The following is a 72,089-nucleotide window of genomic DNA, read 5'->3' as shown; positions in this document are numbered from 1 at the left end:
CCCAACATGATACAGAAACATCACTGTCGAATCCCCAACATGATATAGAAACATCACTGTAGAATCCCCAACATGATACAGAAACATCACTGTAGAATCCCCAACATGATATAGAAACATCACTGTAGAATCTCCAACATGATACAGAAACATCACTGTAGAATCCCCAACATGATACAGAAACATCACTGTAGAATCCCCAACATGATACAGAAACATCACTGTTGAATCCCCAACATGATACAGAAACATCACTGTAGAATCCCCAACATGATATAGAAACATCACTGTAGAATCCCCAACATGATACAGAAACATCACTGTAGAATCCCCCAACATGATACAGAAGCATCACTGTAGAATCCCCAACATGATACACAAACATCACTGTAGAATCCCCAACATGATACACAAACATCACTGTAGAATCCCCAACATGATACAGAAACATCACTGTAGAATCCCCAACATGATATAGAAACATCACTGTAGAATCCCCAACATGATACAGAAACATCACTGTAGAATCCCCAACATGATACAGAAACATCACTGTAGAATCCCCAACATGATACAGAAACATCACTGTAGAATCCCCAACATGATACAGAAACATCACTGTAGAATCCCCAACATGATACAGAAACATCACTGTAGAATCCCCAACATGATACACAAACATCACTGTAGAATCCCCAACATGATACACAAACATCACTGTAGAATCCCCAAAATGATACACAATCATCACTGTAGAATCCCCAACATGATACAGAAACATCACTGTAGAATCCGCAACATGATACAGAAACATCACTGTAGAATCCCCAACATGATACAGAAACATCACTGTAGAATCCCCAACATGATACAGAAACATCACTGTAGAATCCCCAACATGATACAGAAACATCACTGTTGAATCCCCAACATGATACAGAAACATCACTGTAGAATCCCCAACATGATACAGAAACATCACTGTAGAATCCCCAACATGATATAGAAACATCACTGTAGAATCCCCAACATGATGCAGAAACATCACTGTATAATCCCCAACATGATGCAGAAACATCACTGTAGAATCCCCAACATGATACAGAAACATCACTGTAGAATCCCCAACATGATACAGAAACATCACTGTAGAATCCCCAACATGATACATAAACATCACTGTAGAATCCCCAACATGATACAGAAGCATCACTGTAGAATCCCCAACATGATACAGAAGCATCACTGTAGAATCCCCAACATGATACACAAACATCACTGTAGAATCCCCAACATGATACACAAACATCACTGTAGAATCCCCAACATGATACACAAACATCACTGTAGAATCCCCAACATGATACACAAACATCACTGTAGAATCCCCAACATGATACAGAAACATCACTGTAGAATCCCCAACATGATACAGAAACATCACTGTAGAATCCCCAACATGATACAGAAACATCACTGTAGAATCCCCAACATGATACAGAAACATCACTGTAGAATCCCCAACATGATACAGAAACATCACTGTAGAATCCCCAACATGATACAGAAACATCACTGTAGAATCCCCAACATGATACAGAAACATCACTGTAGAATCCCCAACATGATATAGAAACATCACTGTAGAATCCCCAACATGATACAGAAACATCACTGTCGAATCCCCAACATGATACAGAAACATCACTGTAGAATCCCCAACATGATACAGAAACATCACTGTAGAATCCCCAACATGATACAGAAACATCACTGTAGAATCCCCAACATGATATAGAAACATCACTGTAGAATCCCCAACATGATACAGAAACATCACTGTAGAATCCCCAACATGATACAGAAACATCACTGTAGAATCCCCAACATGATATATAAACATCACTGTAGAATCCCCAACATGATACAGAAACATCACTGTAGAATCCCCAACATGATACAGAAACATCACTGTAGAATCCCCAACATGATATAGAAACATCACTGTTGAATCCCCAACATGATACAGAAACATCACTGTAGAATCCCCAACATGATACAGAAACATCACTGTAGAATCCCCAAAATGATACAGAAACATCACTGTAGAATCCCCAACATGATACAGAAACATCACTGTAGAATCCCCAACATGATACAGAAACATCACTGTAGAATCCCCAACATGATACAGAAACATCACTGTAGAATCCCCAACATGATAGAAACATCACTGTAGAATCCCCAACATGATACACAAACATCACTGTAGAATCCCCAACATGATACACAAACATCACTGTAGAATCCCCAACATGATATATAAACATCACTGTAGAATCTCCAACATGATATAGAAACATCACTGTAGAATCCCCAACATGATACAGAAACATCACTGTAGAATCCCCAACATGATACAGAAACATCACTGTTGAATCCCCAACATGATACAGAAACATCACTGTAGAATCCCCAACATGATACAGAAACATCACTGTAGAATCCCCAACATGATACAGAAACATCACTGTAGAATCCCCAACATGATACAGAAACATCACTGTAGAATCCCCAACATGATACAGAAACATCACTGTAGAATCCCCAACATGATACAGAAACATCACTGTAGAATCCCCAACATGATATAGAAACATCACTGTAGAATCCCCAACATGATACAGAAACATCACTGTAGAATCCCCAACATGATACAGAAACATCACTGTAGAATCCCCAACATGATATAGAAACATCACTGTAGAATCCCCAACATGATACAGAAACATCACTGTAGAATCCCCAACATGATACAGAAACATCACTGTAGAATCCCCAACATGATACAGAAACATCACTGTAGAATCCCCAACATGATACAGAAACATCACTGTAGAATCCCCCAACATGATACAGAAACATCACTGTAGAATCCCCAACATGATACAGAAACATCACTGTAGAATCCCCAACATGATACAGAAACATCACTGTAGAATCCCCAACATGATACAGAAACATCACTGTAGAATCCCCAACATGATACAGAAACATCACTGTAGAATCCCCAACATGATACAGAAACATCACTGTAGAATCCCCAACATGATACAGAAACATCACTGTAGAATCCCCAACATGATACAGAAACATCACTGTAGAATCCCCAACATGATACAGAAACATCACTGTAGAATCCCCAACATGATACAGAAACATCACTGTAGAATCCCCAACATGATACAGAAACATCGCTGTAGAATCCCCAACATGATACAGAAACATCGCTGTAGAATCCCCAACATGATACAGAAACATCGCTGTAGAATCCCCAACATGATACAGAAGCATCGCTGTAGAATCCCCAACATGATACAGAAGCATCGCTGTAGAATCCCCAACATGATGCACAAACATCGCTGTAGAATCCCCAACATGATGTATAAACATCGCTGTAGAATCCCCAACATGATGTAGAAACATCACTGTAGAATCCCCAACATGATGCAGAAACATCACTGTAGAATCCCCAACATGATACAGAAACATCACTGTAGAATCCCCAAAATGATACAGAAACATCACTGTAGAATCCCCAACATGATACAGAAGCATCACTGTAGAATCCCCAACATGATACAGAAACATCACTGTAGAATCCCCAACATGATACAGAAACATCACTGTAGAATCCCCAACATGATATAGAAACATCACTGTAGAATCCCCAACATGATACAGAAACATCACTGTAGAATCCCCAACATGATACAGAAACATCACTGTAGAATCCCCAACATGATACAGAAACATCACTGTTGAATCCCCAACATGATACAGAAACATCACTGTAGAATCCCCAACATGATACAGAAACATCACTGTAGAATCCCCAACATGATACAGAAACATCACTGTAGAATCCCCCAACATGATACAGAAGCATCACTGTAGAATCCCCAACATGATACAGAAGCATCACTGTAGAATCCCCAACATGATACAGAAACATCACTGTAGAATCCCCAACATGATATAGAAACATCACTGTAGAATCCCCAACATGGTACAGAAACATCACTGTAGAATCCCCAACATGGTACAGAAACATCACTGTAGAATCCCCAACATGGTACAGAAACATCACTGTAGAATCCCCAACATGGTACAGAAACATCACTGTAGAATCCCCAACATGATACACAAACATCACTGTTGAATCCCCAACAAGATATATAAAAATCACTGTAGAATCCCCAACATGATACAGAAACATCACTGTAGAATCCCCAACAAGATACATAAAAATCACTGTAGAATCCCCAACATGATACAGAAACATCACTGTAGAATCCCCAACATGATGCAGAAACATCACTGTAGAATCCCCAACATGATACAGAAACATCACTGTAGAATCCCCAACATGATATAGAAACATCACTGTAGAATCCCCAACATGATACAGAAACATCACTGTAGAATCCCCAACATGATACACAAACATCACTGTTGAATCCCCAACAAGATATATAAAAATCACAGTAGAATCCCCAACATGATACAGAAACATCACTGTAGAATCCCCAACATGATACACAATCATCACTGTAGAATCCCCAACATGATATAGAACATCACTGTAGAATCCCCAACATGATAAAGAAACATCACTGTAGAATCCCCAACATGATACAGAAACATCACTGTAGAATCCCCAACATGATACAGAAACATCACTGTAGAATCCCCAACATGATACGGAAGCATCACTGTAGAATCCCCAACATGATACGGAAGCATCACTGTAGAATCCCCAACATGATACAGAAACATCACTGTAGAATCCCCAACATGATACAGAAACATCACTGTAGAATCCCCAACATGATACAGAAGCATCACTGTAGAATCCCCAACATGATACAGAAACATCACTGTAGAATCCCCAACATGATACAGAAACATCACTGTAGAATCCCCAACATGATACAGAAACATCACTGTAGAATCCCCAACATGATACAGAAACATCACTGTAGAATCCCCAACATGATACAGAAACATCACTGTAGAATCCCCAACATGATACAGAAACATCACTGTAGAATCCCCAACATGATACAGAAACATCACTGTAGAATCCCCAACATGATACAGAAACATCACTGTAGAATCCCCAACATGATATAGAAACATCACTGTAGAATCCCCAACATGATACAGAAACATCACTGTAGAATCCCCAACATGATACAGAAACATCACTGTAGAATCCCCAACATGATACAGAAACATCACTGTAGAATCCCCAACATGATACAGAAACATCACTGTAGAATCCCCAACATGATATAGAAACATCACTGTAGAATCCCCAACATGATACAGAAACATCACTGTAGAATCCCCAACATGATACAGAAACATCACTGTAGAATCCCCAACATGATACAGAAACATCACTGTAGAATCCCCAAAATGATACAGAAACATCACTGTAGAATCCCCAACATGATACAGAAACATCACTGTAGAATCCCCAACATGATACAGAAACATCACTGTAGAATCCCCAACATGATACAGAAACATCACTGTTGAATCCCCAACATGATACAGAAACATCACTGTAGAATCCCCAACATGATACAGAAACATCACTGTAGAATCCCCAACATGATGTATAAACATCACTGTAGAATCCCCAACATGATACAGAAACATCACTGTAGAATCCCCAAAATGATATAGAAGCATCACTGTAGAATCCCCAACATGATACAGAAACATCACTGTAGAATCCCCAACATGATACAGAAACATCACTGTAGAATCCCCAACATGATACAGAAACATCACTGTAGAATCCCCAACATGATACAGAAACATCACTGTAGAATCCCCAACATGATACAGAAACATCACTGTAGAATCCCCAACATGATACAGAAACATCACTGTAGAATCCCCAACATGATACAGAAACATCACTGTAGAATCCCCAACATGATACAGAAACATCACTGTAGAATCCCCAACATGATACAGAAACATCACTGTAGAATCCCCAACATGATACAGAAACATCACTGTAGAATCCCCAACATGATACAGAAACATCACTGTAGAATCCCCAACATGATACAGAAACATCACTGTAGAATCCCCAACATGATACAGAAACATCACTGTAGAATCCCCAACATGATACAGAAACATCACTGTAGAATCCCCAACATGATACAGAAACATCACTGTTGAATCCCCAACATGATACAGAAACATCACTGTAGAATCCCCAACATGATACAGAAACATCACTGTAGAATCCCCAACATGATATATAAACATCACTGTAGAATCCCCAACATGATATATAAACATCACTGTAGAATCCCCAACATGATATATAAACATCACTGTAGAATCCCCAACATGATACAGAAACATCACTGTAGAATCCCCAACATGATACAGAAACATCACTGTAGAATCCCCAACATGATACAGAAACATCACTGTAGAATCCCCAACATGATACAGAAACATCACTGTAGAATCCCCAACATGATACAGAAACATCACTGTAGAATCCCCAACATGATACAGAAACATCACTGTAGAATCCCCAAAATGATACAGAAGCATCACTGTAGAATCCCCAACATGATACAGAAGCATCACTGTAGAATCCCCAACATGATACAGAAACATCACTGTAGAATCCCCAACATGATACAGAAACATCACTGTAGAATCCCCAACATGATACACAAACATCACTGTTGAATCCCCAACAAGATATATAAACATCACAGTAGAATCCCCAACATGATACAGAAACATCACTGTAGAATCCCCAACATGATACAGAATCATCACTGTAGAATCCCCAACATGATACAGAAACATCACTGTAGAATCCCCAACATGATACAGAAACATCACTGTAGAATCCCCAACATGATACAGAAACATCACTGTAGAATCCCCAACATGATACAGAAACATCACTGTAGAATCCCCAACATGATACAGAAACATCACTGTAGAATCCCCAACATGATACGGAAACATCACTGTAGAATCCCCAACATGATACGGAAGCATCACTGTAGAATCCCCAACATGATACGGAAGCATCACTGTAGAATCCCCAACATGATACAGAAACATCACTGTAGAATCCCCAACATGATATAGAAGCATCACTGTAGAATCCCCAACATGATATAGAAGCATCACTGTAGAATCCCCAACATGATACAGAAACATCACTGTAGAATCCCCAACATGATACAGAAACATCACTGTAGAATCCCCAACATGATACAGAAACATCACTGTAGAATCCCCAACATGATACAGAAACATCACTGTAGAATCCCCAACATGATATAGAAACATCACTGTAGAATCCCCAACATGATACAGAAACATCACTGTAGAATCCCCAACATGATATAGAAGCATCACTGTAGAATCCCCAACATGATACAGAAACATCACTGTAGAATCCCCAACATGATACAGAAACATCACTGTAGAATCCCCAACATGATACAGAAACATCACTGTAGAATCCCCAACATGATACAGAAACATCACTGTAGAATCCCCAACATGATACAGAAACATCACTGTAGAATCCCCAACATGATATAGAAACATCACTGTAGAATCCCCAACATGATACAGAAACATCACTGTAGAATCCCCAACATGATACAGAAACATCACTGTAGAATCCCCAACATGATACAGAAACATCACTGTAGAATCCCCAACATGATACAGAAACATCACTGTAGAATCCCCAACATGATACAGAAACATCACTGTAGAATCCCCAACATGATACAGAAACATCACTGTAGAATCCCCAACATGATACAGAAACATCACTGTAGAATCCCCAACATGATACAGAAACATCACTGTAGAATCCCCAACATGATACAGAAACATCACTGTAGAATCCCCAACATGATACAGAAACATCACTGTAGAATCCCCAACATGATACAGAAACATCACTGTAGAATCCCCAACATGATATAGAAACATCACTGTAGAATCCCCAACATGATACAGAAACATCACTGTAGAATCCCCAACATGATATAGAAACATCACTGTAGAATCCCCAACATGATATAGAAACATCACTGTAGAATCCCCAACATGATATAGAAACATCACTGTAGAATCCCCAACATGATACAGAAACATCACTGTAGAATCCCCAACATGATACAGAAACATCACTGTAGAATCCCCAACATGATACAGAAACATCACTGTAGAATCCCCAACATGATACAGAAACATCACTGTAGAATCCCCAACATGATACAGAAACATCACTGTAGAATCCCCAACATGATACAGAAACATCACTGTAGAATCCCCAACATGATACAGAAACATCACTGTAGAATCCCCAACATGATATAGAAACATCACTGTAGAATCCCCAACATGATACAGAAACATCACTGTAGAATCCCCAAAATGATACAGAAACATCACTGTAGAATCCCCAACATGATACAGAAACATCACTGTAGAATCCCCAACATGATACAGAAACATCACTGTAGAATCCCCAACATGATACAGAAACATCACTGTAGAATCCCCAACATGATACAGAAACATCACTGTAGAATCCCCAACATGATACACAAACATCACTGTAGAATCCCCAACATGATACAGAAACATCACTGTAGAATCCCCAACATGATACAGAAACATCACTGTAGAATCCCCAACATGATATATAAACATCACTGTAGAATCCCCAACATGATATAGAAACATCACTGTAGAATCCCCAACATGATACAGAAACATCACTGTAGAATCCCCAACATGATACAGAAACATCACTGTAGAATCCCCAACATGATACAGAAACATCACTGTAGAATCCCCAACATGATATAGAAACATCACTGTAGAATCCCCAACATGATACAGAAACATCACTGTAGAATCCCCAACATGATACAGAAACATCACTGTAGAATCCCCAACATGATACAGAAACATCACTGTAGAATCCCCAACATGATACAGAAACATCACTGTAGAATCCCCAACATGATACAGAAACATCACTGTAGAATCCCCAACATGATACAGAAACATCACTGTAGAATCCCCAACATGATACAGAAACATCACTGTAGAATCCCCAACATGATACAGAAACATCACTGTAGAATCCCCAACATGATACAGAAACATCACTGTAGAATCCCCAACATGATACAGAAACATCACTGTAGAATCCCCAACATGATACAGAAACATCACTGTAGAATCCCCAACATGATACAGAAACATCACTGTAGAATCCCCAACATGATACAGAAACATCACTGTAGAATCCCCAACATGATATAGAAACATCACTGTAGAATCCCCAACATGATACAGAAACATCACTGTAGAATCCCCAACATGATACAGAAACATCACTGTAGAATCCCCAACATGATACACAAACATCACTGTAGAATCCCCAACATGATACAGAAACATCACTGTAGAATCCCCAACATGATACAGAAACATCACTGTAGAATCCCCAACATGATACAGAAACATCACTGTAGAATCCCCAACATGATACAGAAACATCACTGTAGAATCCCCAACATGATACAGAAACATCACTGTAGAATCCCCAACATGATATAGAAACATCACTGTAGAATCCCCAACATGATATAGAAACATCACTGTAGAATCCCCAACATGATACAGAAACATCACTGTAGAATCCCCAACATGATATAGAAACATCACTGTAGAATCCCCAACATGATACAGAAACATCACTGTAGAATCCCCAACATGATACAGAAACATCACTGTAGAATCCCCAACATGATACAGAAACATCACTGTAGAATCCCCAACATGATACAGAAACATCACTGTAGAATCCCCAACATGATACAGAAACATCACTGTAGAATCCCCAACATGATACACAAACATCACTGTAGAATCCCCAACATGATACAGAAACATCACTGTAGAATCCCCAACATGATACAGAAACATCACTGTAGAATCCCCAACATGATACAGAAACATCACTGTAGAATCCCCAACATGATACACAAACATCACTGTAGAATCCCCAACATGATACACAAACATCACTGTAGAATCCCCAACATGATTACAGAAACATCACTGTAGAATCCCCAACATGATACACAATCATCACTGTAGAATCCCCAACATGATACAGAAACATCACTGTAGAATCCGCAACATGATACAGAAACATCACTGTAGAATCCCCAACATGATACAGAAACATCACTGTAGAATCCCCAACATGATACAGAAACATCACTGTAGAATCCGCAACATGATACAGAAACATCACTGTAGAATCCCCAACATGATACAGAAACATCACTGTAGAATCCCCAACATGATATATAAACATCACTGTAGAATCCCCAACATGATACAGAAACATCACTGTTGAATCCCCAACATGATACAGAAACATCACTGTAGAATCCCCAACATGATATATAAACATCACTGTAGAATCCCCAACATGATACAGAAACATCACTGTAGAATCCCCAACATGATATAGAAACATCACTGTACGAATCCCCAACATGATGCAGAAACATCACTGTATAATCCCCAACATGATACAGAAACATCACTGTAGAATCCCCAACATGATATATAAACATCACTGTAGAATCCCCAACATGATATAGAAGCATAACTGTAGAATCCCCAACATGATATAGAAGCATAACTGTAGAATCCCCAACATGATACACAAACATCACTGTAGAATCCCCAACATGATACACAAACATCACTGTAGAATCCCCAACATGATACACAAACATCACTGTAGAATCCCCAACATGATACACAAACATCACTGTAGAATCCCCAACATGATACACAAACATCACTGTAGAATCCCCAACATGATACACAAACATCACTGTAGAATCCCCAACATGATACACAAACATCACTGTAGAATCCCCAACATGATACACAAACATCACTGTAGAATCCCCAACATGATACACAAACATCACTGTAGAATCCCCAACATGATACACAAACATCACTGTAGAATCCCCAACATGATACACAAACATCACTGTAGAATCCCCAACATGATACACAAACATCACTGTAGAATCCCCAACATGATACACAAACATCACTGTAGAATCCCCAACATGATACACAAACATCACTGTAGAATCCCCAACATGATACAGAAACATCACTGTAGAATCCCCAACATGATATAGAAACATCACTGTAGAATCCCCAACATGATACAGAAACATCACTGTAGAATCCCCAACATGATATAGAAACATCACTGTAGAATCCCCAACATGATATAGAAACATCACTGTAGAATCCCCAACATGATACAGAAACATCACTGTAGAATCCCCAACATGATACAGAAACATCACTGTAGAATCCCCAACATGATACAGAAACATCACTGTAGAATCCCCAACATGATACAGAAACATCACTGTAGAATCCCCAACATGATATAGAAACATCACTGTAGAATCCCCAACATGATACAGAAACATCACTGTAGAATCCCCAACATGATACAGAAACATCACTGTAGAATCCCCAACATGATATATAAACATCACTGTTGAATCCCCAACATGATACAGAAACATCACTGTAGAATCCCCAACATGATATAGAAACATCACTGTAGAATCCCCAACATGATATAGAAACATCACTGTAGAATCCCCAACATGATACAGAAACATCACTGTAGAATCCCCAAAATGATACAGAAACATCACTCTAGAATCCCCAAAATGATATAGAAACATCACTGTAGAATCCCCAACATGATACAGAAACATCACTGTAGAATCCCCAACATGATACAGAAACATCACTGTAGAATCCCCAACATGATAGAAACATCACTGTAGAATCCCCAACATGATAGAAACATCACTGTAGAATCCCCAACATGATACACAAACATCACTGTAGAATCCCCAACATGATACACAAACATCACTGTAGAATCCCCAACATGATATATAAACATCACTGTAGAATCTCCAACATGATATAGAAACATCACTGTAGAATCCCCAACATGATACAGAAACATCACTGTAGAATCCCCAACATGATACAGAAACATCACTGTTGAATCCCCAACATGATACAGAAACATCACTGTAGAATCCCCAACATGATACAGAAACATCACTGTAGAATCCCCAACATGATACAGAAACATCACTTTAGAATCCCCCAACATGATACAGAAGCATCACTGTAGAATCCCCAACATGATACACAAACATCACTGTAGAATCCCCAACATGATACACAAACATCACTGTAGAATCCCCAACATGATATAGAAACATCACTGTAGAATCCCCAACATGATACAGAAACATCACTGTAGAATCCCCAACATGATAAAGAAACATCACTGTAGAATCCACAACATGATATAGAAACATCACTGTAGAATCCACAACATGATATAGAAACATCACTGTAGAATCCCCAACATGGTACAGAAACATCACTGTAGAATCCCCAACATGGTACAGAAACATCACTGTAGAATCCCCAACATGGTACAGAAACATCACTGTAGAATCCCCAACATGATACACAAACATCACTGTTGAATCCCCAACAAGATATATAAAAATCACTGTAGAATCCCCAACATGATACAGAAACATCACTGTAGAATCCCCAACATGATATAGAAACATCACTGTAGAATCCCCAACATGATACAGAAGCATCACTGTAGAATCCCCAACATGATACAGAAGCATAACTGTAGAATCCCCAACATGATACAGAAACATCACTGTAGAATCCCCAACATGATACAGAAACATCACTGTAGAATCCCCAACATATTACAGAAACATCACTGTAGAATCCCCAAAATGATACAGAAGCATCACTGTTGAATCCCCAACATGATACAGAAACATCACTGTAGAATCCCCAACATGATATAGAAACATCACTGTAGAATCCCCAACATGATACAGAAACATCACTGTAGAATCCCCCAAATGATACAGAAGCATCACTGTAGAATCCCCAACATGATACACAAACATCACTGTAGAATCCCCAACATGATACACAAACATCACTGTAGAATCCCCAACATGATACAGAAACATCACTGTAGAATCCCCAACATGATACAGAAACATCACTGTAGAATCCCCAACATGATACAGAAACATCACTGTAGAATCCCCAACATGATACAGAAACATCACTGTAGAATCCCCAACATGATACAGAAACATCACTGTAGAATCCCCAACATGATACAGAAACATCACTGTAGAATCCCCAACATGATACAGAAACATCACTGTAGAATCCCCAACATGATACAGAAACATCACTGTAGAATCCCCAACATGATACAGAAACATCACTGTAGAATCCCCAACATGATACAGAAACATCACTGTAGAATCCCCAACATGATACAGAAACATCACTGTAGAATCCCCAACATGATACAGAAACATCACTGTAGAATCCCCAACATGATACAGAAACATCACTGTAGAATCCCCAACATGATACAGAAACATCACTGTAGAATCCCCAACATGATACAGAAACATCACTGTAGAATCCCCAACATGATACAGAAACATCACTGTAGAATCCCCAACATGATACAGAAACATCACTGTAGAATCCCCAACATGATACAGAAACATCACTGTAGAATCCCCAACATGATACAGAAACATCACTGTAGAATCCCCAACATGATACAGAAACATCACTGTAGAATCCCCAACATGATACAGAAACATCACTGTAGAATCCCCAACATGATACAGAAACATCACTGTAGAATCCCCAACATGATACAGAAACATCACTGTAGAATCCCCAACATGATACAGAAACATCACTGTAGAATCCCCAACATGATACAGAAACATCACTGTAGAATCCCCAACATGATACAGAAACATCACTGTAGAATCCCCAACATGATACAGAAACATCACTGTAGAATCCCCAACATGATACAGAAACATCACTGTAGAATCCCCAACATGATACAGAAACATCACTGTAGAATCCCCAACATGATACAGAAACATCACTGTAGAATCCCCAACATGATACAGAAACATCACTGTAGAATCCCCAACATGATACAGAAACATCACTGTAGAATCCCCAACATGATACAGAAACATCACTGTAGAATCCCCAACATGATACAGAAACATCACTGTAGAATCCCCAACATGATACAGAAACATCACTGTAGAATCCCCAACATGATACAGAAACATCACTGTAGAATCCCCAACATGATACAGAAACATCACTGTAGAATCCCCAACATGATACAGAAACATCACTGTAGAATCCCCAACATGATACAGAAACATCACTGTAGAATCCCCAACATGATACAGAAACATCACTGTAGAATCCCCAACATGATACAGAAACATCACTGTAGAATCCCCAACATGATACAGAAACATCACTGTAGAATCCCCAACATGATACAGAAACATCACTGTAGAATCCCCAACATGATACAGAAACATCACTGTAGAATCCCCAACATGATACAGAAACATCACTGTAGAATCCCCAACATGATACAGAAACATCACTGTAGAATCCCCAACATGATACAGAAACATCACTGTAGAATCCCCAACATGATACAGAAACATCACTGTAGAATCCCCAACATGATACAGAAACATCACTGTAGAATCCCCAACATGATACAGAAACATCACTGTAGAATCCCCAACATGATACAGAAACATCACTGTAGAATCCCCAACATGATACAGAAACATCACTGTAGAATCCCCAACATGATACAGAAACATCACTGTAGAATCCCCAACATGATACAGAAACATCACTGTAGAATCCCCAACATGATACAGAAACATCACTGTAGAATCCCCAACATGATACAGAAACATCACTGTAGAATCCCCAACATGATACAGAAACATCACTGTAGAATCCCCAACATGATACAGAAACATCACTGTAGAATCCCCAACATGATACAGAAACATCACTGTAGAATCCCCAACATGATACAGAAACATCACTGTAGAATCCCCAACATGATACAGAAACATCGCTGTAGAATCCCCAACATGATACAGAAACATCGCTGTAGAATCCCCAACATGATACAGAAACATCGCTGTAGAATCCCCAACATGATATAGAAGCATCGCTGTAGAATCCCCAACATGATATAGAAGCATCGCTGTAGAATCCCCAACATGATGTATAAACATCGCTGTAGAATCCCCAACATGATGTATAAACATCGCTGTAGAATCCCCAACATGATGTATAAACATCACTGTAGAATCCCCAACATGATGTATAAACATCACTGTAGAATCCCCAACATGATACAGAAACATCACTGTAGAATCCCCAAAATGATACAGAAACATCACTGTAGAATCCCCAACATGATACAGAAGCATCACTGTAGAATCCCCAACATTATATAGAAACATCACTGTAGAATCCCCAACATGATACAGAAACATCACTGTAGAATCCCCAACATGATATAGAAACATCACTGTAGAATCCCCAACATGATACAGAAACATCACTGTAGAATCCCCAACATGATACAGAAACATCACTGTAGAATCCCCAACATGATACAGAAACATCACTGTTGAATCCCCAACATGATACAGAAACATCACTGTAGAATCCCCAACATGATATAGAAACATCACTGTAGAATCCCCAACATGATACAGAAACATCACTGTAGAATCCCCCAAATGATACAGAAGCATCACTGTAGAATCCCCAACATGATACAGAAGCATCACTGTAGAATCCCCAACATGATACAGAAACATCACTGTAGAATCCCCAACATGATATAGAAACATCACTGTAGAATCCCCAACATGGTACAGAAACATCACTGTAGAATCCCCAACATGGTACAGAAACATCACTGTAGAATCCCCAACATGGTACAGAAACATCACTGTAGAATCCCCAACATGGTACAGAAACATCACTGTAGAATCCCCAACATGGTACACAAACATCACTGTTGAATCCCCAACAAGATATATAAAAATCACTGTAGAATCCCCAACATGATATATAAACATCACTGTAGAATCCCCAACAAGATATATAAAAATCACTGTAGAATCCCCAACATGATACAGAAACATCACTGTAGAATCCCCAACATGATATATAAACATCACTGTAGAATCCCCAACATGATACAGAAACATCACTGTAGAATCCCCAACATGATACACAAACATCACTGTTGAATCCCCAACAAGATATATAAAAATCACAGTAGAATCCCCAACATGATACAGAAACATCACTGTAGAATCCCCAACATGATACACAATCATCACTGTAGAATCCCCAACATGATATAGAACATCACTGTAGAATCCCCAACATGATACAGAAACATTACTGTAGAATCCCCAACATGATACGGAAACATCACTGTAGAATCCCCAAAATGATACGGAAGCATCACTGTAGAATCCCCAAAATGATACGGAAGCATCACTGTAGAATCCCCAACATGATACGGAAGCATCACTGTAGAATCCCCAACATGATATGGAAGCATCACTGTAGAATCCCCAACATGATATAGAAGCATCACTGTAGAATCCCCAACATGATACAGAAACATCACTGTAGAATCCCCAACATGATATAGAACATCACTGTAGAATCCCCAACATGATATATAAACATCACTGTAGAATCCCCAACATGATACAGAAACATCACTGTAGAATCCCCAAAATGATACAGAAGCATCACTGTAGAATCCCCAACATGATACATAAACATCACTGTAGAATCCCCAACATTATATAGAAACATCACTGTAGAATCCCCAACATGATACAGAAACATCACTGTAGAATCCCCAACATGATATAGAAACATCACTGTAGAATCCCCAACATGATACAGAAACATCACTGTAGAATCCCCAACATGATACAGAAACATCACTGTAGAATCCCCAACATGATACAGAAACATCACTGTTGAATCCCCAACATGATACAGAAACATCACTGTAGAATCCCCAACATGATATAGAAACATCACTGTAGAATCCCCAACATGATACAGAAACATCACTGTAGAATCCCCCAAATGATACAGAAGCATCACTGTAGAATCCCCAACATGATACACAAACATCACTGTAGAATCCCCAACATGATACAGAAGCATCACTGTAGAATCCCCAACATGATACAGAAACATCACTGTAGAATCCCCAACATGATACAGAAACATCACTGTAGAATCCCCAACATGATATAGAAACATCACTGTAGAATCCCCAACATGGTACAGAAACATCACTGTAGAATCCCCAACATGGTACAGAAACATCACTGTAGAATCCCCAACATGGTACAGAAACATCACTGTAGAATCCCCAACATGGTACAGAAACATCACTGTAGAATCCCCAACATGATACACAAACATCACTGTTGAATCCCCAACAAGATATATAAAAATCACTGTAGAATCCCCAACATGATATATAAACATCACTGTAGAATCCCCAACAAGATATATAAAAATCACTGTAGAATCCCCAACATGATACAGAAACATCACTGTAGAATCCCCAACATGATATATAAACATCACTGTAGAATCCCCAACATGATACAGAAACATCACTGTAGAATCCCCAACATGATACAGAAACATCACTGTAGAATCCCGAACATGATATATAAACATCACTGTAGAATCCCCAACATGATACAGAAACATCACTGTAGAATCCCCAACATGATACAGAAACATCACTGTAGAATCCCCAACATGATACAGAAACATCACTGTAGAATCCCCAAAATGATACAGAAGCATCACTGTAGAATCCCCAACATGATACAGAAGCATCACTGTAGAATCCCCAACATGATACAGAAACATCACTGTAGAATCCCCAACATGATACAGAAACATCACTGTAGAATCCCCAACATGATACACAAACATCACTGTAGAATCCCCAACATGATATATAAACATCACTGTAGAATCCCCAACATGATACAGAAACATCACTGTAGAATCCCCAACATGATACACAAACATCACTGTAGAATCCCCAACATGATACAGAAACATCACTGTAGAATCCCCAACATGATACACAAACATCACTGTAGAATCCCCAACATGATATAGAAACATCACTGTAGAATCCCCAACATGATACAGAAACATCACTGTAGAATCCCCAAAATGATATAGAAGCATCACTGTAGAATCCCCAAAATGATACAGAAGCATCACTGTAGAATCCCCAACATGATACAGAAGCATCACTGTAGAATCCCCAACATGATACAGAAACATCACTGTAGAATCCCCAACATGATACAGAAACATCACTGTAGAATCCCCAACATGATACACAAACATCACTGTTGAATCCCCAACAAGATATATAAAAATCACAGTAGAATCCCCAACATGATACAGAAACATCACTGTAGAATCCCCAACATGATACACAATCATCACTGTAGAATCCCCAACATGATATAGAACATCACTGTAGAATCCCCAACATGATACAGAAACATCACTGTAGAATCCCCAACATGATACGGAAACATCACTGTAGAATCCCCAACATGATACAGAAACATTACTGTAGAATCCCCAACATGATACGGAAACATCACTGTAGAATCCCCAAAATGATACGGAAGCATCACTGTAGAATCCCCAAAATGATACGGAAGCATCACTGTAGAATCCCCAACATGATACGGAAGCATCACTGTAGAATCCCCAACATGATACACAAACATCACTGTAGAATCCCCAACATGATATAGAAGCATCACTGTAGAATCCCCAACATGATATAGAAGCATCACTGTAGAATCCCCAACATGATACAGAAACATCACTGTAGAATCCCCAACATGATATAGAACATCACTGTAGAATCCCCAACATGATATATAAACATCACTGTAGAATCCCCAACATGATACAGAAACATCACTGTAGAATCCCCAAAATGATATAGAAGCATCACTGTAGAATCCCCAACATGATACAGAAACATCACTGTAGAATCCCCAACATGATATAGAAACATCACTGTAGAATCCCCAACATGATACAGAAACATCACTGTAGAATCCCCAACATGATATAGAAACATCACTGTAGAATCCCCAACATGATACAGAAACATCACTGTAGAATCCCCAACATGATACAGAAACATCACTGTAGAATCCCCAACATGATACAGAAACATCACTGTTGAATCCCCAACATGATACAGAAACATCACTGTAGAATCCCCAACATGATACAGAAACATCACTGTAGAATCCCCAACATGATACAGAAACATCACTGTAGAATCCCCCAACATGATACAGAAGCATCACTGTAGAATCCCCAACATGATACAGAAACATCACTGTAGAATCCCCAACATGATACAGAAGCATCACTGTAGAATCCCCAACATGATACAGAAACATCACTGTAGAATCCCCAACATGATACAGAAACATCACTGTAGAATCCCCAACATGATATAGAAACATCACTGTAGAATCCCCAACATGGTACAGAAACATCACTGTAGAATCCCCAACATGGTACAGAAACATCACTGTAGAATCCCCAACATGGTACAGAAACATCACTGTAGAATCCCCAACATGGTACAGAAACATCACTGTAGAATCCCCAACATGATACACAAACATCACTGTTGAATCCCCAACAAGATATATAAACATCACTGTAGAATCCCCAACATGATATAGAAACATCACTGTAGAATCCCCAACATGATACAGAAACATCACTGTAGAATCCCCAACATGATACAGAAACATCACTGTAGAATCCCCAACATGATATAGAAACATCACTGTAGAATCCCCAACATGATACAGAAACATCACTGTAGAATCCCCAACATGATACAGAAACATCACTGTAGAATCCCCAACATGATATATAAACATCACTGTAGAATCCCCAACATGATACAGAAACATCACTGTAGAATCCCCAACATGATACAGAAACATCACTGTAGAATCCCCAACATGATACAGAAACATCACTGTAGAATCCCCAAAATGATACAGAAGCATCACTGTAGAATCCCCAACATGATACAGAAGCATCACTGTAGAATCCCCAACATGATACAGAAACATCACTGTAGAATCCCCAACATGATACAGAAACATCACTGTAGAATCCCCAACATGATACACAAACATCACTGTAGAATCCCCAACATGATACATAAACATCACTGTAGAATCCCCAACATGATACAGAAACATCACTGTAGAATCCCCAACATGATACACAATCATCACTGTAGAATCCCCAACATGATATAGAACATCACTGTAGAATCCCCAACATGATACAGAAACATCACTGTAGAATCCCCAACATGATACAGAAACATCACTGTAGAATCCCCAACATGATACAGAAGCATCACTGTAGAATCCCCAACATGATACAGAAGCATCACTGTAGAATCCCCAACATGATACAGAAACATCACTGTAGAATCCCCAACATGATATAGAAGCATCACTGTAGAATCCCCAACATGATATAGAAACATCACTGTAGAATCCCCAACATGATACAGAAACATCACTGTAGAATCCCCAACATGATACAGAAACATCACTGTAGAATCCCCAACATGATACAGAAACATCACTGTAGAATCCCCAACATGATATAGAAACATCACTGTAGAATCCCCAACATGATATATAAACATCACTGTAGAATCCCCAACATGATACAGAAACATCACTGTAGAATCCCCAACATGATATAGAAACATCACTGTAGAATCCCCAACATGATACAGAAACATCACTGTAGAATCCCCAACATGATACAGAAACATCACTGTAGAATCCCCAACATGATACAGAAACATCACTGTAGAATCCCCAACATGATACAGAAACATCACTGTAGAATCCCCAACATGATATATAAACATCACTGTAGAATCCCCAACATGATATATAAACATCACTGTAGAATCCCCAACATGATACATAAACATCACTGTAGAATCCCCAACATGATACACAAACATCACTGTAGAATCCCCAACATGATACAGAAACATCACTGTAGAATCCCCAACATGATACAGAAACATCACTGTAGAATCCCCAACATGATACAGAAACATCACTGTAGAATCCCCAACATGATACAGAAACATCACTGTAGAATCCCCAACATGATACAGAAACATCACTGTAGAATCCCCAACATGATATAGAAACATCACTGTAGAATCCCCAACATGATATAGAAACATCACTGTAGAATCCCCAACATGATACAGAAACATCACTGTAGAATCCCCAACATGATACAGAAACATCACTGTAGAATCCCCAACATGATACAGAAACATCACCGTAGAATCCCCAACATGATACAGAAACATCACTGTAGAATCCCCAACATGATACAGAAACATCACTGTAGAATCCCCAACATGATACAGAAACATCACTGTAGAATCCCCAACATGATACAGAAACATCACTGTAGAATCCCCAACATGATACAGAAACATCACTGTAGAATCCCCAACATGATACAGAAACATCACTGTAGAATCCCCAACATGATACAGAAACATCACTGTAGAATCCCCAACATGATACAGAAACATCACTGTAGAATCCCCAACATGATACAGAAACATCACTGTAGAATCCCCAACATGATACAGAAACATCACTGTAGAATCCCCAACATGATACAGAAACATCACTGTAGAATCCCCAACATGATACAGAAACATCACTGTAGAATCCCCAACATGATACAGAAACATCACTGTAGAATCCCCAACATGATACAGAAACATCACTGTAGAATCCCCAACATGATACAGAAACATCACTGTAGAATCCCCAACATGATACAGAAACATCACTGTAGAATCCCCAACATGATACAGAAACATCACTGTAGAATCCCCAACATGATACAGAAGCATCACTGTAGAATCCCCAACATGATACAGAAACATCACTGTAGAATCCCCAACATGATACGGAAACATCACTGTAGAATCCCCAACATGATACAGAAACATCACTGTAGAATCCCCAACATGATATATAAACATCACTGTAGAATCCCCAACATGATATAGAAACATCACTGTAGAATCCCCAACATGATACAGAAACATCACTGTAGAATCCCCAACATGATACAGAAACATCACTGTAGAATCCCCAACATGATACAGAAACATCACTGTAGAATCCCCAACATGATACAGAAACATCACTGTAGAATCCCCAACATGATACAGAAACATCACTGTAGAATCCCCAACATGATACAGAAACATCACTGTAGAATCCCCAACATGATACAGAAACATCACTGTAGAATCCCCAACATGATACAGAAACATCACTGTAGAATCCCCAACATGATACAGAAACATCACTGTAGAATCCCCAACATGATACAGAAACATCACTGTAGAATCCCCAACATGATACAGAAACATCACTGTAGAATCCCCAACATGATACAGAAACATCACTGTAGAATCCCCAACATGATACAGAAACATCACTGTAGAATCCCCAACATGATACAGAAACATCACTGTAGAATCCCCAACATGATACAGAAACATCACTGTAGAATCCCCAACATGATACAGAAACATCACTGTAGAATCCCCAACATGATACAGAAACATCACTGTAGAATCCCCAACATGATATAGAAACATCACTGTAGAATCCCCAACATGATATAGAAACATCACTGTAGAATCCCCAACATGATATAGAAACATCACTGTAGAATCCCCAACATGATATATAAACATCACTGTAGAATCCCCAACATGATACAGAAACATCACTGTAGAATCCCCAACATGATACAGAAACATCACTGTAGAATCCCCAACATGATACAGAAACATCACTGTAGAATCCCCAACATGATACAGAAACATCACTGTAGAATCCCCAACATGATACAGAAACATCACTGTAGAATCCCCAACATGATACAGAAACATCACTGTAGAATCCCCAACATGATACAGAAACATCACTGTAGAATCCCCAACATGATACAGAAACATCACTGTAGAATCCCCAACATGATACAGAAACATCACTGTAGAATCCCCAACATGATACAGAAACATCACTGTAGAATCCCCAACATGATACAGAAACATCACTGTAGAATCCCCAACATGATACAGAAACATCACTGTAGAATCCCCAACATGATACAGAAACATCACTGTAGAATCCCCAACATGATACAGAAACATCACTGTAGAATCCCCAACATGATACAGAAACATCACTGTAGAATCCCCAACATGATACAGAAACATCACTGTAGAATCCCCAACATGATACAGAAACATCACTGTAGAATCCCCAACATGATACAGAAACATCACTGTAGAATCCCCAACATGATACAGAAACATCACTGTAGAATCCCCAACATGATACAGAAACATCACTGTAGAATCCCCAACATGATACAGAAACATCACTGTAGAATCCCCAACATGATACAGAAACATCACTGTAGAATCCCCAACATGATACAGAAACATCACTGTAGAATCCCCAACATGATACAGAAACATCACTGTAGAATCCCCAACATGATACAGAAACATCACTGTAGAATCCCCAACATGATACAGAAACATCACTGTAGAATCCCCAACATGATATAGAAACATCACTGTAGAATCCCCAACATGATACAGAAACATCACTGTAGAATCCCCAACATGATACAGAAACATCACTGTAGAATCCCCAACATGATACAGAAACATCACTGTAGAATCCCCAACATGATACAGAAACATCACTGTAGAATCCCCAACATGATACAGAAACATCACTGTAGAATCCCCAACATGATACAGAAACATCACTGTAGAATCCCCAACATGATACAGAAACATCACTGTAGAATCCCCAACATGATACAGAAACATCACTGTAGAATCCCCAACATGATACAGAAGCATCACTGTAGAATCCCCAACATGATACAGAAACATCACTGTAGAATCCCCAACATGATACAGAAACATCACTGTAGAATCCCCAACATGATACAGAAACATCACTGTAGAATCCCCAACATGATACAGAAACATCACTGTAGAATCCCCAACATGATACAGAAACATCACTGTAGAATCCCCAACATGATACAGAAACATCACTGTAGAATCCCCAACATGATACAGAAACATCACTGTAGAATCCCCAACATGATATAGAAACATCACTGTAGAATCCCCAACATGATACAGAAACATCACTGTAGAATCCCCAACATGATACAGAAACATCACTGTAGAATCCCCAACATGATACAGAAACATCACTGTAGAATCCCCAACATGATACAGAAACATCACTGTAGAATCCCCAACATGATACAGAAACATCACTGTAGAATCCCCAACATGATACAGAAGCATCACTGTAGAATCCCCAACATGATACAGAAACATCACTGTAGAATCCCCAACATGATACAGAAACATCACTGTAGAATCCCCAACATGATACAGAAACATCACTGTAGAATCCCCAACATGATACAGAAACATCACTGTAGAATCCCCAACATGATACAGAAACATCACTGTAGAATCCCCAACATGATATAGAAACATCACTGTAGAATCCCCAACATGATACAGAAACATCACTGTAGAATCCCCAACATGATACAGAAACATCACTGTAGAATCCCCAACATGATACAGAAACATCACTGTAGAATCCCCAACATGATACAGAAACATCACTGTAGAATCCCCAACATGATACAGAAACATCACTGTAGAATCCCCAACATGATACAGAAACATCACTGTAGAATCCCCAACATGATACAGAAACATCACTGTAGAATCCCCAACATGATACAGAAACATCACTGTAGAATCCCCAACATGATACAGAAACATCACTGTAGAATCCCCAACATGATACAGAAACATCACTGTAGAATCCCCAACATGATACAGAAACATCACTGTAGAATCCCCAACATGATACAGAAACATCACTGTAGAATCCCCAACATGATACAGAAACATCACTGTAGAATCCCCAACATGATACAGAAACATCACTGTAGAATCCCCAACATGATACAGAAACATCACTGTAGAATCCCCAACATGATACAGAAACATCACTGTAGAATCCCCAACATGATACAGAAACATCACTGTAGAATCCCCAACATGATACAGAAACATCACTGTAGAATCCCCAACATGATACAGAAACATCACTGTAGAATCCCCAACATGATACAGAAACATCACTGTAGAATCCCCAACATGATACAGAAACATCACTGTAGAATCCCCAACATGATACAGAAACATCACTGTAGAATCCCCAACATGATACAGAAACATCACTGTAGAATCCCCAACATGATACAGAAACATCACTGTAGAATCCCCAACATGATACAGAAACATCACTGTAGAATCCCCAACATGATACAGAAACATCACTGTAGAATCCCCAACATGATACAGAAACATCACTGTAGAATCCCCAACATGATACAGAAACATCACTGTAGAATCCCCAACATGATACAGAAACATCACTGTAGAATCCCCAACATGATACAGAAACATCACTGTAGAATCCCCAACATGATACAGAAACATCACTGTAGAATCCCCAACATGATACAGAAACATCACTGTAGAATCCCCAACATGATACAGAAACATCACTGTAGAATCCCCAACATGATACAGAAACATCACTGTAGAATCCCCAACATGATACAGAAACATCACTGTAGAATCCCCAACATGATACAGAAACATCACTGTAGAATCCCCAACATGATACAGAAACATCACTGTAGAATCCCCAACATGATACAGAAACATCACTGTAGAATCCCCAACATGATACAGAAACATCACTGTAGAATCCCCAACATGATACAGAAACATCACTGTAGAATCCCCAACATGATACAGAAACATCACTGTAGAATCCCCAACATGATACAGAAACATCACTGTAGAATCCCCAACATGATACAGAAACATCACTGTAGAATCCCCAACATGATACAGAAACATCACTGTAGAATCCCCAACATGATACAGAAACATCACTGTAGAATCCCCAACATGATACAGAAACATCACTGTAGAATCCCCAACATGATACAGAAACATCACTGTAGAATCCCCAACATGATACAGAAACATCACTGTAGAATCCCCAACATGATACAGAAACATCACTGTAGAATCCCCAACATGATACAGAAACATCACTGTAGAATCCCCAACATGATACAGAAACATCACTGTAGAATCCCCAACATGATACAGAAACATCACTGTAGAATCCCCAACATGATACAGAAACATCACTGTAGAATCCCCAACATGATACAGAAACATCACTGTAGAATCCCCAACATGATACAGAAACATCACTGTAGAATCCCCAACATGATACAGAAACATCACTGTAGAATCCCCAACATGATACAGAAACATCACTGTAGAATCCCCAACATGATACAGAAACATCACTGTAGAATCCCCAACATGATACAGAAACATCACTGTAGAATCCCCAACATGATACAGAAACATCACTGTAGAATCCCCAACATGATACAGAAACATCACTGTAGAATCCCCAACATGATACAGAAACATCACTGTAGAATCCCCAACATGATACAGAAACATCACTGTAGAATCCCCAACATGATATAGAAACATCACTGTAGAATCCCCAACATGATACAGAAACATCACTGTAGAATCCCCAACATGATACAGAAACATCACTGTAGAATCCCCAACATGATACAGAAACATCACTGTAGAATCCCCAACATGATACAGAAACATCACTGTAGAATCCCCAACATGATACAGAAACATCACTGTAGAATCCCCAACATGATACAGAAACATCACTGTAGAATCCCCAACATGATACAGAAACATCACTGTAGAATCCCCAACATGATACAGAAACATCACTGTAGAATCCCCAACATGATACAGAAACATCACTGTAGAATCCCCAACATGATACAGAAACATCACTGTAGAATCCCCAACATGATACAGAAACATCACTGTAGAATCCCCAACATGATACAGAAACATCACTGTAGAATCCCCAACATGATACAGAAACATCACTGTAGAATCCCCAACATGATACAGAAACATCACTGTAGAATCCCCAACATGATACAGAAACATCACTGTAGAATCCCCAACATGATATAGAAACATCACTGTAGAATCCCCAACATGATACAGAAACATCACTGTAGAATCCCCAACATGATACAGAAACATCACTGTAGAATCCCCAACATGATACAGAAACATCACTGTAGAATCCCCAACATGATACAGAAACATCACTGTAGAATCCCCAACATGATACAGAAACATCACTGTAGAATCCCCAACATGATACAGAAACATCACTGTAGAATCCCCAACATGATACAGAAACATCACTGTAGAATCCCCAACATGATACATAAACATCACTGTAGAATCCCCAACATGATACAGAAACATCACTGTAGAATCCCCAACATGATACAGAAACATCACTGTAGAATCCCCAACATGATACAGAAACATCACTGTAGAATCCCCAACATGATACAGAAACATCACTGTAGAATCCCCAACATGATACAGAAACATCACTGTAGAATCCCCAACATGATACAGAAACATCACTGTAGAATCCCCAACATGATACAGAAACATCACTGTAGAATCCCCAACATGATACAGAAACATCACTGTAGAATCCCCAACATGATACAGAAACATCACTGTAGAATCCCCAACATGATACAGAAACATCACTGTAGAATCCCCAACATGATACAGAAACATCACTGTAGAATCCCCAACATGATACAGAAACATCACTGTAGAATCCCCAACATGATACAGAAACATCACTGTAGAATCCCCAACATGATACAGAAGCATCACTGTAGAATCCCCAACATGATACAGAAACATCACTGTAGAATCCCCAACATGATACAGAAACATCACTGTAGAATCCCCAACATGATACAGAAACATCACTGTAGAATCCCCAACATGATACAGAAACATCACTGTAGAATCCCCAACATGATACAGAAACATCACTGTAGAATCCCCAACATGATACAGAAACATCACTGTAGAATCCCCAACATGATACAGAAACATCACTGTAGAATCCCCAACATGATACAGAAACATCACTGTAGAATCCCCAACATGATATATAAACATCACTGTAGAATCCCCAACATGATATAGAAACATCACTGTAGAATCCCCAACATGATACAGAAACATCACTGTAGAATCCCCAACATGATACAGAAACATCACTGTAGAATCCCCAACATGATACAGAAACATCACTGTAGAATCCCCAACATGATACAGAAACATCACTGTAGAATCCCCAACATGATACAGAAACATCACTGTAGAATCCCCAACATGATACAGAAACATCACTGTAGAATCCCCAACATGATACAGAAACATCACTGTAGAATCCCCAACATGATACAGAAACATCACTGTAGAATCCCCAACATGATATAGAAACATCACTGTAGAATCCCCAACATGATACAGAAACATCACTGTAGAATCCCCAACATGATATAGAAACATCACTGTAGAATCCCCAACATGATACAGAAACATCACTGTAGAATCCCCAACATGATACAGAAACATCACTGTAGAATCCCCAACATGATACAGAAACATCACTGTAGAATCCCCAACATGATACAGAAACATCACTGTAGAATCCCCAACATGATACAGAAACATCACTGTAGAATCCCCAACATGATACAGAAACATCACTGTAGAATCCCCAACATGATACAGAAACATCACTGTAGAATCCCCAACATGATACAGAAACATCACTGTAGAATCCCCAACATGATATATAAACATCACTGTAGAATCCCCAACATGATATAGAAACATCACTGTAGAATCCCCAACATGATACAGAAACATCACTGTAGAATCCCCAACATGATACAGAAACATCACTGTAGAATCCCCAACATGATACAGAAACATCACTGTAGAATCCCCAACATGATACAGAAACATCACTGTAGAATCCCCAACATGATACAGAAACATCACTGTAGAATCCCCAACATGATACAGAAACATCACTGTAGAATCCCCAACATGATACAGAAACATCACTGTAGAATCCCCAACATGATACAGAAACATCACTGTAGAATCCCCAACATGATATATAAACATCACTGTAGAATCCCCAACATGATACAGAAACATCACTGTAGAATCCCCAACATGATACAGAAACATCACTGTAGAATCCCCAACATGATACAGAAACATCACTGTAGAATCCCCAACATGATACAGAAACATCACTGTAGAATCCCCAACATGATACAGAAACATCACTGTAGAATCCCCAACATGATACAGAAACATCACTGTAGAATCCCCAACATGATACAGAAACATCACAGTAGAATCCCCAACATGATACAGAAACATCACTGTAGAATCCCCAACATGATACAGAAACATCACTGTAGAATCCCCAACATGATACAGAAACATCACTGTAGAATCCCCAACATGATACAGAAACATCACTGTAGAATCCCCAACATGATACAGAAACATCACTGTAGAATCCCCAACATGATACAGAAACATCACTGTAGAATCCCCAACATGATATATAAACATCACTGTAGAATCCCCAACATGATACAGAAACATCACTGTAGAATCCCCAACATGATATAGAAACATCACTGTAGAATCCCCAACATGATATAGAAACATCACTGTAGAATCCCCAACATGATACAGAAACATCACTGTAGAATCCCCAACATGATACAGAAACATCACTGTAGAATCCCCAACATGATACAGAAACATCACTGTAGAATCCCCAACATGATACAGAAACATCACTGTAGAATCCCCAACATGATACAGAAACATCACAGTAGAATCCACAACATGATATATAAACATCACTGTAGAATCCCCAACATGATACAGAAACATCACTGTAGAATCCCCAACATGATACAGAAACATCACTGTAGAATCCCCAACATGATATATAAACATCACTGTAGAATCCCCAACATGATACAGAAACATCACTGTAGAATCCCCAACATGATACAGAAACATCACTGTAGAATCCCCAACATGATACAGAAACATCACTGTAGAATCCCCAACATGATACAGAAACATCACTGTAGAATCCCCAACATGATACAGAAACATCACTGTAGAATCCCCAACATGATACAGAAACATCACTGTAGAATCCCCAACATGATACAGAAACATCACTGTAGAATCCCCAACATGATACAGAAACATCACTGTAGAATCCCCAACATGATACAGAAACATCACTGTAGAATCCCCAACATGATACAGAAACATCACGGTAGAATCCCCAACATGATACAGAAACATCACTGTAGAATCCCCAACATGATACAGAAACATCACTGTAGAATCCCCAACATGATACAGAAACATCACTGTAGAATCCCCAACATGATACAGAAACATCACTGTAGAATCCCCAACATGATACAGAAACATCACTGTAGAATCCCCAACATGATATATAAACATCACTGTAGAATCCCCAACATGATATAGAAACATCACCGTAGAATCCCCAACATGATACATAAACATCACCGTAGAATCCCCAACATGATACAGAAACATCACTGTAGAATCCCCAACATGATATAGAAACATCACTGTAGAATCCCCAACATGATATAGAAACATCACTGTAGAATCCCCAACATGATATAGAAACATCACTGTAGAATCCCCAACATGATACAGAAACATCACTGTAGAATCCCCAACATGATACAGAAACATCACTGTAGAATCCCCAACATGATACAGAAACATCACTGTAGAATCCCCAACATGATACAGAAACATCACTGAAGAATCCCCAACATGATACAGAAACATCACAGTAGAATCCACAACATGATATAGAAACATCACTGTAGAATCCCCAACATGATACAGAAACATCACTGTAGAATCCCCAACATGATACAGAAACATCACTGTAGAATCCCCAACATGATACAGAAACATCACTGTAGAATCCCCAACATGATACAGAAACATCACTGTAGAATCCCCAACATGATATATAAACATCACTGTAGAATCCCCAACATGATATATAAACATCACTGTAGAATCCCCAACATGATATAGAAACATCACTGTAGAATCCCCAACATGATATAGAAACATCACTGTAGAATCCCCAACATGATACAGAAACATCACTGTAGAATCCCCAACATGATACAGAAACATCACTGTAGAATCCCCAACATGATACAGAAACATCACTGTAGAATCCCCAAAATGATACAGAAGCATCTCTGTGGAATCCCCAACATGATACAGAAGCATCACTGTGGAATCCCCAACATGATACAGAAACATCACTGTAGAATCCTCAACATGATACAGAAACATCACTGTAGAATCCCCAACATGATATAGAAACATCACTGTAGAATCCCCAACATGATACAGAAACATCACTGTAGAATCCCCAACATGATACAGAAACATCACTGTAGAATCCCCAACATGATACAGAAACATCACTGTAGAATCCCCAACATGATACAGAAACATCACTGTAGAATCCCCAAAATGATACAGAAGCATCTCTGTGGAATCCCCAACATGATACAGAAACATCACAGTGGAATCCCCAACATGATACAGAAACATCACTGTAGAATCCCCAACATGATACAGAAACATCACTGTAGAATCCTCAACATGATATATAAACATCACTGTAGAATCCCCAACATGATATATAAACATCACTGTAGAATCCCCAACATGATACAGAAACATCACTGTAGAATCCCCAACATGATACAGAAACATCACTGTAGAATCCCCAACATGATATATAAACATCACTGTAGAATCCCCAACATGATATATAAACATCACTGTAGAATCCCCAACATGATATATAAACATCACTGTAGAATCCCCAACATGATATATAAACATCACTGTAGAATCCCCAACATGATATATAAACATCACTGTAGAATCACCAACATGATAAAGAAACATCACTGTAGAATCCCCAACATGATACAGAAACATCACTGTAGAATCCTCAACATGATATATAAACATCACTGTAGAATCCTCAACATGATATATAAACATCACTGTAGAATCCCCAACATGATATATAAACATCACTGTAGAATCCCCAACATGATACAGAAACATCACTGTAGAATCCCCAACATGATACAGAAACATCACTGTAGAATCCCCAACATGATACAGAAACATCACTGTAGAATCCCCAACATGATATATAAACATCACTGTAGAATCTCCAACATGATACAGAAACATCACTGTAGAATCCCCAACATGATATATAAACATCACTGTAGAATCCCCAAAATGATACAGAAGCATCTCTGTGGAATCCCCAACATGATACAGAAGCATCACAGTGGAATCCCCAACATGATACAGAAGCATCACAGTGGAATCCCCAACATGATACAGAAACATCACTGTAGAATCCCCAACATGATACAGAAACATCACTGTAGAATCCCCAACATGATATATAAACATCACTGTAGAATCCCCAACATGATACATAAACATCACTGTAGAATCCCCAACATGATACAGAAACATCACTGTAGAATCCCCAACATGATACAGAAACATCACTGTAGAATCCCCAACATGATATATAAACATCACTGTAGAATCCCCAACATGATATATAAACATCACTGTAGAATCCCCAACATGATATATAAACATCACTGTAGAATCCCCAACATGATAAAGAAACATCACTGTAGAATCCCCAACATGATACAGAAACATCACTGTAGAATCCTCAACATGATATATAAACATCACTGTAGAATCCCCAACATGATATATAAACATCACGGTAGAATCCCCAACATGATACAGAAACATCACGGTAGAATCCCCAACATGATACAGAAACATCACGGTAGAATCCCCAACATGATACAGAAACATCACGGTAGAATCCCCAACATGATACAGAAACATCACTGTAGAATCCCCAACATGATACAGAAACATCACTGTAGAATCCCCAACATGATATATAAACATCACTGTAGAATCCCCAACATGATACAGAAACATCACGGTAGAATCCCCAACATGATACAGAAACATCACGGTAGAATCCCCAACATGATACAGAAACATCACTGTAGAATCCCCAACATGATACAGAAACATCACTGTAGAATCCCCAACATGATACAGAAACATCACTGTAGAATCCCCAACATGATACAGAAACATCACTGTAGAATCCCCAACATGATACAAACATCACTGTAGAATCCACAACATGATACAGAAACATCACAGTAGAATCCACAACATGATATATAAACATCACTGTAGAATCCCCAACATGATACAGAAACATCACTGTAGAATCCCCAACATGATATAGAAACATCACTGTAGAATCCCCAACATGATACAGAAACATCACTGTAGAATCCCCAACATGATACAGAAACATCACTGAAGAATCCCCAACATGATACAGAAACATCACTGTAGAATCCCCAACATGATACAGAAACATCACTGTAGAATCCCCAACATGATATAGAAACATCACTGTAGAATCCCCAACATGATACAAACATCACAGTGGAATCCCCAACATGATACAGAAACGTCACTGTAGAATCCCCAACATGATACAGAAACGTCACTGTAGAATCCCCAACATGATACAGAAACGTCACTGTAGAATCCCCAAAATGATACAGAAGCGTCACTGTAGAATCCCCAACATGATACACAAGCGTCACTGTAGAATCCCCAACATGATACACAAACGTCACTGTAGAATCCCCAACATGATACACAAACGTCACTGTAGAATCCCCAACATGATACAGAAACGTCACTGTAGAATCCCCAACATGATATAGAAACGTCACTGTAGAATCCCAAACATGATACAGAAACGTCACTGTAGAATCCCAAACATGATACAGAAACGTCACTGTAGAATCCCCAAAATGATACAGAAACGTCACTGTAGAATCCCCAAAATGATACACAAACGTCACTGTAGAATCCCAAACATGATACACAAACGTCACTGTAGAATCCCCAACATGATACACAAACATCACTGTAGAATCCCCAACATGATACATAAACATCACTGTAGAATCCCCAACATGATATATAAACATCACTGTAGAATCCCCAACATGATATATAAACATCACTGTAGAATCCCCAACATGATACAGAAACATCACTGTAGAATCCCCAACATGATACAGAAACATCACTGTAGAATCCCCAACATGATATAGAAACATCACTGTAGAATCCCCAACATGATACAGAAACATCACTGTAGAATCCCCAACATGATACAGAAACATCACTGTAGAATCCCCAACATGATACAGAAACATCACTGTAGAATCCCTAAAATGATATAAGCATCACTGTAGAATCCCCAAAATGATATAGAAGCATCACTGTAGAATCCCCAACATGATACACAAACATCACTGTAGAATCCCCAACATGATACAGAAACATCACTGTAGAATCCCCAAAATGATATAGAAGCATCACTGTAGAATCCCCAAAATGATACAGAAGCATCACTGTAGAATCCCCAACATGATACACAAACATCACTGTAGAATCCCCAACATGATACACAAACATCACTGTAGAATCCCCAACATGATACACAAACATCACTGTAGAATCCCCAACATGATACACAAACATCACTGTAGAATCCCCAACATGATACACAAACATCACTGTAGAATCCCCAACATGATATAGAAACATCACTGTAGAATCCCCAACATGATATAGAAACATCACTGTAGAATCCCCAACATGATACAGAAACATCACTGTAGAATCCCCAACATGATACAGAAACATCACTGTAGAATCCCCAACATGATACAAACATCACTGTAGAATCCCCAACATGATACAAACATCACTGTAGAATCCCCAACATGATACAAACATCACTGTAGAATCCCCAACATGATACAGAAACATCACTGTAGAATCCCAAACATGATATATAAACATCACTGTAGAATCCCCAACATGATACAGAAACATCACTGTAGAATCCCCAACATGATATATAAACATCACTGTAGAATCCCCAACATGATATAAAAACATCACTGTAGAATCCCCAACATGATATAAAAACATCACTGTAGAATCCCCAACATGATACAGAAACATCACTGTAGAATCCCCAACATGATATATAAACATCACTGTAGAATCCCCAACATGATATATAAACATCACTGTAGAATCCCCAACATGATATAAAAACATCACTGTAGAATCCCCAACATGATATAGAAACATCACTGTAGAATCCCCAACATGATACAGAAACATCACAGTAGAATCCCCAACATGATACAGAAACATCACAGTAGAATCCCCAACATGATACAGAAACATCACAGTAGAATCCACAACATGATATATAAACATCACTGTAGAATCCCCAACATGATACAGAAACATCACTGTAGAATCCCCAACATGATACAAACATCACTGTAGAATCCCCAACATGATATAGAAACATCACTGTAGAATCCCCAACATGATATAGAAACATCACTGTAGAATCCCCAACATGATATAGAAACATCACTGTAGAATCCCCAACATGATACAGAAACATCACTGTAGAATCCCCAACATGATACAGAAACATCACTGTAGAATCCCCAACATGATACAGAAACATCACTGTAGAATCCCCAACATGATACAGAAACATCACTGAAGAATCCCCAACATGATACAGAAACATCACTGTAGAATCCACAACATGATACAGAAACATCACTGTAGAATCCCCAACATGATACAGAAACATCACTGTAGAATCCCCAACATGATACAGAAACATCACTGTAGAATCCCCAACATGATATATAAACATCACTGTAGAATCCCCAACATGATATAGAAACATCACTGTAGAATCCCCAACATGATACAGAAACATCACAGTAGAATCCCCAACATGATACAGAAACATCACTGTAGAATCCTCAACATGATATATAAACATCACTGTAGAATCCCCAACATGATATATAAACATCACTGTAGAATCCCCAACATGATACAGAAACATCACTGTAGAATCCCCAACATGTTACACAAACATCACTGTAGAATCCCCAACATGATACACAAACATCACTGTAGAATCCCCAACATGATATATAAACATCACTGTAGAATCCCCAACATGATATATAAACATCACTGTAGAATCACCAACATGATAAAGAAACATCACTGTAGAATCCCCAACATGATACAGAAACATCACTGTAGAATCCTCAACATGATATATAAACATCACTGTAGAATCCCCAACATGATATATAAACATCACTGTAGAATCCCCAACATGATATATAAACATCACTGTAGAATCCCCAACATGATATATAAACATCACTGTAGAATCCACAACATGATATGTAAACATCACTGTAGAATCCCCAACATGATATATAAACATCACTGTAGAATCACCAACATGATACAGAAACATCACTGTAGAATCCCCAACATGATACAGAAACATCACTGTAGAATCCCCAACATGATGTAGAAACATCACTGTAGAATCCCCAACATGATACAGAAACATCACTGTAGAATCCCCAACAAGATACAGAAACATCACTGTAGAATCCCCAACATGATACAGAAACATCACTGTAGAATCCCCAACATGATACAGAAACATCACTGTAGAATCCCTAAAATGATATAGAAGCATCACTGTAGAATCCCCAACATGATACACAAACATCACTGTAGAATCCCCAACATGATACAGAAAGATCACTGTAGAATCCCTATAATGATATAGAAGCATCACTGTAGAATCCCCAAAATGATATAGAAGCATCACTGTAGAATCCCCAAAATGATATAGAAGCATCACTGTAGAATCCCCAACATGATACACAAACATCACTGTAGAATCCCCAACATGATACAGAAACATCACTGTAGAATCGCCAACATGATATAGAAACATCACTGTAGAATCCCCAACATGATATAGAAGCATCACTGTAGAATCCCCAACATTATACAGAAACATCACTGTAGAATCCCCAACATGATACAGAAACATCACAGAAACATCACTGTAGAATCCCCAACATGATATAGAAACATCACTGTAGAATCCCCAACATGATACAGAAACATCACTGTAGAATCCCCAACATGATATAGAAACATCACTGTAGAATCCCCAACATGATATATAAACATCACTGTAGAATCCCCAACATGATACGGAAACATCACTGTAGAATCCCCAGCATGATATAGAAGCATCACTGTAGAATCCGCAAAATGATATAGAAACATCACTGTAGAATCCCCAACATGATACAGAAACATCACTGTAGAATCCCCAACATGATACAGAAACATCACTGTAGAATCCCCAACATGATACAGAAACATCACTGTAGAATCCCCAACATGATATATAAACATCACTGTAGAATCCCCAACATGATACAGAAACATCACTGTAGAAACCCCAACATGATACAGAAACATCACTGTAGAATCCCCAACATGATACAGAAACATCACGGTAGAATCCCCAACATGATACAGAAACATCACTGTAGAATCCCCAACATGATACAGAAACATCACTGTAGAATCCCCAACATGATACAGAAACATCACTGTAGATTCCCTAAAATTATATAGAAGCATCACTGTAGAATCCCCAAAATGATATAGAAGCATCACTGTAGAATCCCCAACATGATACACAAACATCACTGTAGAATCCCCAACATGATACAGAAACATCACTGTAGAATCCCCAACATGATATATAAACATCACTGTAGAATCACCAACATGATACAGAAACATCACTGTAGAATCCCCAACATGATACAGAAACATCACTGTAGAATCCCCAACACGATGTAGAAACATCACTGTAGAATCCCCAACATGATACAGAAACATCACTGTAGAATCCCCAACATGATACAGAAAGATCACTGTAGAATCCCTATAATGATATAGAAGCATCACTGTAGAATCCCCAAAATGATATAGAAGCATCACTGTAGAATCCCCAACATGATACACAAACATCACTGTAGAATCCCCAACATGATACAGAAACATCACTGTAGAATCCCCAACATGATATAGAAACATCACTGTAGAATCCCCAACATGATATAGAAGCATCACTGTAGAATCCCCAACATGATACAGAAACATCACTGTAGAATCCCCAACATGATACAGAAACATCACAGTAGAATCCCCAACATGATACAGAAACATCACTGTAGAATCCCCAACATGATATAGAAACATCACTGTAGAATCCCCAACATGATACAGAAACATCACTGTAGAATCCCCAACATGATATAGAAACATCACTGTAGAATCCCCAACATGATATATAAACATCACTGTAGAATCCCCAACATGATACAGAAACATCACTGTAGAATCCCCAACATGATATAGAAGCATCACTGTAGAATCCCCAACATGATACAGAAACATCACTGTAGAATCCCCAACATGATACAGAAACATCACTGTAGAATCCCCAACATGATATAGAAACATCACTGTAGAATCCCCAACATGATACAGAAACATCACAGTAGATTCCCCAACATGATACAGAAACATCACTGTAGAATCCCAAACATGATATAGAAACATCACTGTAGAATCCCCAACATGATATATAAACATCACTGTAGAATCCCCAACATGATACAGAAACATCACTGTAGAATCCCCAACATGATACAGAAACATCACTGTAGAATCCCCAACATGATATATAAACATCACTTTAGAATCCCCAACATGATACAGAAACATCACTGTAGAATCCCCAACATGATACAGAAACATCACTGTAGAATCCCCAACATGATACAGAAACATCACGGTAGAATCCCCAACATGATACAGAAACATCACTGTAGAATCCCCAACATGATACAGAAACATCACTGTAGAATCCCCAACATGATACAGAAACATCACTGTAGAATCCCCAACATGATATATAAACATCACTGTAGAATCCACAACATGATATGTAAACATCACTGTAGAATCCCCAACATGATATATAAACATCACTGTAGAATCACCAACATGATACAGAAACATCACTGTAGAATCCCCAACATGATACAGAAACATCACTGTAGAATCCCCAACATGATGTAGAAACATCACTGTAGAATCCCCAACATGATACAGAAACATCACTGTAGAATCCCCAACAAGATACAGAAACATCACTGTAGAATCCCCAACATGATACAGAAACATCACTGTAGAATCCCCAACATGATACAGAAACATCACTGTAGAATCCCTAAAATGATATAGAAGCATCACTGTAGAATCCCCAACATGATACACAAACATCACTGTAGAATCCCCAACATGATACAGAAAGATCACTGTAGAATCCCTATAATGATATAGAAGCATCACTGTAGAATCCCCAAAATGATATAGAAGCATCACTGTAAAATCCCCAAAATGATATAGAAGCATCACTGTAGAATCCCCAACATGATACAGAAACATCACTGTAGAATCCCCAACATGATATAGAAACATCACTGTAGAATCCCCAACATGATATAGAAGCATCACTGTAGAATCCCCAACATTATACAGAAACATCACTGTAGAATCCCCAACATGATACAGAAACATCACAGTAGAATCCCCAACATGATACAGAAACATCACTGTAGAATCCCCAACATGATATAGAAACATCACTGTAGAATCCCCAACATGATACAGAAACATCACTGTAGAATCCCCAACATGATATAGAAACATCACTGTAGAATCCCCAACATGATATATAAACATCACTGTAGAATCCCCAACATGATACGGAAACATCACTGTAGAATCCCCAGCATGATATAGAAGCATCACTGTAGAATCCGCAAAATGATATAGAAACATCACTGTAGAATCCCCAACATGATACAGAAACATCACTGTAGAATCCCCAACATGATATATAAACATCACTGTAGAATCACCAACATGATACAGAAACATCACTGTAGAATCCCCAACATGATACAGAAACATCACTGTAGAATCCCCAACATGATGTAGAAACATCACTGTAGAATCCCCAACATGATACAGAAACATCACTGTAGAATCCCCAACAAGATACAGAAACATCACTGTAGAATCCCCAACATGATACAGAAACATCACTGTAGAATCCCCAACATGATACAGAAACATCACTGTAGAATCCCTAAAATGATATAGAAGCATCACTGTAGAATCCCCAACATGATACACAAACATCACTGTAGAATCCCCAACATGATACACAAACATCACTGTAGAATCCCTATAATGATATAGAGGCATCACTGTAGAATCCCCAAAATGATATAGAAGCATCACTGTAAAATCCCCAAAATGATATAGAAGCATCACTGTAGAATCCCCAACATGATACAGAAACATCACTGTAGAATCCCCAACATGATATAGAAACATCACTGTAGAATCCCCAACATGATATAGAAGCATCACTGTAGAATCCCCAACATTATACAGAAACATCACTGTAGAATCCCCAACATGATACAGAAACATCACAGTAGAATCCCCAACATGATACAGAAACATCACTGTAGAATCCCCAACATGATATAGAAACATCACTGTAGAATCCCCAACATGATACAGAAACATCACTGTAGAATCCCCAACATGATACAGAAACATCACTGTAGAATCCCCAACATGATATATAAACATCACTGTAGAATCCCCAACATGATACGGAAACATCACTGTAGAATCCCCAGCATGATATAGAAGCATCACTGTAGAATCCGCAAAATGATATAGAAACATCACTGTAGAATCCCCAACATGATACAGAAACATCACTGTAGAATCCCCAACATGATACAGAAACATCACTGTAGAATCCCCAACATGATACAGAAACATCACTGTAGAATCCCCAACATGATATATAAACATCACTGTAGAATCCCCAACATGATACAGAAACATCACTGTAGAATCCCCAACATGATACAGAAACATCACTGTAGAATCCCCAACATGATACAGAAACATCACGGTAGAATCCCCAACATGATACAGAAACATCACTGTAGAATCCCCAACATGATACAGAAACATCACTGTAGAATCCCCAACATGATACAGAAACATCACTGTAGAATCCCCAACATGATATATAAACATCACTGTAGAATCCCCAACATGATATGTAAACATCACTGTAGAATCCCCAACATGATATATAAACATCACTGTAGAATCACCAACATGATACAGAAACATCACTGTAGAATCCCCAACATGATACAGAAACATCACTGTAGAATCCCCAACATGATATAGAAACATCACTGTAGAATCCCCAACATGATACAGAAACATCACTGTAGAATCCCCAACATGATACAGAAACATCACTGTAGAATCCCCAACATGATACAGAAACATCACTGTAGAATCCCCAACATGATACAGAAACATCACTGTAGAATCCCTAAAATTATATAGAAGCATCACTGTAGAATCCCCAAAATGATATAGAAGCATCACTGTACAATCCCCAACATGATACACAAACATCACTGTAGAATCCCCAACATGATACAGAAACATCACTGTAGAATCCCCAACATGATATATAAACATCACTGTAGAATCACCAACATGATACAGAAACATCACTGTAGAATCCCCAACATGATACAGAAACATCACTGTAGAATCCCCAACATGATGTAGAAACATCACTGTAGAATCCCCAACATGATACAGAAACATCACTGTAGAATCCCCAACATGATACAGAAACATCAATGTAGAATCCCTAAAATGATATAGAAGCATCACTGTAGAATCCCCAAAATGATATAGAAGCATCACTGTACAATCCCCAACATGATACACAAACATCACTGTAGAATCCCCAACATGATACAGAAACATCACTGTAGAATCCCCAACATGATATATAAACATCACTGTAGAATCACCAACATGATACAGAAACATCACTGTAGAATCCCCAACATGATACAGAAACATCACTGTAGAATCCCCAACATGATATAGAAACATCACTGTAGAATCCCCAACATGATGTAGAAACATCACTGTAGAATCCCCAACATGATACAGAAACATCACTGTAGAATCCCCAACATGATACAGAAACATCACTGTAGAATCCCCAACATGATACAGAAACATCACTGTAGAATCCCCAACATGATACAGAAACATCACTGTAGAATCCCCAACATGATACAGAAACATCACTGTAGAATCCCCAACATGATACAGAAACATCACTGTAGAATCCCCAACATGATATATAAACATCACTGTAGAATCCCCAACATGATATATGAACATCACTGTAGAATCCCCAACATGATATATAAACATCACTGTAGAATCCCCAACATGATACAGAAACATCACTGTAGAATCCCCAACATGATACAGAAACATCACTGTAGAATCACCAACATGATACATAAACATCACTGTAGAATCCCCAACATGATACAGAAACATCACTGTAGAATCCCTAAAATGATATAGAAGCATCACTGTAGAATCCCCAAAATGATATAGAAGCATCACTGTACAATCCCCAACATGATACACAATCACTGTAGAATCCCCAACATGATACAGAAACATCACTGTAGAATCCCCAACAGGATATAGAAACATCACTGTAGAATCCCCAACATGATATAGAATCATCACTGTAGAATCCCCAACATGATATATAAACATCACTGTAGAATCACCAACATGATACAGAAACATCACTGTAGAATCCCCAACATGATGTAGAAACATCACTGTAGAATCCCCAACATGATACAGAAACATCACTGTAGAATCCCCAACAAGATACAGAAACATCACTGTAGAATCCCCAACATGATACAGAAACATCACTGTAGAATCCCCAACATGATACAGAAACATCACTGTAGAATCCCTAAAATGATATAGAAGCATCACTGTAGAATCCCCAACATGATACACAAACATCACTGTAGAATCCCCAACATGATACAGAAAGATCGCTGTAGAATCCCTATAATGATATAGAAGCATCACTGTAGAATCCCCAAAATGATATAGAAGCATCACTGTAGAATCCCCAACATGATACACAAACATCACTGTAGAATCCCCAACATGATACAGAAACATCACTGTAGAATCCCCAACATGATATAGAAACATCACTGTAGAATCCCCAACATGATATAGAAGCATCACTGTAGAATCCGCAAAATGATATAGAAACATCACTGTAGAATCCCCAACATGATACAGAAACATCACTGTAGAATCCCCAACATGATACAGAAACATCACTGTAGAATCCCCAACATGATACAGAAACATCACTGTAGAATCCCCAACATGATATATAAACATCACTGTAGAATCCCCAACATGATACAGAAACATCACTGTAGAATCCCCAACATGATACAGAAACATCACTGTAGAATCCCCAACATGATACAGAAACATCATGGTAGAATCCCCAACATGATACAGAAACATCACTGTAGAATCCCCAACATGATACAGAAACATCACTGTAGAATCCCCAACATGATACAGAAACATCACTGTAGAATCCCCAACATGATATATAAACATCACTGTAGAATCCCCAACATGATATGTAAACATCACTGTAGAATCCCCAACATGATATATAAACATCACTGTAGAATCCCCAACATGATATATAAACATCACTGTAGAATCCCCAACATGATACAGAAACATCAATGTAGAATCCCTAAAATGATATAGAAGCATCACTGTAGAATCCCCAAAATGATATAGAAGCATCACTGTACAATCCCCAACATGATACACAAACATCACTGTAGAATCCCCAACATGATACAGAAACATCACTGTAGAATCCCCAACATGATATATAAACATCACTGTAGAATCACCAACATGATACAGAAACATCACTGTAGAATCCCCAACATGATACAGAAACATCACTGTAGAATCCCCAACATGATGTAGAAACATCACTGTAGAATCCTCAACATGATACAGAAACATCACTGTAGAATCCCCAACATGATACAGAAACATCACTGTAGAATCCCCAACATGATACAGAAACATCACTGTAGAATCCCCAACATGATACAGAAACATCACTGTAGAATCCCCAACATGATACAGAAACATCACTGTAGAATCCCCAACATGATACAGAAACATCACTGTAGAATCCCCAACATGATATATAAACATCACTGTAGAATCCCCAACATGATATATGAACATCACTGTAGAATCCCCAACATGATATATAAACATCACTGTAGAATCCCCAACATGATACAGAAACATCACTGTAGAATCCCCAACATGATACAGAAACATCACTGTAGAATCCCCAACATGATACAGAAACATCACTGTAGAATCCCCAACATGATACAGAAACATCACTGTAGAATCCCTAAAATGATATAGAAGCATCACTGTAGAATCCCCAAAATGATATAGAAGCATCACTGTACAATCCCCAACATGATACACAATCACTGTAGAATCCCCAACATGATACAGAAACATCACTGTAGAATCCCCAACAGGATATAGAAACATCACTGTAGAATCCCCAACATGATATAGAATCATCACTGTAGAATCCCCAACATGATATATAAACATCACTGTAGAATCACCAACATGATACAGAAACATCACTGTAGAATCCCCAACATGATACAGAAACATCACTGTAGAATCCCCAACAAGATACAGAAACATCACTGTAGAATCCCCAACATGATACAGAAACATCACTGTAGAATCCCCAACATGATACAGAAACATCACTGTAGAATCCCTAAAATGATATAGAAGCATCACTGTAGAATCCCCAACATGATACACAAACATCACTGTAGAATCCCCAACATGATACAGAAAGATCGCTGTAGAATCCCTATAATGATATAGAAGCATCACTGTAGAATCCCCAAAATGATATAGAAGCATCACTGTAGAATCCCCAACATGATACACAAACATCACTGTAGAATCCCCAACATGATACAGAAACATCACTGTAGAATCCCCAACATGATATAGAAACATCACTGTAGAATCCCCAACATGATATAGAAGCATCACTGTAGAATCCCCAACATGATACAGAAACATCACTGTAGAATCCCCAACATGATACAGAAACATCACAGTAGAATCCCCAACATGATACAGAAACATCACTGTAGAATCCCCAACATGATATAGAAACATCACTGTAGAATCCCCAACATGATACAGAAACATCACTGTAGAATCCCCAACATGATATAGAAACATCACTGTAGAATCCCCAACATGATATATAAACATCACTGTAGAATCCCCAACATGATACGGAAACATCACTGTAGAATCCCCAACATGATATAGAAGCATCACTGTAGAATCCGCAAAATGATATAGAAACATCACTGTAGAATCCCCAACATGATACAGAAACATCACTGTAGAATCCCCAACATGATACAGAAACATCACTGTAGAATCCCCAACATGATACAGAAACATCACTGTAGAATCCCCAACATGATATATAAACATCACTGTAGAATCCCCAACATGATACAGAAACATCACTGTAGAATCCCCAACATGATATATAAACATCACTGTAGAATCCCCAACATGATATATAAACATCACTGTAGAATCCCCAACATGATATATAAACATCACTGTAGAATCCCCAACATGATATATAAACATCACTGTAGAATCCCCAACATGATACAGAAACATCACTGTAGAATCCCCAACATGATACAGAAACATCACTGTAGAATCCCTAAAATGATATAGAAGCATCACTGTAGAATCCCCAACATGATACACAAACATCACTGTAGAATCCCCAACATGATACAGAAAGATCGCTGTAGAATCCCTATAATGATATAGAAGCATCACTGTAGAATCCCCAAAATGATATAGAAGCATCACTGTAGAATCCCCAACATGATACACAAACATCACTGTAGAATCCCCAACATGATACAGAAACATCACTGTAGAATCCCCAACATGATATAGAAACATCACTGTAGAATCCCCAACATGATATAGAAGCATCACTGTAGAATCCCCAACATGATACAGAAACATCACTGTAGAATCCCCAACATGATACAGAAACATCACAGTAGAATCCCCAACATGATACAGAAACATCACTGTAGAATCCCCAACATGATATAGAAACATCACTGTAGAATCCCCAACATGATACAGAAACATCACTGTAGAATCCCCAACATGATATATAAACATCACTGTAGAATCCCCAACATGATATATAAACATCACTGTAGAATCCCCAACATGATACGGAAACATCACTGTAGAATCCCCAACATGATATAGAAGCATCACTGTAGAATCCGCAAAATGATATAGAAACATCACTGTAGAATCCCCAACATGATACAGAAACATCACTGTAGAATCCCCAACATGATACAGAAACATCACTGTAGAATCCCCAACATGATACAGAAACATCACTGTAGAATCCCCAACATGATATATAAACATCACTGTAGAATCCCCAACATGATACAGAAACATCACTGTAGAATCCCCAACATGATATATAAACATCACTGTAGAATCCCCAACATGATATATAAACATCACTGTAGAATCCCCAACATGATATATAAACATCACTGTAGAATCCCCAACATGATATATAAACATCACTGTAGAATCCCCAACATGATACAGAAACATCACTGTAGAATCCCTATAATGATATAGAAGCATCACTGTAGAATCCCCAAAATGATATAGAAGCATCACTGTAGAATCCCCAACATGATACACAAACATCACTGTAGAATCCCAAACATGATACAGAAACATCACTGTAGAATCCCCAACATGATATAGAAACATCACTGTAGAATCCCCAACATGATACAGAAACATCACAGTAGAATCCCCAACATGATACAGAAACATCACTGTAGAATCCCAAACATGATACAGAAACATCACTGTAGAATCCCCAACATGATATATAAACATCACTGTAGAATCCCCAACATGATACAGAAACATCACTGTAGAATCCCCAACATGATACAGAAACATCACTGTAGAATCCCCAACATGATATATAAACATCACTGTAGAATCCCCAACATGATACAGAAACATCACTGTAGAATCCCCAACATGATACAGAAACATCACTGTAGAATCCCCAACATGATACAGAAACATCACGGTAGAATCCCCAACATGATACAGAAACATCACTGTAGAATCCCCAACATGATACAGAAACATCACTGTAGAATCCCCAACATGATACAGAAACATCACTGTAGAATCCCCAACATGATATATAAACATCACTGTAGAATCCCCAACATGATATGTAAACATCACTGTAGAATCCCCAACATGATATATAAACATCACTGTAGAATCACCAACATGATACAGAAACATCACTGTAGAATCCCCAACATGATACAGAAACATCACTGTAGAATCCCCAACATGATGTAGAAACATCACTGTAGAATCCCCAACATGATACAGAAACATCACTGTAGAATCCCCAACAAGATACAGAAACATCACTGTAGAATCCCAAACATGATACAGAAACATCACTGTAGAATCCCCAACATGATACAGAAACATCACTGTAGAATCCCTAAAATGATATAGAAGCATCACTGTAGAATCCCCAACATGATACACAAACATCACTGTAGAATCCCCAACATGATACAGAAAGATCACTGTAGAATCCCTATAATGATATAGAAGCATCACTGTAGAATCCCCAACATGATATAGAAACATCACTGTAGAATCCCCAACATGATATAGAAGCATCACTGTAGAATCCCCAACATTATACAGAAACATCACTGTAGAATCGCCAACATGATACAGAAACATCACAGTAGAATCCCCAACATGATACAGAAACATCACTGTAGAATCCCCAACATGATATAGAAACATCACTGTAGAATCCCCAACATGATACAGAAACATCACTGTAGAATCCCCAACATGATATAGAAACATCACTGTAGAATCCCCAACATGATATATAAACATCACTGTAGAATCCCCAACATGATACGGAAACATCACTGTAGAATCCCCAGCATGATATAGAAGCATCACTGTAGAATCCCCAAAATGATATAGAAGCATCACTGTACAATCCCCAACATGATACACAATCACTGTAGAATCCCCAACATGATACAGAAACATCACTGTAGAATCCCCAACAGGATATAGAAACATCACTGTAGAATCCCCAACATGATATATAAACATCACTGTAGAATCACCAACATGATACAGAAACATCACTGTAGAATCCCCAACATGATACAGAAACATCACTGTAGAATCCCCAACAAGATACAGAAACATCACTGTAGAATCCCCAACATGATACAGAAACATCACTGTAGAATCCCCAACATGATACAGAAACATCACTGTAGAATCCCTAAAATGATATAGAAGCATCACTGTAGAATCCCCAACATGATACACAAACATCACTGTAGAATCCCCAACATGATACAGAAAGATCGCTGTAGAATCCCTATAATGATATAGAAGCATCACTGTAGAATCCCCAAAATGATATAGAAGCATCACTGTAGAATCCCCAACATGATACACAAACATCACTGTAGAATCCCCAACATGATACAGAAACATCACTGTAGAATCCCCAACATGATATAGAAACATCACTGTAGAATCCCCAACATGATATAGAAGCATCACTGTAGAATCCCCAACATGATACAGAAACATCACTGTAGAATCCCCAACATGATACAGAAACATCACAGTAGAATCCCCAACATGATACAGAAACATCACTGTAGAATCCCCAACATGATATAGAAACATCACTGTAGAATCCCCAACATGATACAGAAACATCACTGTAGAATCCCCAACATGATATAGAAACATCACTGTAGAATCCCCAACATGATATAGAAACATCACTGTAGAATCCCCAACATGATACGGAAACATCACTGTAGAATCCCCAACATGATATAGAAGCATCACTGTAGAATCCCCAAAATGATATAGAAGCATCACTGTAGAATCCCCAACATGATACACAAACATCACTGTAGAATCCCCAACATGATACAGAAACATCACTGTAGAATCCCCAACATGATATAGAAACATCACTGTAGAATCCCCAACATGATATAGAAGCATCACTGTAGAATCCCCAACATGATACACAAACATCACTGTAGAATCCCCAACATGATACAGAAACATCACAGTAGAATCCCCAACATGATACAGAAACATCACTGTAGAATCCCAAACATGATACAGAAACATCACTGTAGAATCCCCAACATGATATATAAACATCACTGTAGAATCCCCAACATGATACAGAAACATCACTGTATAATCCCCAACATGATACAGAAACATCACTGTAGAATCCCCAACATGATATGTAAACATCACTGTAGAATCCCCAACATGATATATAAACATCACTGTAGAATCACCAACATGATACAGAAACATCACTGTAGAATCCCCAACATGATACAGAAACATCACTGTAGAATCCCCAACATGATGTAGAAACATCACTGTAGAATCCCCAACATGATACAGAAACATCACTGTAGAATCCCCAACAAGATACAGAAACATCACTGTAGAATCCCAAACATGATACAGAAACATCACTGTAGAATCCCAAACATGATACAGAAACATCACTGTAGAATCCCCAACATGATATATAAACATCACTGTAGAATCCCCAACATGATACAGAAACATCACTGTATAATCCCCAACATGATACAGAAACATCACTGTAGAATCCCCAACATGATATGTAAACATCACTGTAGAATCCCCAACATGATATATAAACATCACTGTAGAATCACCAACATGATACAGAAACATCACTGTAGAATCCCCAACATGATACAGAAACATCACTGTAGAATCCCCAACATGATGTAGAAACATCACTGTAGAATCCCCAACATGATACAGAAACATCACTGTAGAATCCCCAACAAGATACAGAAACATCACTGTAGAATCCCAAACATGATACAGAAACATCACTGTAGAATCCCCAACATGATACAGAAACATCACTGTAGAATCCCTAAAATGATATAGAAGCATCACTGTAGAATCCCCAACATGATACACAAACATCACTGTAGAATCCCCAACATGATACAGAAAGATCACTGTAGAATCCCTATAATGATATAGAAGCATCACTGTAGAATCCCCAACATGATATAGAAACATCACTGTAGAATCCCCAACATGATATAGAAGCATCACTGTAGAATCCCCAACATTATACAGAAACATCACTGTAGAATCGCCAACATGATACAGAAACATCACAGTAGAATCCCCAACATGATACAGAAACATCACTGTAGAATCCCTAAAATGATATAGAAGCATCACTGTAGAATCCCCAACATGATACACAAACATCACTGTAGAATCCCCAACATGATACAGAAAGATCGCTGTAGAATCCCTATAATGATATAGAAGCATCACTGTAGAATCCCCAAAATGATATAGAAGCATCACTGTAGAATCCCCAACATGATACACAAACATCACTGTAGAATCCCCAACATGATACAGAAACATCACTGTAGAATCCCCAACATGATATAGAAACATCACTGTAGAATCCCCAACATGATATAGAAGCATCACTGTAGAATCCCCAACATGATACAGAAACATCACTGTAGAATCCCCAACATGATACAGAAACATCACAGTAGAATCCCCAACATGATACAGAAACATCACTGTAGAATCCCCAACATGATATAGAAACATCACTGTAGAATCCCCAACATGATACAGAAACATCACTGTAGAATCCCCAACATGATATAGAAACATCACTGTAGAATCCCCAACATGATATAGAAACATCACTGTAGAATCCCCAACATGATACGGAAACATCACTGTAGAATCCCTATAATGATATAGAAGCATCACTGTAGAATCCCCAAAATGATACAGAAACATCACTGTAGAATCCCCAACATGATATATAAACATCACTGTAGAATCCCCAACATGATACAGAAACATCACTGTAGAATCCCCAACATGATACAGAAACATCACTGTAGAATCCCCAACATGATACAGAAACATCACGGTAGAATCCCCAACATGATACAGAAACATCACTGTAGAATCCCCAACATGATACAGAAACATCACTGTAGAATCCCCAACATGATACAGAAACATCACTGTAGAATCCCCAACATGATATATAAACATCACTGTAGAATCCCCAACATGATATGTAAACATCACTGTAGAATCCCCAACATGATATATAAACATCACTGTAGAATCACCAACATGATACAGAAACATCACTGTAGAATCCCCAACATGATACAGAAACATCACTGTAGAATCCCCAACATGATGTAGAAACATCACTGTAGAATCCCCAACATGATACAGAAACATCACTGTAGAATCCCCAACAAGATACAGAAACATCACTGTAGAATCCCAAACATGATACAGAAACATCACTGTAGAATCCCCAACATGATACAGAAACATCACTGTAGAATCCCTAAAATGATATAGAAGCATCACTGTAGAATCCCCAACATGATACACAAACATCACTGTAGAATCCCCAACATGATACAGAAAGATCACTGTAGAATCCCTATAATGATATAGAAGCATCACTGTAGAATCCCCAACATGATATAGAAACATCACTGTAGAATCCCCAACATGATATAGAAGCATCACTGTAGAATCCCCAACATTATACAGAAACATCACTGTAGAATCGCCAACATGATACAGAAACATCACAGTAGAATCCCCAACATGATACAGAAACATCACTGTAGAATCCCCAACATGATATAGAAACATCACTGTAGAATCCCCAACATGATACAGAAACATCACTGTAGAATCCCCAACATGATATAGAAACATCACTGTAGAATCCCCAACATGATATATAAACATCACTGTAGAATCCCCAACATGATACGGAAACATCACTGTAGAATCCCCAGCATGATATAGAAGCATCACTGTAGAATCCGCAAAATGATATAGAAACATCACTGTAGAATCCCCAACATGATACAGAAACATCACTGTAGAATCCCCAACATGATACAGAAACATCACTGTAGAATCCCCAACATGATATATAAACATCACTGTAGAATCCCCAACATGATACAGAAACATCACTGTAGAATCCCTATAATGATATAGAAGCATCACTGTAGAATCCGCAACATGATATAGAAGCATCACTGTAGAATCCCCAACATGATACACAAACATCACTGTAGAATCACCAACATGATACAGAAACATCACTGTAGAATCCCCAACATGATATAGAAACTTCACTGTAGAATCCCCAACATGATATAGAAGCATGACTGTAGAATCCCCAACATGATACACAAACATCACTGTAGAATCCCCAACATGATACAGAAACATCACAGTAGAATCCCCAACATGATACAGAAACATCACTGTAGAATCCCCAACATAATAAAGAAACATCACTGTAGAATCCCCAACATGATACAGAAACATCACTGTAGAATCCCCAACATGATATAGAAGCATCACTGTAGAATCCCCAACATGATACAGAAACATCACTGTAGATTCCCCAACATGATACAGAAACATCACTGTAGAATCCCAAACATGATACAGAAACATCACTGTAGAATCCCCAACATGATATATAAACATCACTGTAGAATCCCCAACATGATACAGAAACATCACTGTAGAATCCCTATAATGATATAGAAGCATCACTGTAGAATCCCCAACATGATATAGAAGCATCACTGTAGAATCCCCAACATGATACACAAACATCACTGTAGAATCACCAACATGATACAGAAACATCACTGTAGAATCCCCAACATGATATAGAAACATCACTGTAGAATCCCCAACATGATATAGAAGCATGACTGTAGAATCCCCAACATGATACACAAACATCACTGTAGAATCCCCAACATGATACAGAAACATCACAGTAGAATCCCCAACATGATACAGAAACATCACTGTAGAATCCCCAACATGATACAGAAACATCACTGTAGAATCCCCAACATGATACAGAAACATCACTGTAGAATCCCCAACATGATATAGAAACATCACTGTAGAATCCCCAACATGATACAGAAACATCACTGTAGATTCCCCAACATGATACAGAAACATCACTGTAGAATCCCAAACATGATACAGAAACATCACTGTAGAATCCCCAACATGATATATAAACATCACTGTAGAATCCCCAACATGATACAGAAACATCACTGTAGAATCCCTATAATGATATAGAAGCATCACTGTAGAATCCCCAACATGATATAGAAGCATCACTGTAGAATCCCCAACATGATACACAAACATCACTGTAGAATCACCAACATGATACAGAAACATCACTGTAGAATCCCCAACATGATATAGAAACTTCACTGTAGAATCCCCAACATGATATAGAAGCATGACTGTAGAATCCCCAACATGATACACAAACATCACTGTAGAATCCCCAACATGATACAGAAACATCACAGTAGAATCCCCAACATGATACAGAAACATCACTGTAGAATCCCCAACATGATACAGAAACATCACTGTAGAATCCCCAACATGATACAGAAACATCACTGTAGAATCCCCAACATGATATAGAAACATCACTGTAGAATCCCCAACATGATACAGAAACATCACTGTAGATTCCCCAACATGATACAGAAACATCACTGTAGAATCCCAAACATGATACAGAAACATCACTGTAGAATCCCCAACATGATATATAAACATCACTGTAGAATCCCCAACATGATACAGAAACATCACTGTAGAATCCCCAACATGATACAGAAACATCACTGTAGAATCCCCAACATGATATATAAACATCACTGTAGAATCCCCAACATGATACAGAAACATCACTGTAGAATCCCCAACATGATGTAGAAACATCACTGTAGAATCCCCAACATGATACAGAAACATCACTGTAGAATCCCCAACAAGATACAGAAACATCACTGTAGAATCCCAAACATGATACAGAAACATCACTGTAGAATCCCCAACATGATACAGAAACATCACTGTAGAATCCCTAAAATGATATAGAAGCATCACTGTAGAATCCCCAACATGATACACAAACATCACTGTAGAATCCCCAACATGATACAGAAAGATCACTGTAGAATCCCTATAATGATATAGAAGCATCACTGTAGAATCCCCAACATGATATAGAAACATCACTGTAGAATCCCCAACATGATATAGAAGCATCACTGTAGAATCCCCAACATTATACAGAAACATCACTGTAGAATCGCCAACATGATACAGAAACATCACAGTAGAATCCCCAACATGATACAGAAACATCACTGTAGAATCCCCAACATGATATAGAAACATCACTGTAGAATCCCCAACATGATACAGAAACATCACTGTAGAATCCCCAACATGATATAGAAACATCACTGTAGAATCCCCAACATGATATATAAACATCACTGTAGAATCCCCAACATGATACGGAAACATCACTGTAGAATCCCCAGCATGATATAGAAGCATCACTGTAGAATCCCCAAAATGATATAGAAGCATCACTGTACAATCCCCAACATGATACACAATCACTGTAGAATCCCCAACATGATACAGAAACATCACTGTAGAATCCCCAACAGGATATAGAAACATCACTGTAGAATCCCCAACATGATATAGAATCATCACTGTAGAATCCCCAACATGATATATAAACATCACTGTAGAATCACCAACATGATACAGAAACATCACTGTAGAATCCCCAACATGATACAGAAACATCACTGTAGAATCCCCAACAAGATACAGAAACATCACTGTAGAATCCCCAACATGATACAGAAACATCACTGTAGAATCCCCAACATGATACAGAAACATCACTGTAGAATCCCTAAAATGATATAGAAGCATCACTGTAGAATCCCCAACATGATACACAAACATCACTGTAGAATCCCCAACATGATACAGAAAGATCGCTGTAGAATCCCTATAATGATATAGAAGCATCACTGTAGAATCCCCAAAATGATATAGAAGCATCACTGTAGAATCCCCAACATGATACACAAACATCACTGTAGAATCCCCAACATGATACAGAAACATCACTGTAGAATCCCCAACATGATATAGAAACATCACTGTAGAATCCCCAACATGATATAGAAGCATCACTGTAGAATCCCCAACATGATACAGAAACATCACTGTAGAATCCCCAACATGATACAGAAACATCACAGTAGAATCCCCAACATGATACAGAAACATCACTGTAGAATCCCCAACATGATATAGAAACATCACTGTAGAATCCCCAACATGATACAGAAACATCACTGTAGAATCCCCAACATGATATAGAAACATCACTGTAGAATCCCCAACATGATATATAAAAATCACTGTAGAATCCCCAACATGATACGGAAACATCACTGTAGAATCCCTATAATGATATAGAAGCATCACTGTAGAATCCCCAAAATGATATAGAAGCATCACTGTAGAATCCCCAACATGATACACAAACATCACTGTAGAATCCCCAACATGATACAGAAACATCACTGTAGAATCCCCAACATGATATAGAAACATCACTGTAGAATCCCCAACATGATATAGAAGCATCACTGTAGAATCCCCAACATGATACACAAACATCACTGTAGAATCCCCAACATGATACAGAAACATCACAGTAGAATCCCCAACATGATACAGAAACATCACTGTAGAATCCCAAACATGATACAGAAACATCACTGTAGAATCCCCAACATGATATATAAACATCACTGTAGAATCCCCAACATGATACAGAAACATCACTGTAGAATCCCCAACATGATACAGAAACATCACTGTAGAATCCCCAACATGATATATAAACATCACTGTAGAATCCCCAACATGATACAGAAACATCACTGTAGAATCCCCAACATGATACAGAAACATCACTGTAGAATCCCCAACATGATACAGAAACATCACGGTAGAATCCCCAACATGATACAGAAACATCACTGTAGAATCCCCAACATGATACAGAAACATCACTGTAGAATCCCCAACATGATACAGAAACATCACTGTAGAATCCCCAACATGATATATAAACATCACTGTAGAATCCCCAACATGATATGTAAACATCACTGTAGAATCCCCAACATGATATATAAACATCACTGTAGAATCACCAACATGATACAGAAACATCACTGTAGAATCCCCAACATGATACAGAAACATCACTGTAGAATCCCCAACATGATGTAGAAACATCACTGTAGAATCCCCAACATGATACAGAAACATCACTGTAGAATCCCCAACAAGATACAGAAACATCACTGTAGAATCCCAAACATGATACAGAAACATCACTGTAGAATCCCCAACATGATACAGAAACATCACTGTAGAATCCCTAAAATGATATAGAAGCATCACTGTAGAATCCCCAACATGATACACAAACATCACTGTAGAATCCCCAACATGATACAGAAAGATCACTGTAGAATCCCTATAATGATATAGAAGCATCACTGTAGAATCCCCAACATGATATAGAAACATCACTGTAGAATCCCCAACATGATATAGAAGCATCACTGTAGAATCCCCAACATTATACAGAAACATCACTGTAGAATCGCCAACATGATACAGAAACATCACAGTAGAATCCCCAACATGATACAGAAACATCACTGTAGAATCCCCAACATGATATAGAAACATCACTGTAGAATCCCCAACATGATACAGAAACATCACTGTAGAATCCCCAACATGATATAGAAACATCACTGTAGAATCCCCAACATGATATATAAACATCACTGTAGAATCCCCAACATGATACGGAAACATCACTGTAGAATCCCCAGCATGATATAGAAGCATCACTGTAGAATCCGCAAAATGATATAGAAACATCACTGTAGAATCCCCAACATGATACAGAAACATCACTGTAGAATCCCCAACATGATACAGAAACATCACTGTAGAATCCCCAACATGATATATAAACATCACTGTAGAATCCCCAACATGATACAGAAACATCACTGTAGAATCCCTATAATGATATAGAAGCATCACTGTAGAATCCGCAACATGATATAGAAGCATCACTGTAGAATCCCCAACATGATACACAAACATCACTGTAGAATCACCAACATGATACAGAAACATCACTGTAGAATCCCCAACATGATATAGAAACTTCACTGTAGAATCCCCAACATGATATAGAAGCATGACTGTAGAATCCCCAACATGATACACAAACATCACTGTAGAATCCCCAACATGATACAGAAACATCACAGTAGAATCCCCAACATGATACAGAAACATCACTGTAGAATCCCCAACATAATAAAGAAACATCACTGTAGAATCCCCAACATGATACAGAAACATCACTGTAGAATCCCCAACATGATACAGAAACATCACAGTAGAATCCCCAACATGATACAGAAACATCACTGTAGAATCCCCAACATAATAAAGAAACATCACTGTAGAATCCCCAACATGATACAGAAACATCACTGTAGATTCCCCAACATGATACAGAAACATCACTGTAGAATCCCAAACATGATACAGAAACATCACTGTAGAATCCCCAACATGATATATAAACATCACTGTAGAATCCCCAACATGATACAGAAACATCACTGTAGAATCCCTATAATGATATAGAAGCATCACTGTAGAATCCCCAACATGATATAGAAGCATCACTGTAGAATCCCCAACATGATACACAAACATCACTGTAGAATCACCAACATGATACAGAAACATCACTGTAGAATCCCCAACATGATATAGAAACTTCACTGTAGAATCCCCAACATGATATAGAAGCATGACTGTAGAATCCCCAACATGATACACAAACATCACTGTAGAATCCCCAACATGATACAGAAACATCACAGTAGAATCCCCAACATGATACAGAAACATCACTGTAGAATCCCCAACATGATACAGAAACATCACTGTAGAATCCCCAACATGATACAGAAACATCACTGTAGAATCCCCAACATGATATAGAAACATCACTGTAGAATCCCCAACATGATACAGAAACATCACTGTAGATTCCCCAACATGATACAGAAACATCACTGTAGAATCCCAAACATGATACAGAAACATCACTGTAGAATCCCCAACATGATATATAAACATCACTGTAGAATCCCCAACATGATACAGAAACATCACTGTAGAATCCCCAACATGATACAGAAACATCACTGTAGAATCCCCAACATGATATATAAACATCACTGTAGAATCCCCAACATGATACAGAAACATCACTGTAGAATCCCCAACATGATACAGAAACATCACTGTAGAATCCCCAACATGATACAGAAACATCACGGTAGAATCCCCAACATGATACAGAAACATCACTGTAGAATCCCCAACATGATATAGAAACATCACTGTAGAATCCCCAACATGATACAGAAACATCACTGTAGATTCCCCAACATGATACAGAAACATCACTGTAGAATCCCAAACATGATACAGAAACATCACTGTAGAATCCCCAACATGATATATAAACATCACTGTAGAATCCCCAACATGATACAGAAACATCACTGTAGAATCCCCAACATGATACAGAAACATCACTGTAGAATCCCCAACATGATATATAAACATCACTGTAGAATCCCCAACATGATACAGAAACATCACTGTAGAATCCCCAACATGATACAGAAACATCACTGTAGAATCCCCAACATGATACAGAAACATCACGGTAGAATCCCCAACATGATACAGAAACATTACTGTAGAATCCCCAACATGATACAGAAACATCACTGTAGAATCCCCAACATGATACAGAAACATCACTGTAGAATCCCCAACATGATACAGAAACATCACTGTAGAATCCCCAACATGATACAGAAACATCACTGTAGAATCCCCAACATGATACAGAAACATCACTGTAGAATCCCCAACATGATACAGAAACATCACTGTAGAATCCCTAAAATGATATAGAAACATCACTGTAGAATCCCCAACATGATACAGAAACATCACGGTAGAATCCCCAACATGATATAGAAGCATCTCTGTGGAATCCCCAACATGATACAGAAACATCACGGTAGAATCCCCAACATGATACAGAAACATCACGGTAGAATCCCCAACATGATACAGAAACATCACTGTAGAATCCCCAACATGATACAGAAACATCACTGTAGAATCCCCAACATGATACAGAAACATCACTGTAGAATCCCCAACATGATACAGAAACATCACTGTAGAATCCCTAAAATGATATAGAAGCATCACTGTAGAATCCCCAACATGATACAGAAAGAACACTGTAGAATCCCTATAATGATATAGAAGTATCACTGTAGAATCCCCAAAATGATATAGAAGCATCTCTGTGGAATCCCCAACATGATACAGAAACATCACAGTAGAATCCCCAACATGATACAGAAGCATCACTGTAGAATCCCCAAAATGATATAGAAGCATCACTGTAGAATCCCCAACATGATACACAAACATCACTGTAGAATCCCCAACATGATACAGAAACATCACTTTAGAATCCCCAACATGATATAGAAACATCACTGTAGAATCCCCAAATTGATATATAAACATCACTGTAGAATCCCCAACATGATACAGAAACATCACTGTAGAATCCCCAACATGATACAGAAACATCACTGTAGAATCCCCAAAATGATATAGAAGCATCACTGTAGAATCCCCAAAATGATATAGAAGCATCACTGTAGAATCCCCAAAATGATATAGAAGCATCACTGTAGAATCCCCAACATGATACAGAAACATCACTGTAGAATCCCCAACATGATACAGAAACATCACTGTAGAATCCCCAACATGATACAGAAACATCACTGTAGAATCCCCAACATGATACAGAAACATCACTGTAGAATCCCCAACATGATACAGAAACATCACTGTAGAATCCCCAACATGATACAGAAACATCACTGTAGAATCCCCAACATGATACAGAAACATCACTGTAGAATCCCCAACATGATATATAAACATCACTGTAGAATCCCCAACATGATATATAAACATCACTGTAGAATCCCCAACATGATATATAAACATCACTGTAGAATCCCCAACATGATACAGAAACATCACTGTAGAATCCCCAACATGATACAGAAACATCACTGTAGAATCCCCAACATGATATAGAAACATCACTGTAGAATCCCCAACATGATACAGAAACATCACTGTAGAATCCCCAACATGATACAGAAACATCACTGTAGAATCCCCAACATGATACAGAAACATCACTGTAGAATCCCCAACATGATACAGAAACATCACTGTAGAATCCCTAAAATGATATAGAAGCATCACTGTAGAATCCCCAAAATGATATAGAAGCATCACTGTAGAATCCCCAACATGATACACAAACATCACTGTAGAATCCCCAACATGATACAGAAACATCACTGTAGAATCCCCAACATGATATAGAAACATCACTGTAGAATCCCCAACATGATATAGAAGCATCACTTTAGAATCCCCAACATGATACACAAACATCTCTGTAGAATCCCCAACATGATACAGAAACATCACAGTAGAATCCCCAACATGATACAGAAACATCACTGTAGAATCCCCAAAATGATACAGAAACATCACTGTAGAATCCCCAACATGATATAGAAACATCACTGTAGAATCCCCGACATGATACAGAAACATCACTGTCGAATCCCCAACATGATATAGAAACATCACTGTACAATCCCCAACATGATACAGAAACATCACTGTAGAATCCCCAACATGATATAGAAACGTCACTGTAGAATCCCCAACATGATATAGAAACATCACTGTAGAATCCCCAACATGATATAGAAACATCACTGTAGAATCCCCAACATGATACAGAAACATCACTGTAGAATCCCCAACATGATATAGAAACGTCACTGTAGAATCCCCAACATGATATAGAAACATCACTGTAGAATCCCCAACATGATATAGAAACATCACTGTAGAATCCCCAACATGATACAGAAACATCACTGTAGAATCCCCAACATGATACAGAAACATCACTGTAGAATCCCCAACATGATATATAAACATCACTGTAGAATCCCTAAAATGATATAGAAGCATCACTGTAGAATCCCCAAAATGATATAGAAGCATCACTGTAGAATCCCCAACATGATACACAAACATCACTGTAGAATCCCCAACATGATACAGAAACATCACTGTAGAATCCCCAACATGATATAGAAACATCACTGTAGAATCCCCAACATGATATAGAAGCATCACTTTAGAATCCCCAACATGATACACAAACATCTCTGTAGAATCCCCAACATGATACAGAAACATCACAGTAGAATCCCCAACATGATACAGAAACATCACTGTAGAATCCCCAACATGATACAGAAACATCACTGTAGAATCCCCAACATGATATATAAACATCACTGTAGAATCCCCGACATGATACAGAAACATCACTGTCGAATCCCCAACATGATATAGAAACATCACTGTACAATCCCCAACATGATACAGAAACATCACTGTAGAATCCCCAACATGATATAGAAACGTCACTGTAGAATCCCCAACATGATATAGAAACATCACTGTAGAATCCCCAACATGATATAGAAACATCACTGTAGAATCCCCAACATGATACAGAAACATCACTGTAGAATCCCCAACATGATATAGAAACGTCACTGTAGAATCCCCAACATGATATAGAAACATCACTGTAGAATCCCCAACATGATATAGAAACATCACTGTAGAATCCCCAACATGATACAGAAACATCACTGTAGAATCCCCAACATGATATATAAACATCACTGTAGAATCCTGTTACGTTCCCCAGTTTCTGTTGTGGTTTGTGTATTATCATGTATGTATTTCAGGAGATGGATTCCTGAAGTTCTCAACGAGCAGCTGATTGGTCAATCAACATTGATTGTTTGGAGAGCTGACCCCGCCCCCCCTCATCAGGACGCAGCTGTCTCCAATTACTAACTTCTTCTGAAGCTATATAAGCCCCAGTTCTGTTGCTCAGAAGGGAGATGATTGCTGAGAGACAAGGCTAATGGCTGAGGGTTATAGCATGTTGGTTGTTTCCAAGAATTTTGGTATGTACTGTGTCCGTTGTTGCTGAGGGAGCTGATTGGTTGTGTGTGTCAATAGGATGCAGTGTTTTGATTATTGACTTACATTTGTGTAATTCTGTTTCATTTGTTCCCAGGGGGGAAGGGGAAGGCACCTAGGGAGTGTTTAGGCAAGAGGCCCGCGGGCATACATATACCCGTAGTAGTTTGCTGTCTATGCACACTAGGAAAGACCTGGGCGGACCATCCCCTGTATTTTGGTTAGTGCACCAGGTGGTGCTAGATAGGTAAGTAGTGGGTAGTCAGGTAAGGTAGGAGAGGGGGCTTTGATATTTACTTTCTTTGCTTTGGTTCCGTCCAGCCCCTTTTTCCCAAACCTTATCACGTGAAGGAATAAATTCCCTGTTAACGGTATTCTCTGCCTATTCGTCATACTTGTTCACACCTACACTTCCCTACCTTATTCACAACAAGGAGAGTTGAGTTGTAACAGGGTGTTGCGTTCCCTCTTTCTAGAGGCGTGCGTAACATAATGGGGGCTCATCCGGGATACCATTAAACCCCCCCGGACCCTGCTGCACTGAGCTTTCTGTGATTTGTGAGTATGGGTGACTAGTTTAGTTTGTGGTTAGTTCAGTGTTGAGCGTCATAGCATTAGCTATTTGTTGGCTCTTGTGTTTGGTGTAGTAGTTTACAATGGCTACTTTTGATGTGCAATCCTTTTTGGATAACCCGTCGAGGGAGGTGTTTAATAAGTGTCGTAAAATTGATTTAATGACCTTGGCTGACCATTATTCATTGTCTATTTCGCACAATTTAGTTAAGGCGGAGGTTAAGAAACTAGTGTTAAATGTATTGTTAGAAGAGCAGGTGCTTGTGTTACCGCTGCCTGAACCTACTACCCCTGTAGGGGATGTTGCTGCTCCTGTAAGCCCGTCGGTTTCTGAGACCGAAGGCGAGGCTAAAGCTCCAGCCACATTGCCCCGTTTTGATCCGCTCTCCCCACTGTCAACTGGTGATGCCAGAAGGGATGTCCGTTCTATACAGTTTCAACTGGAAGCGGAAGAGAGAGCCCAAATTAGGCGAGAAAATCTCCAGTTAGAAATCTGTAAAATAGAGGCTGAAAAAGAAAGAGAACAGCGGCAGTTGGAAATCTGTAAAATAGAGGCAGAAAGAGAACAGCGGCAGATGGATTTCAAAATGCGCCAAATGGAATTGGAGGCAGAGACAGCGAGGCTAGCCTTTGTTCCTACTGTGCCTGTTAGTGAGTTGTCCTCACCAGCTGGAGCTTCCAACACGTTTGACATTAGTAGGCAGATTGCCTTAGTACCTTTGTTTAGAGAATCAGAGGTTGACTCCTATTTTTGTGTGTTTGAACGTATAGCCGTAGCCTTGAAATGGCCTGAAGAAGTATGGTGCTTATTACTTCAGTGTAAATTAACTGGAAAAGCCCAAGAGGTTTTATCAGCGCTACCTTTGGAAGATAGTTTGAACTATGAAGTGGTCAAAGCTACCGTTCTTCGTGCTTATGAGCTTGTGCCTGAGGCATACCGACAGAGATTTAGGTCTCATAGAAAGTCTCCTAGTAAGACTTATGTGGAATTTGCTAGAGACAAGGGAAATCTGTTTGATAAATGGCATGCTGCTAGTAAGGTAACTGATTTCAACTCTCTCCGGGAGTTAATTTTGTTGGAAGAGTTTAAAAATTGCTTACCCGAACGCATTGTAGTATACCTAAATGAACAGAAAGTATCCTCCCTGTCAGAAGCGTCTGTGTTGGCAGACGAGTTTGTGTTGACGCACAAGAGTGTGTTTTCGGCTCATACTGAGAGTAGAGCTACTGAGTTGCCTACTTTTAGTCCCAGTCGGCCCACAGTATATCAAGCACGCCAGAAAAATGAGCGTCCCTGTTTCTATTGTCATAAAGTGGGACATGTGATTAATGATTGCTTCCTACTAAAACGCAAACAAGGGATGCCTTTTCGTGCCAAGCCGCCAACAGGTGTTGGGCTAATTCGTACTGTTGTGAGGTCTGAAACAAAACAGGTGCCTCAGAGTAAATGTAGTTTGAAAGTCTCAGTACCCGACCGCAGTTACGAACCGTTCATTTTTGAGGGGTTTGTGTCCATAGCGAATGACGAAGCATCTCAGCGTCCTGTTAAAATCCTTAGAGATACAGGGGCGGCGCAGTCATTTATTTTGTTTGATGTGTTGCCCTTATCCGACAATACATACTGTGGTTCCAGTGTGTTAGTTCAGGGTATTGAAATGGGTTTTGTCCCAGTGCCGTTGCACTTTGTGAATGTACACTCTGAGTTAATCAGTGGAATATTCAGAGTAGGGGTACGTCCTAAGTTGCCAGTAAAAGGTGTGACCTTTATAATGGGTAACGATATTGCTGGAGGAAAGGTAGTACCCGTATTGGAAGTGTTGGATAAAAGTGACCACTCTCTCTCCAATGAGTTGGCACAGAGTTATCCCCATGTGTTCCCCGCTTGTGCTGTCACTCGTGCTCAGGCAAGACAAATGGGTGACGTGATAGATTTGTCAAAAACTGTTTTGTTTAAAGAAGTTGATCAAGAGGATGGGTTGTGTACTACCTCTAAGAAGCTGATCACCTCTGACAAACAGCCCAGGGGAAGTGAAATCGCGCCCCAATTACATGACATTCTTTTGACTGTCACCCCCGAGAAGGTGATTGAATGTCAAAAGGGAGACATCAGTCTTCGCAAGTGTTTTGCTTCGGTAACTTCCATTGAGGAAGCTAAAACTAAAGAGACTGCCTACTTTATGGAAGCAGGAGTTTTGATGCGTAAATGGGCAGCTCATGACACCGTTAGTGACTGGAGTGAAGTGTGTCAAGTGGTTGTTCCTACACCATTCCGACAGCAGGTGCTGTCACTCGCCCATGACCAGGCGTGGTCCGGACACTTAGGGATCACGAAGACTTATAACCGAGTCCTTCGACATTTTTTTTGGCCAGGTTTGAAGTCTGACGTTGTCCAATTCTGTAAGACATGCCACGTATGTCAACTCACTGGGAAAGCGAATCAAACAGTTCCACGTGCGCCGCTCTGCCCGATTCCTGTGGTGGGGGAACCGTTTGAAAAAGTAATAATTGATTGTGTAGGTCCATTGCCGAAAACCAGGTCAGGTAACCAGTTCTTACTAACAATAATGTGCAGTGCTACTCGATACCCAGAGGCTATTCCTCTACGGACAATAACGGCTAAGACTGTGGTGAAGGCATTAGTGAAGTTCTTCTCTACGTTTGGACTCCCTAAAGTAATCCAAACTGACCAGGGATCCAACTTTATGTCAAAGCTGTTCTCTAGTGTGTTAAAGACGCTGTGTATTTCCCATCAGGTCTCCAGTCCGTATCATCCAGAGAGTCAAGGGGCTCTTGAACGCTGGCATCAGACGCTGAAGGCAATGCTACGCAAGTATTGCATGGATACCAGTACTGATTGGGATGAGGGGGTGCCCTTTGTCTTATTTGCTATTAGGGAAACAATACAAGAGTCCTTAGGGTTCAGCCCTGCTGACCTTGTGTTTGGACACACCCCACGGGGTCCGCTAAAGGTTTTGAAGGAGCATATCTTATCTCCTACACCCAGTAGCGCCCCTAAAAATGTGTTGGATTATGTCAGTAAGATGCGGGAGAGACTGCACGCTGCAGGTGCATTAGCCCAAAAGTCTCTCTCCTCTACTCAAAAACGCATGAAGTTGCATTATGACAAAAAGGCTGTTGGCCGTTCTTTTGCACCAGGTGATCAAGTTTTAGTTTTGTTGCCAATCCCTGGCTCATCTCTGTCAGCACGTTTTTCTGGACCATATCTTGTGGAAAAGAAACTCAGTGACACCAATTATGTGATAAAGACCCCAGATCGGAGGCGTTCTTCCCGAATGTGTCATGTTAACATGCTGAAAGCATATTATATGCGTGATTCTCCCAACAGCTCCTCAAGAAAGCCTGTCCAGCCCGCCGTTTCCAGTGTGGCTGCGGTGGTGCTGAAGCCTGGCTGGTATCTAGAGGAGGATAAGGAGGATGGGTTGGAGTTACGCCATACGTTACAGCAGTGTGAACGCTTATGTAATTCAGAGATGCTGAAAAAGTTACCATCTCAAATGGAACATTTGGATAAAGACCAAACTAAGGATCTTATCTTATTGATAAACAGTTTTCTCACTGTGTTTCAGGATGTTCCAAGTCGCACGTCCATCTTGGAACATGACGTGGATGTGGGGGACGCTGTTCCTATAAGTCAGCATCCGTACCGGGTTAATGCAAAGAAAAGGGAGGTAATGAAAAGTGAGGTAGCTTATTTATTACAGAATGACATGGCAAAACCCAGTAACAGCTCCTGGAGTTCCCCGTGTATTCTTGTTCCTAAGCCTGACGGTACGTCTCGCTTATGTACGGACTATCGTCGAGTAAATGCCGTTACAAAGTCTGATTCTTTTCCTCTACCTCGCTTAGATGACTGCATTGATAGAATTGGCGCTGCTGCTTACGTTAGTAAATTAGATTTGCTAAAAGGTTATTGGCAAGTGCCTTTGACCTCTCGAGCTTCTGACATCTCGGCTTTCGTTACGCCAGATAACTTCGTACAATATTCGGTGATGCCCTTTGGAATGTGTAATGCACCTGCTACTTTTCAGCGGTTAGTTAACATTGTTTTTGCCGATGTACCAAATTGTACTGCTTATCTTGACGATGTGGTAATACATTCGTCTACTTGGTCTGATCATTTCGCCACCTTGAAGAGTGTGTTTCAGCGGTTGGCGAATGCTTCTTTAACCCTCAATTTGGCCAAGTGTGAGTTTGGGAAGGCTACAGTGACTTACTTAGGGAAACAAGTGGGACGAGGTCAAGTGCGCCCAGTAACTGGCAAAGTGGAAGCAATTGTTGCTTTTCCTGCTCCCACGACTCGCCGCCAGTTGCGCAGATTCCTGGGGATGGTAGGTTACTATCGTACTTTCTGTAAGAATTTCTCGACGGTAGTAGCTCCCCTTTCATCTCTGCTTAGTCCGAAGGTACCATTTAAGTGGTCCCAGGACTGTAACTATGCTTTTGAGTCCGCTAAAGCGCTACTTTGTAGTGCCCCAGTGCTTGCCGCCCCCAACTTTGACAAACCTTTTAAGTTGGAGGTAGACGCTAGTATAGTGGGGGTGGGTGCGGTTCTCTTGCAGGAAGATGAAGATGGAGTGGATCGACCCGTCAGTTTCTTCTCCCGTAAGTTCAACTCGTGTCAGTCAAGGTACTCCACAATTGAACAGGAAACGCTGGCTTTATTGCTAGCATTACAGTTCTTTGAGGTATATGTGGGTTCCAGTGCCTTGCCTGTAATGGTCTTCACGGACCATAATCCTTTGGTGTTCTTAAAGCAAATGTACAATCAGAACCGCCGCCTTATGCGGTGGGCTCTGATTGTACAAGGATATAATGTACAGATAGCCTATGTGAAGGGCTCGGCAAATGTGGTTGCCGACGCTCTATCACGGGTTTAGTAACTGGGGAAGCCGTTGATTTTTGTTATTGCAAACTGTATGTTTGCATTTTTTGTGTTGGGCGTGTTACGTTCCCCAGTTTCTGTTGTGGTTTGTGTATTATCATGTATGTATTTCAGGAGATGGATTCCTGAAGTTCTCAACGAGCAGCTGATTGGTCAATCAACATTGATTGTTTGGAGAGCTGACCCCGCCCCCCCTCATCAGGACGCAGCTGTCTCCAATTACTAACTTCTTCTGAAGCTATATAAGCCCCAGTTCTGTTGCTCAGAAGGGAGATGATTGCTGAGAGACAAGGCTAATGGCTGAGGGTTATAGCATGTTGGTTGTTTCCAAGAATTTTGGTATGTACTGTGTCCGTTGTTGCTGAGGGAGCTGATTGGTTGTGTGTGTCAATAGGATGCAGTGTTTTGATTATTGACTTACATTTGTGTAATTCTGTTTCATTTGTTCCCAGGGGGGAAGGGGAAGGCACCTAGGGAGTGTTTAGGCAAGAGGCCCGCGGGCATACATATACCCGTAGTAGTTTGCTGTCTATGCACACTAGGAAAGACCTGGGCGGACCATCCCCTGTATTTTGGTTAGTGCACCAGGTGGTGCTAGATAGGTAAGTAGTGGGTAGTCAGGTAAGGTAGGAGAGGGGGCTTTGATATTTACTTTCTTTGCTTTGGTTCCGTCCAGCCCCTTTTTCCCAAACCTTAACAGGGAATTTATTCCTTCACGTGATAACGGTATTCTCTGCCTATTCGTCATACTTGTTCACACCTACACTTCCCTACCTTATTCACAACAAGGAGAGTTGAGTTGTAGCAGGGTGTTGCGTTCCCTCTTTCTAGAGGCGTGCGTAACAAATCCCCAACATGATATAGAAGCATCACTGTAGAATCCCCAACATGATATAGAAGCATCACTGTAGAATCCCCAACATGATACACAAACATCACTGTAGAATCCCCAACATGATATATAAACATCACTGTAGAATCCCCAACATGATATAGAAACGTCACTGTAGAATCCCCAACATGATATAGAAACATCACTGTAGAATCCCCAACATGATATAGAAACATGACTGTAGAATCCCCAACATGATACAGAAACATCACTGTAGAATCCCCAACATGATATAGAAACATCACTGTAGAATCCCCAACATGATATAGAAGCATCACTGTAGAATCCCCAACATGATATAGAAGCATCACTGTAGAATCCCCAACATGATATAGAAGCATCACTGTAGAATCCCCAACATGATACACAAACATCACTGTAGAATCCCCAACATGATATATAAACATCACTGTAGAATCCCCAACATGATATATAAACATCACTGTTGAATCCCCAACATGATACAGAAACATCACTGTAGAATCCCCAACATGATATAGAAACATCACTGTAGAATCCCCAACATGATACAGAAACATCACTGTAGAATCCCCAACATGATACAGAAACATCACTGTAGAATCCCCAAAATGATACAGAAACATCACTCTAGAATCCCCAAAATGATATAGAAACATCACTGTAGAATCCCCAACATGATACAGAAACATCACTGTAGAATCCCCAACATGATACAGAAACATCACTGTAGAATCCCCAACATGATACAGAAACATCACTGTAGAATCCCCAACATGATACAGAAACATCACTGTAGAATCCCCAACATGATACAGAAACATCACTGTAGAATCCCCAACATGATACAGAAACATCACTGTAGAATCCCCAACATGATACAGAAATATCACTGTAGAATCCCCAACATGATACAGAAACATTATTGTAGAATCCCCAACATGATACAGAAACATCACTGTAGAATCCCCAACATGATACAGAAACATCACTGTAGAATCCCCAACATGATACAGAAACATCACTGTAGAATCCCCAACATGATACAGAAACATCACTGTAGAATCCCCAACATGATACAGAAACATCACTGTAGAATCCCCAACATGATATATAAACATCACTGTAGAATCCCCAACATGATATATAAACATCACTGTAGAATCCCCAACATGATACAGAAACATCACTGTAGAATCCCCAACATGATACAGAAACATCACTGTAGAATCCACAACATGATACAGAAACATCACTGTAGAATCCCCAACATGATACAGAAACATCACTGTAGAATCCCCAACATGATATAGAAGCATCACTGTAGAATCCCCAAAATGATATAGAAGCATCACTGTAGAATCCCCAACATAATACACAAACATCACTGTAGAATCCCCAACATGATACAGAAACATCACTGTAGAATCCCCAACATGATATAGAAGCATCACTTTAGAATCCCCAACATGATACACAAACATCTCTGTAGAATCCCCAACATGATATAGAAGCATCACTGTAGAATCCCCAACATGATACACAAACATCACTGTAGAATCCCCAACATGATATATAAACATCACTGTAGAATCCCCAACATGATATAGAAACGTCACTGTAGAATCCCCAACATGATATAGAAACGTCACTGTAGAATCCCCAACATGATATAGAAACGTCACTGTAGAATCCCCAACATGATATAGAAACATCACTGTAGAATCCCCAACATGATACAGAAACATCACTGTAGAATCCCCAACATGATATAGAAACATCACTGTAGAATCCCCAACATGATATAGAAGCATCACTGTAGAATCCCCAACATGATATAGAAGCATCACTGTAGAATCCCCAACATGATACACAAACATCACTGTAGAATCCCCAACATGATATATAAACATCACTGTAGAATCCCCAACATGATACAGAAACATCACTGTAGAATCCCCAACATGATAGAAACATCACTGTAGAATCCCCAACATGATACACAAACATCACTGTAGAATCCCCAACATGATATATAAACATCACTGTAGAATCCCCAACATGATATATAAACATCACTGTTGAATCCCCAACATGATACAGAAACATCACTGTAGAATCCCCAACATGATATAGAAACATCACTGTAGAATCCCCAACATGATACAGAAACATCACTGTAGAATCCCCAAAATGATACAGAAACATCACTCTAGAATCCCCAAAATGATATAGAAACATCACTGTAGAATCCCCAACATGATACAGAAACATCACTGTAGAATCCCCAACATGATACAGAAACATCACTGTAGAATCCCCAACATGATAGAAACATCACTGTAGAATCCCCAACATGATACACAAACATCACTGTAGAATCCCCAACATGATACACAAACATCACTGTAGAATCCCCAACATGATACAGAAAC

Source organism: Salmo salar, chromosome 06 (genome assembly GCF_965601325.2).
Source record: "Salmo salar chromosome 06, fSalSal1, whole genome shotgun sequence".
NCBI classification, from domain to species: Eukaryota; Metazoa; Chordata; class Actinopteri; order Salmoniformes; family Salmonidae; genus Salmo; species Salmo salar.
This window is presented reverse-complemented; position numbering follows the sequence as displayed.